The sequence below is a fragment of the Mustela putorius genome, unplaced genomic scaffold (assembly GCF_011764305.1).
Source record: "Mustela putorius furo isolate JIRA1106 unplaced genomic scaffold, ASM1176430v1.1 tig00003987_pilon_pilon_pilon, whole genome shotgun sequence".
Classification (NCBI taxonomy): domain Eukaryota; kingdom Metazoa; phylum Chordata; class Mammalia; order Carnivora; family Mustelidae; genus Mustela; species Mustela putorius.
In genome coordinates, this window is record NW_025422126.1 from 12,302,517 (window position 1) to 12,374,605 (window position 72,089).

A 72,089-nucleotide genomic window follows, 5' to 3' on the forward strand; every position below is an offset into this window, starting at 1 on the left:
GAACATTCTTATATTTTATGCCTATATTATAACAAAAATTTTATGAAATTCAACCAAATATCCTAGAGCTCTAGGAAAATTATGGAAAACAAAAAAGGTTAACGATTAAAATATAAAAATACTATTAATTATTCTTTGTCCAGAGCTATATAATTTACAAAACGCTTTGCATATTTGGAATCTATTGCTTGGAAAGTATGAAATAGCCCATTTAAGTAAGTGTCATTATTATTAGTGAGGAAACTTAGAGAAATTGAAAACATTGCCAAACTCGTAAGTGATAGAACTAGGATTCAAATAAAATCTAATTAATTCAGACTTTGTGCTCCTTTTATCTGTCTATTGATTCAAGAAATATTCATTGAGATTCTACTATGCACCAGATTCAGTGTTGGGTGCTTGGTATATAAAAATCAAAAGGACATAGTCCTAGTTTTCCAAGAACTCATATTTAAGTATGGAGATAGAATTATAAAGAAGTAATTCTAGTAATATGTGACAAGTAAGAGATCAGATCATTGAGAAATGAGATGAACTAAATGAAAAGAAATGATTAAATTTTGGGGGAATGTCAGCCAAAACAATAATGATCATTTACTAAGTATTTTATTTTGGTTTTGAATCACTTTTAGGCATTAACTCATGTACTCCTAAATATATCTTATAAATTAGGGACTTTTATCCCATTTCTCTATATGACTAAACAAAGATACAGAGCAATGATAGCAAACCCGTAATTAAACAGCTAGTAATTAATGGGAATCATATTTGTTTGCCTCCAAAGATCTAGCCCAAAATCATTATATAATTATCCCTGAGATAGTCTCTCAAGAAGACATGTTTTGGCTTGATGCTGAAGACTCTAGATGTCCATCCATTAGAGGTTGGGGAGGTATTTTGGGAGAAGAGAGCAGCAAGCCCAAAAGCCCAGAGATCAGAGGTCAGATGGTGGGCCCAGGGAACTATAGGTAGTTCAGCCTTAGTAGTATGGTATCACCTCTAGAAAGTACTAAGCTGTAAGGTGAAGAGAAAGCCCAAAGAGCAGATCACAGGCCTTCTTAGATACTGTGTAAAGGAGAATGGGAGTGACTTATACTCACTAAAGAAGGTTCAGCCATAGAATTATATGATAAGATTATAATTTTGAAGAAATGAAACTCTAACTCTGTGACCTTTTTTACCACTCTGTAGATAACCAGCAATTTAATTAAGTAAGCATCCCTATGTTTCTTAAAACATGCCCTTGGGGAGTACAGTGGTGAGCAGAAGAAAACTTTAGTGGAAAGAGAACAAACCAGGCTTGGATTTCACATAACCAAGCCTTTTTACCTCCACTAATCGGTTTTCTCCAATGTGCAATGTGGGTGATGAATACAACCTGTACTGCTTACAAGCATCTGTGAGGATTACATGTAGCTTCCTGTCAAACTTTGTTGTATAATATAAAATGCAAGACATGTGTAAGTTATTATTACTTAGTAGGCCCGCCCCAACCACTTCTTGAGCCTTATGGTGTGTTGGCACAGGAATAGAGGTTTTATTTTTTTTTTGTAGCTCAGACTTCAGTCTGACATTGACTGCTTTTTCACAGCAATTTAGGGAAGTAAAGGAAGGTCCAGGACTAGAGCTGATTACTGAAAAGAGGACAGGTACTGGGGGATCTGATTGACCTGCTGTTCTTGAATGTCATATAGTAAAGCTGACTCTGACTAAAGGTTATAATCATAGCAAGGTATGGTCCCAGCAAACACTGTGTATTGAGGATGAAATGACAACCAGTCCCCACAGGTGAAGAAACAAAGAGGCCTGGAAGAGAAAACGAACACTAGGTATCCAAGTGTTCAGGCAGTCAACCAGAAAAAGGCTGGTCACAACAGGGCTAAAATTTCCTTCCTTAATGTTGTCCTCTGCCTCCAGCTCAATTCCTGATATTTCTGCTTGATTAAAAGCAATCATTTTCTACTTCCAGTGAGAAGGCAGTTACCCTAATAAAATAAGGCTTTTTGTTTTTTTACAAGCCTGAATAAAAAAGGTCACACATAAGATATGCATTGTTCTTTTATTTCTCTCCGGTCCAGGTTTCCTATATGTCTTTGCTACATTAAATTTCCTAAGAAAGTTCTAGGCATTGCTCCTCTGCTCAAAATCTTCCTTGATATTCCCTGTCCTCTACTGTACTGATGCAATTTTATTTAGACTAATCTCCAATTTTTGCCATAAATAGACAACATAGCCTGGTATTATATCATCAAGACTAATTATTTTCACTCATTCTGTTTGTCTCAAGTCCTACTCTTCTTGTGATTTTGCTCATATTTTCTCTATTTCTAGATGTGCAAATCCTACTGTCATTTTTCAAAGCTGTCTTCTTCATGAAGTATTTTCTAATCTGTCTGTAGTTGAACATCTTTTTTTTTTTAACTTTTAAATTTGCACTTGCTATCTTCTGCAGAACTAAAATTTCCCATAGCAGTGATCAAGAAAAGTTTAAGGAAAAATAAAGTGGGTAAAGGTTCTTTGTAAAATAAAAAGCCTTTTGGTTTTGATGTTATCTACAGATTTGGTGCTTCATAAGATGAGTTGGTAGTGAAAACACAACCTATTTTTTAATAAACTATTTCCAGAACAACTTATATGTGAAATAACACATATGTTCCCGGCATACAATGGTAGAGAATTGGGAGTAGAGTGAGTGAATTATAATAATAATATAATAATTACATTATATTATATATAATACCATAGTACATAATAATAATTATTATTATTAGTTATGAGTGAATTATTAAATCCTGCTTAGATTTAAATTAAAGCAATCCAGGGCTTGAGACTTTTTTGGGGGTGAGGAGGCTCGACACTTTTGTACTAATATTATTCTACTGCTTCCTAAGTAACTGGGTAGATAATAGCTCTATCTCAATAATCTCTTTAGTTTTTTTAGTTTAATGCCAGTGTAGTTAGCTATTCTTAGTCACTTTCAAGTATACAATACAGTATTATTAATTATACTCAGCATGCTGTTCTTTAGATTCCCTAGAACTTACTCATTTTATATTTGGCAGTTTATAAGCTTTGACCAACATCTCCCAATTTCCCCCAACCCTTGACCCCTGGCAATCACCAATTTACTGTATTTCTTTTATGAGGTGAGCTTTTTCAGATTCTACACATAAGTATTATCTTTCAGTTGTTTGTTTTCTCTGATTTAGTTCACTTAGCATAGTGCCCTCCAGATTCATTCATATTGTCACAAGTGGCAGGATTTCCTTCTTTTTAAAGGTTGAATAATACTCTACTGTGTGTGTAGGGTGGGTGGGTGGATGTATATATGCCATTTTCTTTATTCATTCATCTGTCGAAGGACACTTTGGCTGTGTCTGCCTTGGCTAATGTAAATAATGCACAATGAACAGGAGAGTGCTGATATCTCTTCTAGGTAATGTTCTATATATATGTCCGTTAGGCTCACTTGGTCTATAGTGTTCAAATTCAGTTTCTTATCAACTTTCTATCTAGATGATTTATCCATTCTTGAGAGGGGGATACATAAGGCCCCTCTAGTATTGTATTTCTCATTTTAGTGCTGTGAGTATTTGCTTTATATAATTATGTATTGTGGTACTGGGTGCATAATTATTTATAATTGCTATATTTCCTTAGTGATAATGACCTTCCTTGTCATTTGTGGCCCCTTTTATCTTAATGTGTATTATTTTTAATATATAAGTATAGCTAGTCCTACTCTCTTTTGGTTACCATTTCCTTGAAATATTCTTTTATTCTTCTCTTCATTTTCTGCTTACATGCATCCTTGAAGCTAAAGTGAGTCTCTTCTAAGTCACGTATTTTTGGATCTGTTTTTATCCATTCGGCCACTCTATGTCTTTCAAGTGGAAACATTTTGTGTTTTTTTTTTTTTTTTTTTTTGTGGTTACCATGAAACTTACATAAAATACCTTGACAATGCCTATTCATAATTCACTCTCTGATAATGGGAAAATTGAATCACTTCTCTTCTGAGCCTGTAGAATGAAAAGTTCCATCCAATGATCTCTAAAATACCTTCTTCTAGCTATAAACATGATTTGAGGTCCTCTTTCTAATTAGTGTGTTCAGTGACAAGATCTACTGACAATCATTGTTTGTTTCTAAATGTCACACCATTTACTGGACTGTCATTGTCTGGATAGATAAAAAGCATTGCAAATCTCAATAATCTCAATTGCAGTATATATCACCTCATAGAAAGGACTATAAAATGCCAACATTGTACCTCCATTAGTAAGAGTGATTATGTGAGAAAGTCCATTACTCGCAGAGTCAGAAACACACACACACACACACACACTTGCAAATTTAGTTGCTTATGAGAGATGAATTGATATAAACTATGTCAACCTCAAATTTTTCAGAGTTGTAAGAACAAAACATTATAAATTAGAGGCAGCAATTTTAAACAATATTTCATGCTTATTATTTGAAAAGTATTATATAATAGTCATTATAAGAGATGTAAAGGAGAAGATTGAATTCCAAAAGCTAACAGTTTAATTAAGCAGAATTAAATTTTTATCAAATTCAATTCACTAAAAAATATTGCACAAATACTATATGTGAAGCATTGTGTATGAGACTTTCAAGATATTGCAGTGAAGAAGGTAAATATTCTTTCTTCCCTCATGAAGAATAGAAATATAAGAATCCTTAAAAAACAATGGTTTAAAATTTAAAATATATTAAAAAAAAAAAACAAAATGCAAAAAGATTTAATGATCTTCCTAAGATCAAAATGGTAGTTAAGTTACAGAGTCAAGTTGATAAATTATGTAAAGATTCCTTGCCCTTGCCCAGTGCTTTCTCTACAGTTCACATGGTAACATGATTATTTTATTTAAATGGAAGTATATTCTATGCACAGTAAAATGCATAGATTATAGGTATGATATCCACTGAGTTTTGAGAAATGCATAAGCTTGTATAGCCAGTAACCCAGTCAGGTTATAGAATATTTCATCACTTTAGAAAGTTTCCTCATGTCCTTCTTTTAGTCAGTCTCCAAGCTCCCCAAAGGCAACCACCATTCTGATTTATATCATTAAACAATTATCTTTTCTTATTTATGAATTTCTTATAAAATGGATCACATACAAGTAAATATATCACAATTTTTATCTATTCTCCTACAGACATTTGGATGACTCATTTCTTTATTTTTTTGTTAATATATATAAAACTGCTATAAACCTTTTTTATATATTTGTTTTATAGACATATATTTTCATTTATCTTAGATAAGTAACTGATGGTATAATATGGGTGAGTGATGTATGGTTATGTTTAACTTTATAAGAAGCAGTCAAACAAATTTCCAAAGTGGCTCTTCATTTTTGACAGTCCTATCATCAGTATATGAGTTTTCTAGTTACTCTTACCAATTTTTGTTTCCAGTCTTTTTAATTTGAGCTATTTTCATGAATATAAAATAAGATCCTATTGTGGTTTTAATTTTCATTTCATTTTAATTTAAATTTAATATCATTTAATTTTCAGATTAATTATACTGAGCATCTTTTTATGAGCTCATTCTTCCTTCATATATATTTTTCTGTTAAGTGTCTATCCAAATGTTGCCATTTCATTGAATTTTCTTTGTACTTTTGACATGTAGGAATTATTAAAATATTCTGGACATAATTATTTTAAGATATATGTAAATATGTATTTTAGTATATAATGAGCACAAATATTTTGCTTTATTAAGTATACTGAACTTTAAACAATTTTATAGTAACTTTGTTTTTTCCTCTCTACACACTATTTGCCACTCCAAAATTGTAAAGAAATTTTTCTATATTTTCTTCTAGTTTTATAAAAATGTATCTTTTTATGTTTCAGTCTATAATTCAATGCTGATATATCTTTATTCTTCTTGATCATGTCAAATCTCAGGACACATGCTTTGGGGTATGTGTTCAGCAATGGAACGTCACAAAGGGCCAGTACTTTTCATGAAATCTGCCTCATATGATGGGAGAAACATGGCTAGAACCAATATAGCTCAAGGCATACTGCTATGGAAAATGGAATGAGTGCAGCAGTGAACTAAACACATTGTAAAGTATAGATAAAGCATCTCATTGGGAATTTAAAATGGTGACCCATCCTCCCAATCACACCATCTACTTGCTGATTCCTCAACCATGGAGTAGAGCATTCTTATACTCTTCTACTAATAAAAGAAAATTGATAGGGATAAAGAGAAAAGCAAACATTCTAGTGAAAGGCAGTGTTCTTTAAGATACAGACTTTATTCTTTAGGTTTGCTGACATATCAGACATAGTCAGTGAAGGTGTATTCTGAACACACTGTTTTCAGAGAATGAAACCTTGGGACAATATTATAACTTGGGCCATACCCAAAGGCAGTATTATCTACAGAGTAGTAACAAAGAAAACCAAACAAGAACTTCAGCAACTGCACTAGTAGTCATTTACTGAAAGAAACCCAAAGAAATAATTTGAAGGGATACATGCACCCTGATGTTTATAGCAGCATTATCAACAACAGCCAGATTATGGAGATAGCCCAAATGACCATCAACTGATGAGTGAACAAAGAAGATGTGGTAGGTATGTAGGTAGGCAGGCAGGCAGGTAAATAGATAGATAGATAGATAGATAGATAGATACATATACACAGTGGAATATTATTCAGTCATTAAAAAAGAATGAAATCTTGCCACTCACACAATGACATGGATGGAGCTAGAAAGTATTATACTAAGCAAAATAAGTCAGTTATAAAAGACAAATCCCATATGATTTTACTCATATGTGGTATGTAAGAGAAAAAACAAATGAACATGGGGGAAAAAAAAAGAGAGGAAAAGCAAGAAACAGACTTTTAACAATAGACAACAAACTGATGGTTACCAGAAGGGAAGTGGATACAGGGATGTGTTAAATAGGTGATAGGGATTAAGGAGGGCACTGTGATGAGCATTTGTTGTATAAAGTGTTGAAACACAGCAATGGATACCTGAAACTAATATTATACTGTATGTTAGCTAACTGGAACTGAAATAAAAACTTCAGGAAAAAAAAAAGAAAAGAAAAGAAAGAAAGAAACTCAAAGACTAGTAGCTATAACTGTGTCACTCTTTAAATCTGTGAATTGACAGAGTTCTTTGTTTCTAGCACCATGGATTGGTCAGTAATAACTGGGTAAGAAGCTCAGAAGGTATTAGAAAGTGGAGGATTCCTGGGATAGATTTTTTTTTTTTCTATGAGGTGTTAAGATAAAAAGAGAAAGGGAAATAAGTCAGAATAACCGATTCTCATAGAGCAAATAATTTCTCACAGAGCAAATGTGTGCTCAAGAATTTTAGAAAAGAAATATAACTTTTGGAAGTGGGCATTATCCAGAAATGTATCAGATGGTCTGGGTAGAACTGATGGATATTATTTGTTCAGTCTTGGACATAGCAGAGACTTAATAAGTAAATACATGTGGAAGGGTGACAGGAAGGCAGAAAGCACATTTTGTTTAATCTACTTCCTTCTTACTACCTCTCATTAAGATAAGCTAACCTGGTGATTCACAGACCTGTACCCCTGGGGATAAAAATATATGTTTATAAAAAATAAAAAATTAAAAAAAAGATAAGCTAACAAAGACAGGCATAAGCACAATATGAAATTATTTTAATTGAGTGAAATCTGCTTTTGTTTGCTCACATATTTGTGTGCTTGTTTGTTTTTATATGACATACAATGAGTGGACTGTTTTATTTATTTTTTGAAATATAGTTCACATACCATATAATTTGTCCATTTAAAGTATACAATTCAGTAATGTTTAGTATGTTTGTAAAGTTGTACAACCATCACTACAATCAATTTTAGAACATTTCCATCACTCCAAAAAGAAATGACATACCTTTTAACCATTACTCCCCATTTTTCCCATCCCCCATCCACCCCTGACAATCTATAATCTACTTTCTATCTCTATAGATTTGTCTGTTCTAGACACTTCATATATATATGGAATCACACTATATGCGGTATTTGGGACTTGGCCTATTTTATTCTATTTGCTTTAATTATTTTTATTAACATATAATGTATAATTTGCTCCAGGGGTACAGGTCTGTGAATCATCAGGCTCTAACCTACTTTATTTTTATTTTTTTTAAAGATTTTATTTATTTATTTGACAGAGAGAGATCACAAGTAGGCAGAGAGGCAGGCAGAGAGAGAGGAGGAAGCAGGCTCCCTGCTGAGCAGAGAGCCCGATGCGGTACTCCATCCAAGGACCCTGAGATCATGACCTGAGCCGAAGACAGCGGCTTAACCCACTGAGCCACCCAGGCGCCCTCTAGTCTACTTTATTAAATGAAATTGAGTATTACCTGTTTGAAGGAGATGGATATATATATACCATTGCTAATCAACATTAAAAAATAATATCTACAAGAAATCCCTTCAATGACAGAGTATATGTTCTAGCAAACTCTGTGCCCTTGGGGTTTAGCCTTATTCTAGAAACATACTAATTAGTCACTCCTTTGTTGACTGTTGAATTAATAAAAATAACGATGGCACATTTGCAAAATGCTCTTAGTTTCTAAAGCTTATTTTTATTTGACCTTCACAAAACACTACAGAATAACTATTATTATTATAATTATTATTTTACCCAAGCAAGCAGAGTCCAGAAAGGTTCAGCAATTTACATAAGGACAGAAGCCACTCAGTAGTAGAGCCAGAATTTAATTATAGTCATCATGTCTCAAAACTTTGTCTTCTTTTTGGACCAAAAATTCTGAATGCAATTGACTTGGAGACTCATAAAAGGGACATTACCCTTAAAATCTTTCCCAGACTGTTTTTCAAAGGAATATACCATTCATACTATTTATAGCCACTCATAATGGGATATCAATTTTATCACACATCGAGCTCTTATTGATTGGTGAATCACTGAGCTCTCGGTGCAATGGAATCAGAGGCTGTTTATGGGTTTGGCAGAAATTAGAGTTTGAATTAGTGATGGTATTGGTGGATATGAGAGTAAACAGTGAGTGTGGGCTCTGATGTACTTCCCACCACTATGATAAGGCATTGTCATTTGAAGAAGACACATATAAAGAATATAAAGGATAGTCTAGTTTTAACTTAGTTATGTAGTACATTATCACCTGTGCCCATGTAAGTGTGGCATTTAATGGAGGAATAAAAGATCACAGCACAATAGTTGTTGGATTTTTAGGGAGACAAAAACACTACAAACAATTCACAAGGAGGAATTATGCTATAAAACCTACTCATTCAAAAAATGTTGATTGACCATAGATTACCCAATAATGTTATTTTTCTAGCTTCAATGATGATAAGTAACATTTTATTGAACATTTTTGCATATAAAACTTTGTTGGCATTTTAGAATTTTTCCTTTAGGCTAGATTATTTTGTAATAGCTTGATACATAAGAAAGTGCTTTTCAAAAAGCTTTTATGTTAAAGTACAATATCATTAGAAAATGATATAACTGAAAGAATGAAATTAGCAAAATAAGCGAAAAAGTATAAAGTTTATTTGTGGCAAATATATGAAAACACATCTGTATAGAGAGGGCTGTACAACGTAGAAAGCAGTAAAATATGTCCTTGAGTAGAGTCTTATATTGTCTATATGCTTTGCATAACTCCAAAATTCATATGTTGAAACCTAATTCCAAAGTCATGGTATCTGGGGGTGGGGTCTTTAGGAGGTGATTCCTGCCCTTATAAAAAAAGACTCCAGAGGTCTTGTCCCTCCCACCATTTGGGGACCTGGAAAATACAGCCATCTATGAACCAGAAAATGAGCTCTTACTAGACACAGAATTTGCTGATTTCTTGATCTGGACTCCATCCTCCAGAACTGTGAGAAACAAATTTCTGTCATTTATAAGTCACACAGTCTGTGGTGTTTTCGTTATAACAACCTGAATGAGCTTTATGTCTGTTTACTTAAAGATTCAGGCAAAAATGAGAAACGCAGATCCACCTTCTCAGATTTCTCTCTGTTCTCAGCTGTTTTGGACAGCCTATGAGTCTGCCATACCAGCTTATGGGGTTTAAGCAAGGGGTGCAGGTGGGTGGTGGTAGGGGATGTATTTGGCAGATTCCTGAGTTGTCTGTGAAAATGGGTGAACTGAAGTTCACCTAAGTCCATTTCTAAGCTACATTTGTGCTGCTTTAAACCTGTGTCATAACGCACACATGCACACACACGTACACACCACTTTTAAATGATACACAGTTAACTGATGACTTGCAGTTGCACTTGCTTCTAATGGATAAAAAGTGCAAGTCAGAGAGAGGCTTAATTACAGAATGATACAACTGGTTGGCTGAGTGTAATAAAGACAATAGGGAGCAATAAAAGTAAAATCCATGGAAAATACAGAAAACTGCAGGATGTAGAATAAATCTCAAATGTCTTAAAAGGGTAGTGGTAAGAATAGTAATAGTAAAGTGGTAGCAGTACTAGGACCTAGAACCAGATTATCTGAGAAATTTTCATGGGTTAGAAATTCTCTAACTGTATGAAGTTGAGTACTTCTCTTGAATCTGAGCAATAATTACTTCATTTAACAGATGAAACAATTCTCTACATTACCCTATGTCAGGGAGTTCTTTTAGAAACTTAAGGTTGGTTAGGTTTCTCTGTCAGCTATGAAGTGAACACTAAATATTTAGATTGTTGCACTGGTTTTACAGTCTATATCACTGGAATATTTTGAAATTTGTATGACTTTTAACCATCAGTATACTTTGCTAGGCCTCCAAGTCCTTATCCTTATCTTCCTCTCTAACTTTGTCTTCCTGTTACCTTATACATGCATAATTGCCCACCCATATCACATGACTTACATACACTCAACAATTCTATAGTTGTTTCCATCTCTGGAATTCCCTTTTCTTGTTGCCTTGCTAGCTAACTCCTGATTTTCTTTGAAGGTACAATTCTGTGAATCTTCTTGGATTCTGTGAAATCTTCTTGGACTCAATGAACAAATTGAATGGTTTCTTCTTTGTGCCTCTATGCTACCTTATACAAACGTAAATCTAATACCCACTCTATAAAGGAGTATTCATCATTAAATGATAATTTATCTTTCCTACCTTGTGAGATCATTAAAGAAGTGTACCATGTCTTATGTATACAAATGAATAAATGCCAATTAACAGATGAAAGAAGAATAAATAATTACTTTAATTAATTATTGAATAAATAAGTAAAAATAATGTTAAACTCTGGCTTATTTTTCTGATCACAGGTTAGCAACCCTTCATATCTTCTCCCCTATATCCCTCAATTTTACTGTTGTGATAACCAAATTTATCTGAAGTGGAATAAAAAATTAAATGATGGCACTTTGTAACAAATGAGACTTGTTGAAAACATGATTGTTTTTATTCTCTCTGGATAAAGTCTGGTGACATGCACGCAGCCAAATGAAATAAGCTCTAAGATCTTTAAGAGTGTATTCACATGTGTCCTAGAATAAGAAGCTCTCTTCTTCATGATGCAATCCATATTGCAAGCTGACTTAAGCATTTTTTGCTTAAGTGATGAGACAAGACTGTTTCTTGTGTTGGGGCCAGGTTGTAGAATTGTTAAATCACATTGACTTCTTGTCTGTTTATACCGTTTTACATTTTATTGTTGTTTTGTTTTGTTTTGGGTTTTTTTGCAAATTTCTCATTATTGACTCAAGCTTATAACAGCTCTTCCTGGCTATTGACTCCCAATACCACTCTTAATTTTGGCAGTGCCCATTCTAGAGATGTCCAAAGATTGTAGTCATGTCCATGTACTTGTCTATAGCAGTTCTATTGGCAAAACCAACTCCTCTGTGGGGTACAGATTCATGTATGTAGGTCAGCCTGAAAGATTTGTGTAATATAACTAATTATGTTCATTTTGATTCCATGATAACCAAACAGCCTTCTAGTTTTGAGTTGTCTTCCATTCTTACATTTTCTTGCATAGGAGAGTACTGTAGACATGCAAATGTGAGTAGTATCATCCACGTGACCTATTTTGATTTTTGTATTAGAATTCTGTTTTAGTAACTGAGCAAAAGTGGAAGCTGATTCAAAAAGGTAATGGATATAGACTGTTTAACCTGAACAAAATAAGTTATATTCATGTGGAATCCCTTGAGCATAAATGGAGGTTTCAGGTTTCAGAAATTCAGTTTATACAGAACCAACACACAATGATCTGGCAGCCCTCCCATGGGCTCAAAGTGGCTATTAATATTTTCTTTTTAAAGATAATAAAACTTGGACATAGAGAGATCTGTTTCCCATAGTTAGTATTTCTTTTTTGCCTTTTCAGCTTTCCATATTTATCCAATTGTCTCTATTAAATTCACTCTGTTAAAATAACTAGTGTGATTTCTATAACCTGTTTGGACCCTAACTGATATATATAGTTTCTTGAATATTGGATGGAAACAATACACATGTTGTCCCAATCTTATTAACTCCATGGGGCCTCATGATTTGTGAAGTCGACTTTTAACTTAATTCTAGAGACTTTAACCATTAAAGTCCTGAGAAAGAATGAAAGCATACAAGAAACTATTTTCATATGAAACCTGTGTGCTTCTAAGGAACATGTTCTTTAAATTTTAGCAGTTAAGTTTACAAGTGTAGCACAAGACTGAAGTAACACATGTCAAAGTCATGTCTGGTACTATGAGGGACACTGCAATATAGCTATGATCACTCTTATGGAACCAAGCAACACTTACATGTAGCCATCCAAAAATCTTGCAGGGCCAACTGATTCAAATGTGGGGGAAAGGAATTCACAATCAAACATTTTTTTTTTAATGTTAAGATTAAACATCAGCACATTCTCATGCTTGCATGTATTTTCAGTTGGGCACATCTCTACCACTACTATTATGTAATTTTATATACATGTGCTGGCTAGACCATTTATGCTACATTTTCTCTCTTAATATTGGTTAAAAGCTCTTACAAGCTAAATATTATTACCAGATGATAGATAAGAAAACCGCAAATCAGATAGATTCAGCAAAGTGACCCAAAATTTCAGTCAATAAGTGCAAAACCAGAAGTCCAACTAAGGTCTTATTTCCAGTATTTCACATTGCACTATTCTGATGAAACATAGGCTTGAGAATAGAAATAATAAAGGAATGGTTCACTCAGGTCTAGAGATTAGCAATTTGAGGAGCTCTACCATGTTGGATAAAAGAGTACAAAGTCATTTAGATTAAGAAAAGGAGCTATGACCAGTGAACGTTATAATTACAAAAGACTCTGAAATTGCCATTCCAATTGGGCAAAAGGATATAATACAATTAGCACAGACTTTGGCTTTAGAAATTCCATCTTTCACTGTACATGTCTTATCTTAGACAAGTCACCTAATCTCTTGGGCCTTTTAACACCACCTCAAGGATTATGTAAGGGGCAAATGGAGGTACAAATATGGTAGTGCTTAATGAATGTTAAATCTCTTCTGACTTTATGAACACCTTTATAACCACCATTCTTCTAACTTATTACCTTTGTATCTCCACAATGAGAAAGAAGTAATATCTCTAATTTATTTTGCTTATCACTACACTCTCTAAAATGAAATATATATAACATATAAAATTATATCTATATCTATCTATCTATCTATTTATCACTTCATCTTTATCCATTCATCTGTTGGTTGACACTTGGGCTGTTTCCATAATTTGGCCATTGTAAATAATTCTGCAATAAATATAGAGGTGCATAGATCATATGACTTCACTCATATGTGGAATTTAAGAGACAAAGCAAATGAACAAAGGTTAAAAAAAGACAAACAAAAAACCAGACTCCCAACTACAGAGAACAAATTGGTAGTAACCAGGACAGAGGTGGATGTGGGGAATGTGTGAAATAGGTGAAGAAGATTAAGATAAGAGCACACTTATCATGATAAATGCTGAATAATACATAGAATTGTTGAATCACTATATGGTACACCCAAAATTAATATAACACTGTATATTAACTACACTGGAATTGAAATTTAAAAATTACTACTTCTAAAATTAAGTGAACTTGCCTGAACAAGACTGAAAAGAGAGGATTTGAAGATACTTTATAACACTCTCTATGTGAGAAGAAATAGAAGGATAGCAAATTAAAAATAAATTCAAAATTGTAATAGATGTAGGCTGATAATCCAGGCCTTTCTAAATGAAGAGATGTTCTTAGGTTCCCCTGAGCCTAAAGACTGGTCTTAGAGTTTTAAGGCACAAGAATCAATGACTAACGATCTGGCAACCCTTCCATTGGGTACACCGTGGCTATTAGTATTCTTTTTCCCCTCATTGATGAGAAAACAGGCTCCAGCAGTCCAGAGTTTCCCATAGCTAATAAAGGTTAGAGAACTAATTTGAACCCAGTATTTTTTTAATTAAAATTTTTTTTTAATTTTTTATTTTTATAAACATATAATATATTTTTCTCCCCAGGGGTACAGGTCTGTGAATCGGCAGGTTCACACACTTCACAGCACTCACCAAAGCACATACCCTCCCCAATGTCCATAATCCCACCTATTTTCTCCCAACCCCCCTCCCCCCAGCAACCCTCAGTTTGTTTTGTGAGATTAAGAGTCACTTTTGGTTTGTCTCCCTCCCAATCCCATCTTGTTTCATTTATTCTTCTCCTACCCTCTTAACCCCCCATGTTGCATCACCACTTCCTCAAATCAGGGAGATCATATGATAGTTGTCTTTCTCTGCTTGACTTATTTCGCTAAGCATGATATGCTCTAGTTCCATCCACGTTGTTGCAAATGGCAGGATTTCATTTCTTTTGATAGCTGCATAGTATTCCATTGTTTATATATACCACCTCTTCTTTATCCATTCATCTGTTGATGGACATCTAGGTTCTTTCCATAGTTTGGCTATTGTGGACATTGCTGCTATAAACATTTGGGTGCACGTGCCCCTTCGGATCACTACGTTTGTATCTTTAGGGTAAATACCCAGTAGTGCAATTGCTGGGTCATAGGGCAGTTCTATTTTCAACATTTTGAGGAACCTCCATGCTGTTTTCCAGAATGGCTGCACCAGCTTTCATTCCCACCAACAGTGTAGGAGGTGAACCCAGTATTTTAATTTCAAGTCAAACATTGGTTCCAAGATGGTGTAACTTTATAACCCGATTTAATTCCCTAAATTTCTACTCCTGCATGAAAGTTTTAAGTTTCCCCACTTAACAAGAGGAAAATAGCTATTCTTTATTATTTATTTATTTATTTATTTTTTTATTTATAGAGATTAAGGATGACAATAGAGACTTGTACACAACCATGGTATACCTTCCACATAATCTCTCCTAAATATTTGCCAGTTAAAAATCAAATGGTCAGAGCATCATTGCTTTCCTAGAGTGCAAGTGATCTCCAAATGCAAACTCTATCTAATAGGCATTTTGAATGCTCTTTATCAAGAAATCTTGTTTTCCAGAACATTATTGCTTTGTTCAATCAAAGTGTCTTCAACTGCTGAGAATTGGAGACCTCATAATTTAGTTTCTAGAAGCAATTCTGCCCCAAGTGGAGAAACTTGCCTGACTTAAATGAATATCAACAAAATGATGATTTTACACTTTTCAGGAAAATAACAGTCCCAAAAGTTCTGTGTGTTTCCAGAGACCTTACCAGAGGCTAACAGATTTATGATCTCATTATTGCCTAAAGCAATAAGTCATCCAATAGGTAATTTTTATGCTGTGGGACCACAAAACATATGGGGATAAATGTTCTTGAATAAAGGAACTGGCTGTCAGAGTTTTTCAAATACAGCAGTTGCTAAAACAATAGATTTTCACAAAGAAATTAGCTTCTTTTCTCCTTAGTTTCTCACCCATGTTCCACCATTAACCTCAACAGAAACATTTGTCTTTTTAAGTAGTGAAAAATGTCACATGAGGAATTAGGAAACATTAATATAGACCTGTGATACCATATCCAATTAGTATTTAATAATAATATATATTATGTTGATAATCATATTATATACTATTTTAATAATATGTATTAATGTTAATCTATATGACTTCAGTTAATTATAATTCCCATCCATTTGATGTCTTTTCCATTCCTGGTCTCAAACAAGACTCAATGGGCCACTAAAGAGAAGTTATAGGAAATGGGTTTTCTTTCATCAGCAGATGTATTTATTTATTTATTAAAGGTTTTATTTATTTGAGAGAGAGTGAGAGAGAGAACAAATGGGGGGCGGGAGGAGCAAAGGAAAGGGGAGAAAAAGATTCCCTGCTGAGCAAGGAGCCTGACATGGGGCTGGATCTCAGAGCCCTGGGATCATGACCTGATCTGAAGGCAGACGCCTAACTGACTGAGCTACCCAGGCACCTCTATCAGTGGATGTATTCAAACAGAGATTTGAATGGCCATAAGTGAGCATGGTTTTGGACTTGAAATACTGAAGATTTTTAAAAGGGATTCATGTATTAGATAGGAGATGGTACTATATATCATAGAATGTTAGTGATCTATGAAAATAAATGAATAAAAAGATTTTAGGGACCCATGAAAATTCAGGACATAAATTGAAGGAAACACACCTTTGTCAAATATTTGTTTTCATGCTAGGCATTTTGCAAGTGGCTTAAAATTTCCCCCAATGTATAACTAAGAAATCTGAGAATTTGAATGGGAATAGGTCAGAAATGAATGTCGGAACAAAATCTACCTAATTTTAAAGAATTTTTTGAGAGTTTAAGCACAGTGTATTTTCCAAGAATTGAAATACCTGGCTTTCCCCATATGCTTCTACAGGTTAGTTTCAAAGCACTTATATCTTAATGACAAGATGTTACTTGAAGGAAAGTACAGCTTATACTTTCTTGTTAAGTTTTTTATTTAAATTCTAGTTAGTTAACATACAGTGTAATATTAGTTTCAGCTGTACAATATAATGATTAAGTACTTCCTTATAATAACCAGTGCTCATCACAAGGGCAATCCTTAATCCCCATCACCTATATAATCCATACCCCACCCAAACCATTCTGGTAACCATCAGTTTGTTCTCCCCATCTAAGTCTATTTACGGGCTTGCCTCTCTTACTCTTTTTTTTATCCTTTGCTCATTTGTTTTATTTTTTAAGTTCCATATAAGAGTGAATTTTCTGGTATTTTTCTCTCTCTGACATGAACTTACTTCACTTAGCATGATACTCTCTTTAAGAAAGACTACTACTTTCTCTCCTTTGTTCAGTGTCATCATTCCCCATTATTTTGTTTTCTAGGTCACTAATTCATTCCTCTACTTCTTCTGGCTGCTGTTAATTGCATCAAGTCTGTTTCCAATCTCATTTATTATGCCCTTCATCTCTTATTTATTCTTTTTTATCTCTATAATAAGGTCCCAGTGATGTGTTCTATTGTTTTCTCAAGCCCAAGGAGCATCTTTATGACTGTTACTTTAAATTCTCCTTCAGTGGGGCACCTGGGTGGCTCAGTGGGTTAAGTCTCTGCCTTCGGCTCAGGTCACGATCTCAGGGTCCTGGGATTGAGCCCTGTATCGGGCTCTCTGCTCAACAGGGAGCCTGCTTCCTCCTCTCTCTCTGCCTGCCTCTCTGCCTACTTATGATCTCTGTCTGTCAAATAAATAAATAAAATCTTAAAAAAAAAAAATTCTCCTTCAGGCATGTTACTTACATCTGTTTTGCATAGATCCCTGGCTATGACCTTATCCTGTTCTTTGATTCAAGATAAATTCCTCCATCTTTGCATTTTGTCTAAGTCTCTGCCTTCTGTGTATCAGAAATGCCAGTTATGTCTCCTGCTCCTGAAAGTAAGGCCTTATGAAGAAAAGATTCTGTAATTCTTAGGTCTGGGCACTTCAGGGAGTGTCTCCAGTATGTGCCACATGTGCTCTGTTATTGTGGTCTGTCTACTTTATCCTTCAGGCCAGTTGTCTGCAGAGGCTCTCTTTGTCTACTGTGGGCAATGTTTAGTGCCCGACTTGACTGTGTTAAGTTTTATTAGGTATGCAGTGCTCTACTTGTATAATGAGGCCCAACATGAACTCTACTGGATCTGCAGCCCTGCAGAACTCTCCAGTCAGGAGATGTTGTGTGGGCAGGGGTTTGTGCTGGTCTTCTTACAGAAGAGCCTGCAGCACTGGGACTGAGGCAAGCTTGACTGAGAAGGGCAGTCCTGCTAGAGCATAGGGGTGTGGGGGATGTGTGTAAGAAAGTTAGGCAGCCAGTGTGGTGTTGCCCTACTTTCCCCTGAAGGCTTCCCACTGTGAGCCCCAGGCATTCTTCACATCAAAGTTCCACGATGTCTGCCCCTCCGTTGTCTGCCTGCCTTCTCTCCAAGAGCAGTGCAGTTCCTGTCTCACTCTATCCTAGCCAATTCGATGACTTTCAAAACTCCAGGTTTTAAGTCCCTCTGGTGAAAGAACTCAAAAAATTCAGCCCCTCTTCTTTTCTAAGCCAAAGGCATTGGGGAAACCTTTTCCTTACAAGTTCCTCTGTGTCCTCCTCTCTTCTTGCCCTTCTCAGTGACCACAGCCCCCTCTCCTCCACAGCACCCATGGTCCGTTTCTCCCCTACCCCATGTCTTTGAACTTCCTACCTTCTTCAATGTGACCTCTTTTCTCCCTTCTTCTTGTAGAGTTTGTTCTGCCAGTCTTCAGATCAATTTCTAGGGTTTTATTTATTTTTATTTTTTTTATTTATTTTTTAAAAAGATTTTTATGTATTTATTTGACAGAGAGAGGTCACAGGTAGACAGAGAGGCAGGCAGAGAGAGAGAGGAGGAAAGCAGGCTCCCTGCTGAGCAGAGAGCCCGATGCGGGACTCGATCCCAGGACCCCGAGATCATGACCTGAGCCGAAGGCAGCGGCTTAACCCACTGAGCCACCCAGGTGCCCCAATTTCTAGGGTTTTAGAATGATTTTGTAGTTATCTAGTGGTGTTCATGGGATGAGATAAGTCTAAGGTCCTACTACTCTGCTTCCATTTTCCTCTCTCTAATTTTTAAGAATTTTTTAAGTACACTTGCCTAATCCTGAATAATTTCATCAATCAAGAACAAAAACAAAACCTTTACACTTTGTTTACATTTGATTTTAATAAGAGAAATGGAATGGAAGATTTAGTTGCCAAATAACAAAAATTATCCATAAATTGACTTTAGGTCACACTACACGATTATCAATATCTAAGTAGTTTTCCCAGCACTGATTCTTTTCAATCCCTCTCTATCACATCATCCTGTTTCATTGACCTCACAGCACCTTCCATCAAACAAAATTCTCTTTTTCTTTATTTTGCTACACCTTCACTGTTGTCACCCCACCTCTACCTGCTTGCCTCAAGAAAGTGTTCAAGACACGACAATAGGTCCCCAAATGAAATACTTTATGCTAAGCTCTACATCAACAAACCAAGACTTAATTACAGTTTCAGCTCTCCCAAAAATGGAATTTTAAACCAATCAAGAATCTCCTGATCAGCATTAGTTAGGTAATCTGACCAAGAAAACCCTGTCAGACCCTTTAAGGAAAGTAACTTTATAATAACCAATTTGCTTTTCACATAGTGTAAGTGTTTATTCTTGTTCCTTTCTACTTATAAAATCTCTTGCCTGTGCAGTTTTTTGGAACTCCTTCTGTCCACTAGATTAGATGCTCCCAGTACCACTGAATAAAGCCAATACAATCTTTAAAATTTACTGAGTTGAATTTTGTTTTTTAACACAAGCAATCTTCTCTGTTCACAATATCTGCAACACGTAAAACGGTTCTTTACACAAAGTGGCACCCTAATGAATATCTGCTGAATTGGAGGAAGGCTTGTCATAACAGCAATAATACAGGTTTTCCACGTAAATATGCAAGCCTATAAAAAAAAGGCAGTATTTCACAGGGAACTAAGACCTATTTAAAGTCAGATGGTTCACTCAGCATCTTTAAACCCATTACCTAATTTAATCTTCACAATTTTAGTGTAAGGTGGACAGTTGTCATTCTGAATTTATGGAAGACAGTAAGACACCTAGAGAATTAGAATGAATTTTACAAAAATACGTAAGAAGGAAAAATGAAACTAAGACTCTTATTTTGAGTTTAAGGGACAGGATGGCCATTTTATTTTATTGTTTTCTACACTGAACAAAACAAATTTGAATGGGAAGGGGTCTAAGAATACAACAAGCAGACATACAAACAAAAAGATTATAAAGGAAACCATGAGAGCACTCAAACTATACCAAGAGAACAATTTAGGGAGTATTAAAAGTGAAGAAAAAAGTGAGAATGAGTAGCAAAGTAGTGATGGTTAATGAGGAACAACATGTTATGTATACAGGGATAAGGTAATTAAATCTGATATTATGTATGTATGTGTTGATTGAATGGTTGCCAGTAGGAGTTTCTGAATTGGAAGTGTTGGCATCTGTCTAACCCTGTACCTTTATAGGGTAAATTCAATCTGCTAAGTCAACCTTTTTTTATATATTAAATTTGTTATGTTGTGGTATTGTGTGTGTGTGTGTGTGTGTGTGTGTGTGTACACATGTATTGAAAAGCATTGATAGACAGTTTGGAGATTTTGTACATTCATCCTTAAAACTACAAATTCCCAAATGTGGGACATACTTTTGAAAGTCCTGCATATACAGTACTTAACAAAAAAGGTTGATGATCAAATAAAATATAAAAGAGAATGGAAAGGATAAAATTAGTACAAAGAAATTAAACAAAAACAATTTGGAAAAATACAGAATTATTTGCAAGAAAGAAAAAAATAATGTCTTGTAGTATTTTCATCATAAAGAGATTAGGTATCATATGTTTATTTATGTACACATGTGCACACACATATGCATACACACACATGTATGTATATACATGTGTGTGAGACCGTATAGTGGCATTTTTATTAAGAATGCTATCATGAATGCTAGTCATAGGAAGGTATTAGATCAGCAACTTGATATTGGTTGAGCACAGTATTGAAAAATTAGAAAATTTAAGGAACCTATATTGTTTTGAATATAAAATAATGCAATTAATGTGTGCATATTTTTGTTTGTATACATATGTATATTTGTATGTGTGTATGTGTGTGTGTGTGTATATTGAATATAGATCGAGAGAGAGAGAGAAACCTACAACATGGCTAGGCAAAATGCTATGGTTAGATAAAATGAGGTATACCACCCTATAGGACATTCTAGATTCCTATTGGGAAGCTGGTGTATAAAACTAGAAATGAAATAAAGTGTTACATTTCTATGACAAAAGACTGTACAAAAAGAGCAGGGACACAAAGGCATGAATGATTTATGTTGTCTTTTCCCAGTATGTATATAGACAGAATATCATTATATCAGCCTGGAAGAAGAGGACAATTACATTTTTTTCCTCCCGTATTTAATTAATTCTTATTCTTTGTTATTTTTGAATGCTCAAAAGGCTTCATCTTTTTTGGTCAGTTTTAAGGTACGATTCACATGCAATAAAATTCAGCGATTTTGAGTGACAAATGAGTACAATGGTGGTATACAACACAAACAAGATATTAAACATTTCTACTGCCTCTTCAAAATTCTCTCATGCCCCACCTTTTTATTGAGATATAACTGATATTTAATATTATATTAGTTTCAGGTGTAGCATAATAATTCAATATGACAATTATACCTTTATATTGTATGTTTATAAAATATATTCGAATGTTGTCCAGGTCCGAGTTTATCAACTTTAGGTCAGATAAAGAATGATGTATTCTCCAACGGAGCAACTCAAACAACAGAGTTCCTAAACATGTGGTTTCAGTAACTCTCTGGAGACAAAAATCAAATTACAATGTTGATAGAATGCAATGGAGGCGTCAGAAGATGAGGAGCATGTGTGTATTACAGCTTAAATTTCATGTACAGTTTGCACATTAAAGAAAAGATTTAAAAAATCTATGAGAAAGCTAATTGCTAAAAATCAACTCCAAACACACACACACATTTGAAATTGCATCACTATAATCTAATTATTTTAATAGAAGCTAAACCAATTATACATAATTACTTACAACCTTGAGGTTAAAAATATTGATGCAAAACTCTATAGCTGTATAAATGCACTAGTATAATGTTTTAATTATATCCATATATCCATTTAAATTAGATAATTCCTTTTAATCCATAAAGCAATTACTTTTATATATGAGCCCAAATTATATGATCCCATTTATTTAAAAAAAATTAAAAAACAAGAGCAACTATTGACAAAATAAGGTTGTGATTGAAAACACTCCACTTTTTCAAATGTATTTAATTCAACTTAATCAATTCAACACCGGAAAAAGTTAAGCTGGTCATTTGACACCATGTAGAAAAACAAAAACTAAACTACTTGTTGATTGACAGAATTATTTCTGAGGTAAAAATAGTTATATTTTGGTGAAAACATTTAAAGGTTCTGATTTTCATATTTAATGGCTAATTTAGCATATATGAAGAGCATAGACTATGTTAAGAGTCTAAGCATCAACCAATAAATATATTAGTCTTTCCTGAAAATATGAGTATTTATCTGATAATCCCAACATTTGATAATTTATTGAAAATAATAGACCTTGCACTCTATATTGTGAAGCACTTCTAACTGTATATTTTAATAACTTGGTTTTACCATATGTCAATGTCTGGAGTGAGGCATACCACCTCCAAATGATTACCCTTCAAATATGATGAGCCTTGATTTCCTCCCCTAAATGATCAGGCCATTCCAGAAACTTTTCCATAAATTTCTCAGGGACTTAATACCTATTTGATTCATCCATCCCAAGGAAACTAAACCAGTGGGATGCAGGGAATTCCAGGATGGACTCTTTGCCTTCCAGCTTCATGCTTTTTCCTTGTCAGTATCTCTTGTCAGACCCTTCTTGCCCCTGGCCTCAAGTTAGGGCTGACTCCAAACATTGGAAACAGGATTGAACGGAGGACTAGAATCAGTGCCCTATCCTAACCTCACTCTTGTATAAGGGCATATTATGTTATTGTTTGAAATATAATGCTGCTTTTTCTCTTCTCCTTTGATTTCTATCACAAGCATAAGATTAGAGAACAGATTCTATATGAAATAATAATTCTAGGTTTACTATAAAATGGGACCAGCTGAGACCATCTAAATTATGAGAACCACAACAAATGTTTAGTGAGAAATAAATATTTCTATGAAATATAAGTGAAAGAAAAAAATTAAAAAAACAAACGTGTTCCCTCAATGAAATATCCCCAAGTTTTAAGAAAGTATGCAATTTTCAACGCAAATACACATGAAGCTTTCATAAAAAATACAAGAATATGTTGAAACCTTCTTTGCCTCAAGTCCTAAGCACCTCCTGTTTTCTACACCTAGTATAACCATTTAATTTATCTCTCTAACCAGGATAGTTTACATAAGAAGTTTGATAAAGTTTATATTTTTAAAGCTTAAAATTCTAAACAAGAAGCTTGATAAAGTTGATATGTTATTCAAAAGCTATTTTCACAAATATTTTTTCCAAAGTTAAAAAGAATATATTCATAATTAAAGCAAAATGTATTTTTTATAAGATTTTATTTATTTATTTATTTGATAGGCAGAGATCACAAATAGGCAGAGAGGCAGGCAGAGAGAGAGAGAGGAAAACAGGCTCCCTGCTTGAGCAGAGAGCCTGATGCGGGGCTCGATCCCAGAATCCTGAGTTCATGACCTGAGCTGAAGGCAGCGGCTTAACCCACTGAGCCACCTAGGCGCCCTAAAGCAAAATGTATTTTTATAAATTATATTAAATATCAAAATAATAGCAGTCACAAAAAAGTAATTATTTAGGAATATAGTCGTATAATTTAATCATTATCTTAGCTCTGTTTTTATTGTGCAATAGATATTCTCTATGGAGCATTCTCTAGGATAGATTCTATGTTAGGCTACAAGACAAGTCTTAATAAATTTAAGAAGACTGAAATCATATCATACATCTTTTCTGACCACAACAGCATGAAACTAGAAATCAATTACAAGAAAAGAACTGGAAGAAGCACAAAACACATGGAGGTTAAACAACATGCTACTAAGCAACCAATGAACAAATTAATAAATCAAAGAGAAACTCAAAAAATACATAGAGACAAATGAATATGATAACATAACATTCCAAATCTATGGGGCACAGAAGAAGCAATTCTAAGAGGGAAATTTATAGCAAAATAGGCTTACCTCAAGAAACAAGAAAATCACAAATAAACAATGTCACCTTAGACCTAAAATAACTATAGAATAACAAACAAACAAGAAAACCTTGAGTTAGTAGATGGAAAGAAATAATAAAGATCAGAATGGGAGTGAATGGAGAGTTAACAACTAAAAAGAAAAAAAAAAAGAAATCCAAGAGCTGGTTCTTTGAAAAAATAAGCAAAATTGATAAACTTTTAGCCAGACTCATCAAGAACAAAGGACAGAGTACAAAGTTAAAATCAGAAATGAGGGACGCCTGGGTGGCTCAGTTGGCTGGACAACTGCCTTCGGCTCAGGTCATGATCCCGGAGTCCTGGGATCGAGTCCCGCATCGGGCTCCCAGCTCCACGGGGAGTCTGCTTCTCTCTCTGACCTTCTCCTCGCTCATGTTCTCTCTCACTGTCTCTCTTTCAAATAAATAAATAAAATCTTTAAAAAAAAATCAGAAATGAAAGGGGAGAAGAAACAATTGACACCACAGAAATATAAAGGATTATAAAGAATCTACTATGATATGCCAATAAATAGGACAACCTAGAAGAAGTGGATAAATTCCTAGAAATATACAATCTTCCAAAACTGAATCAGGAAAAAATAGAAAATCTGAACAGACAAGTTACTAGTAACAAAGTTGAATCAATAATCAAATACTCCCCAAAAACAAAAATCCAGAACTAGATGCATCCACAGGTAAATTCCACCAAGCATTTTAAAAAGAGGTAATACCTATTCTCAAACTATTCCAAAAGATAGAAGAGGACAGAAATCTTCCAATTTCACTCTATGAGGCCAGCATTACCCTGAAATGAAAACCAGACAATGCACTACATAAAAAACTACAGGCCAGTATCCCTGATGAACAAAAAGGCAAAAATTATCAACAAAACATTAGCAACCTCCATTCAACAATACATGAAGAGTATAATTCACCATAATCAATTGAGATTTATTCCAGAGATGCAAGGATGTTTCAATATCCACAAATCATTCCCAGTGATACACAACATCAAAAAAGTGAAGGATAAAAGTCAAATGATCATCCCAACAGCTGCAGCAAAGGCATGTGACAAAAATCTAACATCAATTTATGATAAAAATTCTTAACAAAGAGGGTTTAGATAGAGCATACTTTAACATAAAAAAGGTATTTTTTAACAAAACAGTCTTACTAGTCGAAATTGTGTCATAAAATTCCCTGCAATTTCCGTCAACATTTCATTTTATGGCTATAATCTTTTAACTTATTTATCTTTAAATATTTAATATCTATAAATATTCACATAAAATTTACATAATATTTATATATTCATATAAATATAACAATTTTAATTGAGAGTCTCTCTACAGGTGTTGAGTTATATAATCAATTTAAAGCAAATTTTAGGGGAGCTTAGGTGACTCTGTTAAGTATCTGCCTTCAGCTGAGGTCATGATCCCAGGGTCCTGGGATCAAGTCCCATATCAGGTTCCCTGCTGAGTAGGGAGCTTGCTTCTCCCTCTCCCTCTGCTACTCCCCCTGCTTGTGCTCTCTCTCTGTCAAAGAAATAAAATCTTTAAAAAAAGAAAATTCTGCTACATGTTCTAATTTTAAAATTTTGTGAATTGAAAGTATAAATGTATTAGCTGAAATATATTCATAGTTATTGTCTTTTTGCATGCATTTAAAAACTCTTATTGTACCACTGTATTGATAAGAAGAAAAGTCATCATATACAAATTCTTTATTTACACTTGTTTTTAATGTTTTGCCAATTTGTCCTTCCTTCCTCCCTCTCTTCCTTCCTTCCTTCCTTCCTTTTTTTTTTTTTTTTTTCTATTAGATAAGGAGAGAGGTGGAGGCAGGGAGCAGCAAAGGAAGAGGGAGAGAATCATAAGCAGTCTCTATGTTAATTGCAGAGGCTGATGCTGGGCTCAATATCACAACCCTGAAATCATGAACTGAACTGAAATCAAGAGTCACTTAACTGACTGAGGCACCCAGGCATCTGAATGTATTGCCAAATGTATAGACTATGAAATTATAGACTTTTTTCATCTTTATTCCATTCTGGTCAAGAGAAAAAACATACAATTAAAATAGAATATCCAATTTAAAAAAAGAAAACATCTTCCCCTCAAGTTTATATATTCCAAATGCCAATATAAAATTGTCATTGTACACTTATAATTGTTCAACAGTTAGTTCAAATTTTCCAGTTCTTCCTTTGCTCTTATATAGATCATCTTTGAGTTTTTCCCTTTGTAATCTGTCTTAATAAATGTAATTTGCCAAAAGCTTTTAAAGCTAAAGCTTGGGGGTCTCTGTTAATTTAATATTAAATTAAAGATCCTCAAAAAATTTTGTTCAAAATACAAACAAAATTAAGATCTCTAATTATTTGTATTCATTGGTACAGAGCAGCAAAGAGATATTTTGCACATTCAGACCATGTTCAAGTTTTTTTTTTCCTAGTCCCTATCAGTTTTGTCATTAAAATTTTGAAATTATTGTTTAGGTGTAAACATATTTTGAACTGGACACCTCTAGTTTACTTTTTGTAAATATGTAATTAGGAAAATTAATGAATTATTTGTGCCCCAACACCAATTATGAACACATATCTATTCCTTAATATTTCTTTAAAATTTCTTTGTTAAGTGTTGGTGTTAATAATAATTAACTCATAATCACTGTTGTGCACTAATACCAACCTTAAGCACATATCTATTCCTTAAAATTTCTTTATTTAATAATTTAGTGACCTACAGAATCTAGTCTCCCAGATTTTCTAATTTAGTAGTTCAGTGAAGCTCAAATGAATTTCATTCATTGAATTTCATTCAAATGAAACATAACAGCAAAAAATAGTAATTTTACCTTCTTGTTTAACTGTTTAGCTAAAACTACAGAAAATTCAAAATAATATCAGCTGTTTTAGTTTTAATGGAATTGACTTTCAAAACTATATGTTAATTCTACAATTGGAGGAAAATTTGAACCACTATTAAAAACAAATTAATTTAAAAAATTAATAGATTTTATAGAAATCTTGGATGTGACTGATATAAAACTGATCTCCTTTTCAGCTATGTGTGAAGTTCTTTGTAAATAGAATCAGTGCATTACTAGCTATTTCAGCACTTTACACATATCTACAAGACTACTGAAAACAAAAGTGAGCAAAATTAATTTAGCAAAATAATCACCTAAGGTCACTGAAAGCCAGTGACCTTCAGAGAGCCATTCTCTTCAGAGAATGATATATAAAGGCACCTTTTGCTGCTGCCCATATTAAACTGATGTCTTCAAGCTTAATCTTCTAAAGTAAAACAAACTGCTAAAGTAGATGTTAATGTTTCTCCAGCTGCGATTTGTCCTCTGGCTTTCATGTGCTTGTTGCTATTACTTCAAGCCCCACGGTAGATATTCAGAACCCAATTACTTAGTTCAAGTTGTACTTCATTATCAGCTTTCTTAAGAAAGTCTGGGTTTTATAAATTCTTATACATATTATTTTGCCCTTTATAAAAGCTCATTACTACTAAAACAATTTAATTTAAAATGCAGCAGTATTAGCAAATAATAAAATAGATATCATGCTATTTAATAAATGACAAAACCACCGTGACAAGGAACATCTAGATAAAACCCTACTCCCTCTATGGCAGCACTGCTCAGACTCAATTTTCTGCATATACGTAATATTTATTAACCTGAATCTCCACATACATTCCTCACTTAAGCTACTGATGGGCAGTCTGGCAGCCTTGTGATTTTGACAATCCCTGGCCCAAGCCATTACATGTTTATCAAAGTGTTATCAAAGGCAACACTATCAAATACCACTAACTGAGACCAGAGGGTTTTAGCTCATTCTGGCAGCTACCTTCTCAGTGTGCACCACTTTTTATCACCTAGACCTCTGCATACTGTCTTTTACAATAACCCCAAGTCTGAAAAGGATCAGGGAAAGGAAGGTTATTTTGAGTATTTTACATTTAATCTTGTCTTGGGAGAGAACTCTGCATTGTGCCTATGTTTCTCATACATCATTATAAGCAGAGCCCTGAACTCTCAAGTGGGAGACTACTGAATCCATCCTGGGTCATCTTAATTGCAGCCATTATGGTGACTCTTTATTGAAATAAATTAAGGATCTGAAAAAAAATCCTTAGCTGAACAAGATATCCAATAATGGGCATAAAATGGGGCTGTCCTACATAACTAGGACTTTTATCACTCTACCTGAACAATGGTATTCAGTCCTAAGTGTTTAGAATGATTTTATGTGTGTTAGCCCTATAGTAACCAGAGTTTAAGTTTTTCCAAGAGGTTTTAAAGACACTTTGGCATACAGGTAATAGTACAGGTTCTAGAGTCAGATCCTTGCACCCAAATTCCAGTCCCATGACCTTCTAGCTGGGTAGCCTAGGACCAGTTATTTTAACCACTTTCTGCTCCATTAACCACATCTATACTCAGGGAGTATTGACCTTAAGCTTTGTTATGAGGATTGAATAATATAAGCAAAGTACTTGGAATAATACCTAATAAGTAGTAAGCACTGAATAAATGTTAGCTATTATCATTACCATACTATATTAAAATGATCAGTTCATATTGGCCTCTTCCTTTAAATAATAAGCACTTTAAGGATAGAGCTTATCGTACTAATTTTTGCTGGGGTAACATTTAGCTGGGGTAAGTGTATAGTGGGCACTTAATAAATATATGTTGAAAAGATCTGAATAATCATGTGCTCCTTCTCTTGCAGCACTTATCCTAGTGAGTAATAGTTGACTTTAATTATTTGAATCCCACTGCAGTGCATCATGATGAAAATATTTGTGTTCAATTCATCTTATATACCTGTATTATATATCTATCTCTATCTCTGTCTATATCTGTATATAAATCAGGGCCTCAATTAATGCTTAGTGAAAGATCAAAGAGTTCTAGCTTGCCGCCTTCCAGATGCATGATATTTGGAAAATCATTTCTTTTTTTGCAGCCTAGTTTCTTCACCTTCAAAACATAAGATCTGTGAGGGATGGTTTAGGATAGAGAAGGGAGGAAAAAGAACTGCTCTAGTCTATTTTAATAGAGTAGGGCAGCATGTTCCTAAGCATGCCCACAAGCCAGTGGCTCTTCTTCATGAAGCCATTGGCCCTCTAGAATAAGGAAAAGCTGAAGTTAGAGATATTGTTCAGATGCTTGTTCTTGACATTGTTTCATTCCATTGAGGAAAGTGTGATCTTTATGAACCTAAACTATTTATGAACCAGGACAGCCTGAAGTTTGTACACATTCCCATAAGCTGAAATTCATCATTAATTGGTTAAGTTCTTCAAGAAAGGGAACACTGATTCAGAGAATTAAAAACTGTGGCCCAGAAATAAGTGAGCTTTCAGACCTGAGTAGACTGCCATATTTAGACAGTGTCACAGGCAGCACATCTACCATCCGAGACCTCCTCTTTTCCTCTCTCCTCTAGCTGCTTAAGGACCAAGAGAAGCAATGCTGAAATATGCAAATCAAATAGGCTTTTGTTACATGTGCACATCACTTTTCTGATCAATATCTATATTCCTGGTAAAACTCAGGAAGCTAACAGAGCAGAATGTTTGTATATAATATATTCTTTATAAGTTTCCTATGTCAAATACATTTTGGAAATCCAAATTTCAGCAAGGGTTAAAAAAAAAATACTTGTGTATGTTTAACAGCAGGAAAATATAAAACCTTTATTGTGCTAATATGTGTTGTGAATCGCTAATAAGGAAATAGAATTTGCAGCATGTGCCAAACTTATCTGATCACAGAAAATTTTGTGGCTGGTGTAATATAAAATGTACCATGGGAATACGGAACTAATCAAGAGATAATCAGAATCTGAACCATAGTGTTTGTAAGCATTTAAATTATGTTAAGAAAAGTTAGAACTAAATTTCCTCCCCATACTGTAGGATTTAGTTTTGTCAAGTTAGATTTAGATCTTTTAAAATTGACTTAGATACTGCATAGATACTATGCAGTTTCTTTTTTGACAGATACCACAGAAGCATATATATACTTATACACATGTATATATTCTTATAAATGATTATAAGAAAATTAGAAAAATAATAGAGATGACTGGAAAAAAAGTATTTCATATTCCTCCTTTTAAATATAACTCTAGTTATACATCTTCATACTTCTTAAGAATAAGAAAAAAAAGGAATTTAAATATTTGATTTTACTGACAGTATAGTGTCCCAATACTGCAATTAATATTTGAGATAAAAGGTCCTAGATATGTCACAGTATTTCTCTGGGGGTATGTTTCAATGAGGAATTGCTAAGAACAAAAGGTTTGAAAACATTATGATATCTGATACATGTAATTTTGTGATTTTTTTTATGTGAGGATAGAAAGGTACAAGTCCTGAAATGTAATTGCAAAGGAAATTAGCTTGGAACATTCATAACCAGAAAGCCTGTTGTGCACTATTACTACAGTAATTATTATTATTATATGCATATATATGTCATAATAGATATATATAATATGCTACACATTATTTATTATTATAATTATTATTATCATTAAGGTGGTAACACCAAGTTCTTTACATATACTAGCAACTCCTTTATGCATCTTATATTTATTATCTTCATGAAACTAAGATAATTACTATCATTATTCTCATTTTAACAATTAGGATTTGAAGCACAGAGATGTTAAGTAATTTTTTCAAAGTCACTCAGCTAGCCAGGAGCAGAGGTTAATAGAAAAATATATACATACACACCTCAACCATTACGCAGGTACCTACAATACAGTTCTGGATTTAACCAACCACCTTGCCTTAGCAGAATATCAAAGAAACTCAGAAGTTGTTGGAGATAGTTCTTAAATGCCTTTTTCTATTTCTTCTCTTGTTTATTTATTCTGAACACCCAGTCTCCACTCTGCATTGGTAACTTACTTCAGCACTAAATCTTTGGTTAGGTAAACATTATTCTTTCCTGGTATCTGTGTTAACATTTCAAATTAAAAGCCAATATTAGGGGAGAGGAACAAGATGGTAGAGGAGTAGGAGACCTAAATTTCATCTAGTCCCAGGAACTTAGCTAGATAGTCATCAAATCATTCTGAATACCACAAACTTAACAAGAGATAAAAGAATAGCACCAATTCTGTGAATGGAAAAGTGACCACTTTTTGGAAGGTAGGACATCCAGAGAAGTGAATCTAAGGTGATATCTGGGAAGATAGACCTGGGGATGGATGGAGGGGGAGAGGGAGCCTCCTTCAGCCAGGTACTAGCAAGTGATAGAGCAGCAGAACACAAATCTGTTAGAAGTCTGCTCTGTTGAGGGATGTTGCTCCAGTGGCTAAGCAGAGGGTGGAACCCTCACTGGGACAGTATGGTCTCAGGACTTCTGGGGTCACAGAAAGACCAACAGAGGGGTTCCTGCTGAGTACAGCAGAGTTCCCAAGTATAGGACCCAAGAATCTGGCTAAAGATGAAGCCAAGGAGTGGGCTCGCTGTTCTGCTACACAGCTGGGCTACTATTTTCAAGCAGGGACCCAACAAGTGTCACATCTGGGGAAACTCCCCTTCCTTCCCGAGGAGGAGCAATGCAGGAGCACAGTGCAGGAATCCGTTGGGTTTGGAAACCCCAAATGGGGCTTGTGCCAGATATGGAAATGCTTGGTCACAGGCCAGGTGAGCAAGGAGTACAACCAAGACCACGGAGACAGGAGTGATTGTCTGCTTTTCTCTGAGGGTGCACTGAGGAGTGGGGCCCCAAGCTCTCAGTTCCTCTGGGGCCAGAGATTGGGAAGGCACCATTTTCATTCTCATCCTCCAAAGCTATACAGAAAGCTTTCAGGGAACAAAAGCTACTGGGAGCAAACCCAAACAGATACTTAGCCTGGCCCCTGGCAAGGGTAGTGCACTTCTGCCTTAACCAAAGACATTTGAGAATCACTGCAACAGGCCCCTCCCCCATAAGATCACCAAGAACATCCATCTACAACCAAGTTTACTGATCAATAAGAACTGCAAAACTCCAGTACTAGGGGAATACAGCACATAGAATTCATGGGGTTTTTTCCCCCATGATTCTTTAGTCTTTCAAAGTTAATTTTTAAAGTTTCTTTATTTTTTTCTTTTTTCCATTTTTTAAATTTTTTCTCATTTTTATTTTAACCAACATATCTTATCAATTCCACTTTTAAAATCTTTTTTTAATTTTCATTTTATAGTCATATATATAATATATGGCTTTGTTCTAGTCTCCAGTCTGAGCACATTCTCTCTTTTCTGTTTTTTAATTTTTTCTTTCTTTTTTCAACCAACTTCTTACCTTATCAATTCCTTTTTCAAAATCTTTTTAAATTTTCATCTTTAGAGTCATATTCCATCCCTTCATTGTATTTACCCTTATTGTTGTATGTATATAATATTTTCTTTCTTTAAAATTTTGGGAGGCAGTTTTTTCTAATAGACCAATATATACCCAAAATCTAGTGTGTGGCTCTGTTCTATTCACCAACCTGATAACTAACTAACTAACTTTCTTTCTTTCTTTCTTTCTCCCCTTTCTTTTCACCCCTGTTTCAGGTCTCTTATGATTTGTTTAGTGTATATTTTTCTGGGGTCATTGTTACTCTTTTAGCATTTTATTCTCTCATTCATCTATTTTTCTCTGGACAAAATGACAAAATGGAAAAACTCACCTCAAAAAAAAAAAAAAAAAGAAAGAAAGAAAGAAGAAAAGAAAAGAAAAAGAGGCAGTACCAACTGCCAGGGGCCTAATCAATACAGACATTAGTAAAAGACAACCAATAGAATGGGAAAAGATATTTGCAAATGACATATGAGATAAAGGGCTAGGATCCAAAACCTATAAAGAACTTATTAAACTCAACACCAACACCCAAAGAACAAATAATCCAATCAAGAAATGGGTGGAAGGCATGCACAGACATTTCTGCAAAAATGGCCAACAGATAGATGAAAAGTGCTCAACATCACTTGGCATCAGGGAAATGCAAATCAAAACCACAGTGAGATACCACCTACACCAGTCAGAATGGCTAAAATTAACCAGTCTGAAAACAACAGGTGTTGAGGATGCAAAGAAAGTGGAAGCCTCCTACACTGTTGTTGGGAATGCAAGCTGATGCAGCCACTCTGGAAAATAGTATGAATGTTTCCTCAAAAAGTTAAAAATAGACCCAGCAATTGCACTACTGGGTGTTTATCCCAAAGATACAAATGTAGTGATCCAAAGGGCCATGTGCACCTCAATGTTTATAGCAGCAGTGTCCATAATAGCCAAACTATGGGAGGAGCCCAGATCAACAGAGGAATGGATAAAGAAAATGTGGTATATATATACAATGGAATACTATGCAGTCACCAAAAAATGAAACCTTGCAATTTGCAACAAAATGGATGGAACTAGAGGGTATTACACTAAGCAAAATAAGTCAGTCAGAGAAAGATAATGATCATATCACCTCACTGACATGTGGAATTTGAGAAATAAGACAGATGATCATAGGGGAAGGGAGGGAAAAATTAAAAGATGAAACCAGAGAGGGAGACAAACCATAAAAGTCTCGGTCTCAGGAAACAAACTGAGTGTTGCTGGAGTGGAGGGGGTTGGGAGGAATGGGGTGGCTGGGTGATGGATATTGGGGATAGTATGCACTATGATGAATACTGTGAATTGTGTAAGACTGAGGAACCACAGACCTGAAACAAACAATACATTATATGTTAATTGAAAAAAAAAGTCAATAGTATGCCTATAAATAAGAGATTTCATGGGAGATGTTTTAGGTCAATTTTAAATTATGGGGGAGTTATCCTTTCAATGGACATATTCGTTACAAAGTACACTTAGAGGCACGTGTGCATGTGTACATGCATTCATGTTCACAGTGCTCATTATCCACTCCAAGTGGCAAGAACACTCTCAGGGAAGTTAGGTTTTCATGGTTGCTTGGACAGAAAACCTCTCAAAAGTTCCAACTCTGTGTCTCTTTCACCCAACATTCTAGCCACTTGCCTATCTGACAATTATATTTCCTAGATCTACAAAATTCTTTCTATCAATCTGTGTTTGGCTAGGACCTGGGTGTATTTCATCTTAGTGAGAAGAAGCCACTTCCTAATTATAATTTGGATTTACCCAAATTTCCCATTTCCATCACATTAATGTTCTAGTAAACATAAAAATTTAACTTTGTCTATACTCTACTTATAAAATATTTATTCTTTTTTAAAATTTTATTTTCTTCTTGATATGTTGGAACTGGTTCAGCACTCCATTAAGTACCAAATATGTACTGCTAATAATTTTCCTAGAAAATAAACTAATATAGTTAAAAGCCTTAACACCTGACTGGTGTGGGACAAGACATGGCACATTGTAGGTATTCTTATTTATGGAATAAATAAACAAATTAATATAAAATGTAAATATTACTATACCATAGTGACTTCATAATTCATTAACTAGAGAGTTTGTACTTCCTGAAATAACTCCCATAAGCTCCTGCATCAACTATACAAAACTTCCCTGTTGCTTACTTGTTTTTTATTTTGCTTAAATCTTCAAAATTAAAATACATTAAAAATACACATTTTCATCATTTAGATATTTCTAGAATGTATTTTAATTTAGGTACTAAGAGAATTTGCTAGTTCAGTATAAATATAAATAAAAAAGTGTAAGACAATGAAGATTTAAGTGATTTTTTTCTGCTTTAATCCTATTAAGATGTTTTTCCTTTGACAACAATTATGAGATTAATTTTAGCAAAAAATAATAATAACTACTAACAGTCAGATACACAAGGTTTCTAGTGAAAATATCATTTCAATATGGATCATTGAAGCTGGGTCTTCAATGTTTCACTCTTGACTACTGAAAAAAATTCTCTTTGAGAATTTTATTTAACTATTACTGCTTCTACTACATTGTCTTTAGAAAAGGGAGAAACTTCTTTAAAGTAGTTTCCTCCCCCCCACTATATGGAACTTTTTCCTGTGAGTCTGTGATGGTATCTCAGAAAGTCCAAAAACAATGAAACATTTTTTGCCAATAGAGAACCAAACTGCCTAAAGGAATTCATAGATTTCATCTATATTGTTTAGGGGATAGCATATAAGATTGTGTTTTAATAAAAAGAAATCTACTGTCTAAAAACTTCTAACAGATGTCATAGGATGTTGGTACCTGAAAATAAAGATGAATGTAAAATTTATTTATAATTCCTTAAAACATTTAGTGTAGTAACACAGTGTCTTGCACATAACAGTACTTCAATAATTTTGTACTGAAATACAGAATCAATGAAGGAAGGAGTTACTTATGGACATGTAAACTGTATCAACTATTGGCTTTTTGTGTCATACTTGATACATCCCCAAATTTGTTGCTCACCAATTTTACTTCTAGCCAGTCACTGGAGTCACAACCCTATGACTAATAAGACCCCTTCACTTTTGTAGACTTACTTATTTAAAAGGCTAGGAGGGCAAAGCTCACTTATAGGAAGACGGCTTGCTCAAGATTTAGAACACTGAAGCTTTGGCCCAGTTTATTATCTACTTTAAAGAATTCATTTAACCTCTAAGAGTGCTGGTTTCCTCAACTGTTCAATTTTGAAGAGTAATATATTCTTAGTAAATCAAATAGCATACCAAAAATAGTGTGTGTGTGTGTGTATTTTTTTTAACCAATGACTGCTTTGAGATACCCAATGAAATAAGTTAAAGTGTTTTAAAATGTATAAGGTGCTAGGAAAATGTAAATAACTATTATGACAAAAATCTGAAACTAAATGCTCAGCACTTTGCTTAGATTTTTCCTAATTTCCTCTGTTCTCTATTTTATTTTTGTACATATGTGACATTTAAAACTAATAATCCAAATGTCTAACAGCTATGAAATGACAATAATAATTGTCATGAGCTGGCTAACATAGATTGCATGCCATTTAACAAGCCCTGGCCTAGGTTTTCATTCAATTCTTGTAAGAATTGAGTGAGATAGATCCTAATACCACCTGTTTAATACAGAGAGGGAAGTTGAATCTTAGAGTGGCTCAGCAGCTTGTCCAAAGACAAAGTGTTACTATCTGTGGAGCTCATATTAACAATAGAGTATGTCCATTTGATTAACCAATTTACTACCACACCCTCTTTCAGCATATCTGAATGTATATCTTTCTTTATCCTTTATCCTTCCCTCTGCAACTGTTAGCATAAAAGTGCTGGGTGTAAAATCTTCTAAGACCACTTCCTCATATGCAACATGGAGGCTTAAGTGGGTAGAAGAAGAATAAATGAAACAAGATGGGATTGGGAGGGAGACAAACCATAAGTGACTCTTAATCTCACAAAACAAACTGAGGGTTGCCGGGGGGAGGGGGTTTGGGAGAAGGGGATGGGATTATGGACATTGGGGAGGGTATGTGATCTGGTGAGTGCTGTGAAGTGTGTAAACCTGGTGATTCACAGACCTGTACCCCTGGGGATAAAAATATATGTTTATAAAAAATAAAAAATTAAAAAAAAAAAAAATCTTCTAAGACCTCTTCATCTGAGGAAATGAGAACCCAGAGAAAAATGAAAATGAGGTCACAAATTTAATATAAAACAGAGGTCAGATTTGAAAGGCCTTATCTATTGAATAGCAGCAGTTTAAATAGCTTCGAAGTCCCTTCTCACACAGAATAATCTCTGCAAATTCAATTCAGTTACATCAATATGATTATGGACTATGTAATGACTTATGGAAATTTAAATTTAAGAGCAAACAGATTGATTTGTGCTCTGTTGACCAGAGCCTATTCTGTAGAGACAGGCACAAATTTTATTTTTATGTAAATTACCTCAAATGCAGTTTTTTCTCCTAAATTATATAAAACTGGCATTTGCCCATGTGCATTATTTCCTGGGCAGCAGGAACCTTGGCTGGCATCTGAACACCCAATGTAAATCCAAATGTGGATGTGAGGTTAAAGTATTAGGGACAGAAGTGGTTTCCATTTTCAATACCAGAAATTGACAAATGCAGTGAGGTTTGATGTCCATTCAGTGTGATTTAATAGAAAAGTTTGGAATTAGAATCAGAAAGAACTGGGTTCAGATTCAATGTGGATGACTTTCACTTTTGGGCCTCTCTTACTTCCAGCATCCATATCTTTTTCGTTCTTTTTTTTTTTTTTTTTTTTAAGATTTTATTTATTTGACAGGGAGAGAGAGATCACGGAGGCAGAGAGGCAAGCAGAGAGAGATAGGGGGAAACAGGCTCCCTGCTGAGCAGAGAGCCCAATGCGGGGCTGGATCCCAGGACCCTGAGATCATGACCTGAGCCAAAGGCAGAGGCTTAACCCACCCAGCTACCCAGGCCCCCCTTTTTCATTCTTTTAACAAACATTTACTGAGAACTTCCTATAAGCAGTCACTTAGATAGGACTCTGAGAGATAAGCAATCCCTTGTTAAAAGTCATTCAAAATGTAAAGACAGGATAGAAATAAGCCCAAATAGAGGTCACAATTTCTGCAATACTGAAATATGATAATGATGGAAATGAAGGAAGATGGGCCATTTTATATTTAATTTTTTTTTTGTGTTCGTATTTCTATTTTCATAATTTTTTTTTAATTTTTTATTTTTGATAAACATATATTTTTATCCCCAGGGGAAGATGGGCCATTTTAAAGTCATCAGGTTCACCTCAGTTAGATAAGCTTCTGAGGAAAGATAATGCTTGAGAAATACATTTTTATGGATGGTAAATGAGTGTAATTATATGTATTTAGCAGGGCCATTAGTACGTATAAATGCAATAATATATATAAGGACTGATCCTAATGATCTACATCTAATTGCTAGTTTTTATATTATTGTACAAGTGTAAAGCTAGGAATTAAGTCTTACTTTCCAAAATCTGTTTTTCTGTTGTGTTTAAATAAAATTTTGCCTTATTTTGTGCCCATAAGTGATGTTCACCGGCCTAAAGCCCCCATAAATGGCACAAGAGCATTCAGGACACTGTATCCCAAATCAAAACATGCTTTTCATCCCTGTTGATATAAATGCAGTCAAGGCACTCATAAGTCTACCACATACACACATGCATACACACACACACACACACAGAGTACACACCCCCACAAGCAAGTATGTGAGTTAGATAAGGGTACAAGAACCTGCCCATATACCCTCCACTCAGTTACACTCACCTTCACACCCCCTTGCTCCCAACCAATCCACAGGTCCTTCACCTCAGCCTTGGTTTTGTTTTATTTTCATTCTGGTCTCTGTTTTTTTTTTTTTTTTTTTTTTTAAATTTTTTATTTTTTATAAACATATATTTTTATCCCCAGGGGTACAGGTCTGTGAATCACCAGGTTTACACACTTCACAGCACTCACCAAATCACATACCCTCCCCAATGTCCATAATCCCACCCCCTTCTCCCAAAACCCCTCCCCCCGGCAACCCTCAGTTTGTTTTGTGAGATTAAGAGTCACTTATGGTTTGTCTCCCTCCCAATCCCATCTTGTTTTATTTATTCTTCTTCTACTCTCTGTTTTGTGACATGTGTGGATCATTACATCTAAAGTCATTTGTGCTGACTTCCACAGGACATGAAGAATTTATTAAAAGTAGTTATATTTTAAAAGACATGTGAATATTAACATAGTTTAAAAGAAATAGCCCCAGACTATGCGTCTGACTTTAGACATCTTCCCAAACATTTCACATAAATGTATGACTCCACAAAATGTTCACAAACTAACACACCAATGTAACTAGGCCAGTTCAAGACACAGAACCTTCCCATCAATTCCTCTATGGTCATACCCTCCCCTCCAAGGAAAACCAGTGCCTGACTTGTAATATTAGAGATCCAAACCTTAAATTTCTTTTTTTTTTTAAGATTTTATTTATTTATTTGACAGACAGAGGTCACAAGTAGGCAGAGAGGCAGGTAGAGAGAAGAGAGGAGGAAGCAGGCTCCCCACTGAGCAGAGAGCCTGATGGGGGGATCAATCCCAGGACCCTGGAATCATGACCCGAGCTGAAGGCAGAGGCTTTTAACCACTGAGCCTCCCAGGTGCCTCCAAACTTGAAATTTCTAAAAATTTAGTTTGTGATATTTATGTTAGGAGATGTCCACTTCTGCCATCTTCTTAGAAATGAGATCAAGCAACCTTAGGAGTGAGCTCTCTTGAGGCAGTGGTCTGCTGAACTAGGAGCCATGTCTGTCTTTTAGGGAGAAAATGGCTCCTCCAGGACCTCTTCATTTTTTCTCCTGCTTGGCTCACTGGCATAAGAGCTTGTGACACTTACATTTATTTATCCCCTTTTTTAATCCCTTTTTTTAATCCCTTTATACCAATAACAATGTCTTTGTTTTTTTTACTATAAAGAGGCTCTTGTACAACAACATGGTATTAAATAAACACATAAATAAATCAAAAAGAAAAAAACAGAACAAACAAGTCTCCAGGGTGCAAAACAGGGAACTGTATTATAGGAGGAGTAGGAAGAACCTATCCATGTGTCTTCCCCCAGTGCTCCCCATTTACTCAGATATCAGCATTTCTACCTGTATAAATAGGAGCAGCTGACAGGTTCCATCCAGTGGGGCTGTTGACAATTTCAGAAGCAAATCTTTCTCTCCCTGCCCAGGGATATAAGCCTTATAATTTAAAAAAAAAAATGTAATTTCTGATATCTTTTATAATATTCTGTTTATGAGATTTTATCCATTTTGTTATATGGGATAGTTTATTCATTCTCATTACTTGATAACATCCCATTGTAAGAATGTACCAATATTGTATTTATGAGTTCTATTAGTGGATATGTTATTTCCAGACTTTATTACAATTAATACCATGAACATTTTGTGCCTATATTTGGTACACATATACACACTGCTGGAAATATACCTAGAAGTTGAACTGATGGGTTCTTAGATATACTTGTGTTTAACTTTCATAGATATAGACAAATAGTGTTCCAAAATGATTCAACAATTTTGCTAACTTACCAAGAGTGGATGAGAGTTTCAGTTCAACATTTCACTCAAACTAATTAATTTGGAGAAAATTTGATAGAGAAAGGTTCTAGTGAAGTCAGTCTTGTGGAGAAAAGTTACTAGACCCAGTAAATGCTGTTACCACCGAACAGAAGATGACCAAAAAAGAGCAGCAATTCTGGAGTGAGTTAGCCACTGCTAAAACTATGGCGCTGATTCAGGCCATGAGTGGGGTAAGAGGTGCTTGGCTTCTGTTTTCTCTTGCCCTCTGTTGATGATTCCCACTGGGTAAATCTGATAGAAACCAGGAGAAAGAGAAATAGAGGTGGGTGCAGTTCTAGAGGTCCCCCTTCCACACACAGCAGGAAAAGAAAAAAAGGATAGCAGGACAGAAGATGAATCTAGGGTTAGCAAGAGGAGGTTAACCTGTACAACTCCTTTCTTCTCTTTCTAGAATTTTTTTTCAGAAAATTTGTTTTTTAAAAAGAGATACTGCATCTTCTTGATCCATTCATCTGTTGATGGACATCAAGGTTCTTTCCATAGTTTGGCTATTGTGGACATTGCTGCTATAAACATTCGGGTGCACGTGCCCCTTTGGATCACTACGTTTGTATCTTTAGGGTAAATACCCGATAGTGCAATTGCTGGGTCATAGGGCAGTTCTATTTTCAACATTTTGAGGAACCTCCATGCTGTTTTCCAGAGTGGCTGCACCAGCTTGCATTCCCACCAACAGTGTAGGAGGGTTCCCCTTTCTCCGCATCCTCGCCAGCATCTGTCATTTCCTGACATATTCATTTTAGCCATTCTGACTGGTGTGAGGTGATATCTCATTGTGGTTTTGATTTGTATTTCCCTGATGCCGAGTGATATGGAGCACTTTTTCATGTGTCTGTTGGCCATCTGGATGTCTTCTTTGCAGAAATGTCTGTTCATGTCCTCTGCCCATTTCTTGATTAGATTATTTGTTCTTTGGGTGTTGAGTTTGCTAAGTTCTTTATAGATTCTGGACACTAGTCCTTTATCTGATATGTCGTTTGCAACAGATGAATGGATCAAGAAGATGTGGTATATATACACAATGGAATACTATACAGCCATCAAAAGAAATGAAATCTTGCCATTTGCAACAACATGGATGGAACTAGAGCATATCATGCTTAGCGAAATAAGTCAAGCAGAGAAAGACAACTATCATATGATCTCCCTGATATGACGAAGTGGTGATGCAACATGGGGGCTTAAGTGGGTAGGAGAAGAATAAATGAAACAAGATGGGATTGGGAGGGAGACAAACCATAAGTGACTCTTAATCTCACAAAACAAACTGAGGGTTGCTGGGGGGAGGGGGGTTGGGAGAAAATAGGTGGGATTATGGACATTGGGGAGGGTATGTGCTTTGGTGAGTGCTGTGAAGTGTGTAAACCTGTTGATTCACAGACCTGTACCCCTGGGGATAAAAATATATGTTTATAAAAAATAAAAAATTTAAAAAAAAACTACAAAGACACCTTAAAAAAAAAAGAGAGATACTATGGGTGCCAATGGTTTTCAGGTTAACTTGTCTTCAAGCCACCTGTCTCTGAGGAAGTTTAGTACCCTTCAACAATTTGGCCATGTCTGTTAGAAAAATGAGGCTGCAGGCAGACTAAATAATACCAGTGGTATGTTACCACCTATAATGCATACTCATTTTTCAACATTTGACACAAAGTAATTAAAATACTATGGAGTAACAGGATCTGTCCTAATTTTCTCATTTATTATGAAATATTATTGGACAAAAGTAAGTAGATCATAGTAACTCATCAATACAGGCAAGTCGTTTAATAGAAAATTCCAGATGAATAAAACATAACTCATTTTGTATGATGAAACCTAACTGGCACATTTGGCTGAGGTGACCAGATAGTGATCCAAATCACTCTTTATTACATATGCATCTTTGAACTGGTGCTTTTACGCATACACAGTCATTCTATTTAAAGTATATTTGTCCCTTTCAGTGTCTTCTGAAATCTTACCCACCCATCTTTTTCAGGCTGTCTGAAATGAGATTTCAGTGTAGACTTTTCTAAGTTCCCTTCCAAAAGGAAATCTTGTCCCTTAGGGATACCTATAATATAGTGTCCTTATGTCTTTTTTAAATATCATTTTCCATTTTGTCAGCAATCCCACCCATCAACCATACCTTTTTATTTCATACATCTTTTCCTATTTCTTGCCTCTTCTGTGGCCTAATTCCTGCCACACCTGAACTCGAGAATATAGTCGTAACTATTCTTGATCTCCTCATTCATACCGATTTTCAACAGCAGACTGACTTTTCTAAAAAAAAAAAAAAAAAAAAAGCAACAATTTATTTGTGGAATAAATAAAATATTTGAAATTCAAAATGTTCAGTTTTGTTTCATCTAGCTGCTTCGTAGTCTTCTTCTTCTTCTTCTTCCTCTTCTTTTTTTTTAAGATTTTACTTACTGATTTGAGAGAGAGAGACAGACAGAGCACAAGCAGGGGGAGAGGCAGGGAGAGAAAGAGCAGCAGACTCCCTCCTGAGCCGGGAGGTTGACATGGGACTCCTTCCCAGGAGATCATGACTGGAGATCGTGACTTGAACCAAAGGCAGACATTTAACCATCTGAGCCACATGGGCGCCCCTCATCTAGTTTCTATTAAGAGATCCAAATATATTAGAACATAGAGTTCCTTAGACATAAAAAACTATAAGATAAGCATTATAGATGTACCTAAATTTTTCTTATAACAACCAACTAGATATTACTGTTATCATCCTCATTCAATTGAAAAAGAAACAACCCCAGATAAGATGAAATAACTTGCCCAGGGTCACACTGCCAGTATATGGCACAAGCCTCTAGACTCTAAAGGCACTGTTCTTTCTTCAATATTATCTATTATAGGGTTTTCTTAATTGTGTAATATATGAATTTCTATCCATTCTAATTCATATTTTCAGCAACATATGTTTTTTAAAAATATATTCTTCAGTTATATAATTAGCTATAAAATAATTCTTTCTATTTCTATTGTAAAGAACGCTCAAATAACAGTTGTTAGCCTTAAAATATGCAACGACTTCCAAATTATGTCACCAAATGAGTTCAGCAACAAACGCCCCAATGGTCATAACATTAATATAATCATAAAAATACCATTACATTAATTAGAACTTTGTAAATGCTGTAATTAAGATATTCAGTGACAGCTGTCTCTACTGTCCCTGAGCGTTTACAAGAAATCTCCCAACACCACTTATTTCTGAACCATCATCTGCCTAGAGCTGGGAGAAGCCATCTGCTAGAATATTTGAAATGTTAAATGACAAAGGGGTTTTAAAACCATTATATCCCTTATAATACTTTTTGAAGAGAATAAAAGAAGCACCCAACAACCATTTCTAAGTGATTTTTAGCTAGTCCTAGAAAGGGGAATAACTGGACTTATTTTTCTATTTTTCATCTTGCATTAAATAGTGGAAACAGTCTGGAATTTGGAATCTGGTAAATCTGACCTGATTGCTAACTGTGGGCTCAAGAGAAAGTTAGATAAGCTCTCTGAGCCTCAGTTTCCTCATCTTTATAATAGAGAAATATCACAAATGAGGACATTCAAGCCTATTTTTCATTACTATTGAGAAAATAAAAGGATGAATTTATGTGTAATACCTTATAAAACTTCTACAGAAGTCTAATTTTGTTTCAAAATATCATTAGAATTACTCTAAAGATGATGTGCTGCTTGTCTTTTTCTAACTATGTTAATATAGCTTTGGGAAATATGTTTATTTCAGTCCTCAAAACTACTTCACAGGTCAGACTATACTTATTTTTACTAAACCTAAGAGGTAGAAGAGAGGGTCTTCATATTTGATAAAGAAGAGTTTGAGGCATGTAGGTGGCTCAAGATTCTCTCTCTTCCTCTGTCCCTTTCTCCCTCTTTCTCTAAAAAATATTAAAACAAAATAAAAGTGTTCAATTTTAGCTATAATCTACTACTCATTCGATTATGTGAAAATGACTTCACTAGACCTTAAGTCAAAAATGATGGAAAAAAAGAGTCATAAATCACATAGCTTTATTGTTAGGAAAATAAACTACAGTAGCAATAATAATAAAACACTTTTCTCCTTTTTTAACTCTCATCCTTAAAGCCCTTTTTATTACTATTCCACTTGTTATTATGAGTTTGGATGAGTCAGCACTGCCCTTTCAGGTTAACTTCTCTGTATGCTTTATCTTCACAGCAGTTCTATGAAGGAGGTATTATCATTAAGATCATTTATGGAGATATAGGGACTAAGTTTTAGGTTAAGTGATTTAAGTTAAGCTCAACATCAAACAATTAGTAAGTGACAGAGCATTGAGAAAATTCCAAAACTAACTCAAATTTAAGTGCGTGCTTTTAATTTTTTCTTTGCAATCTGCAAAATACCATTATGTGGAAAATATTTGTCTTACAAGATAGGGAAGCAGTGATCTGATTAACTTTTTATCTCTGTCCTGTATAGAAAGGCATTTCCCATTGTTATAAAAAATAGTAAAAATTAAAGTAAAACTGATTTTTGCGTTTTACAAAAATTAACATAAATTAACCCTCTCAAAACAGTGAAATATTGTTAGTTTCTTTATTTTACGGAAGAGATAACTGAGAAAGAATGGGTGACTATTTTGCCCCAGGTCATACAGCTATTAAGTGGCAAATAGGATTCAGATTCAAGTCCCCTGAACTACTACCCTACATTGCCTTAAGAATCACAGAGAAAGATTTGTGTGTGTTTTGCTTTGAAAGAATAATAATTGCTTTAGTAAAATAACAGCCTACTATGTGCCAGCCTCTCTACACAGACCATTTCCAGTGCTCATCCCCTGAAATTTGAATTATCTTTCTCCCTTCCTCCTATCTCTTCCTCTTTATCATCTTCTTTCTCCTCCCTATTCTCTTTTTCCTCCTTCTTGTTCTTCTCTTTCTAAAAGACAAAGTGACCTAGTCTTAGAGATGTCCCATGGTTTGATCAAGACTTTTCAGGTAATGAACTGCAGAAGTGTTATTTGAACCTATTTGAAAGTGGTCTGACTGTTTCTAAAGTCTGAATTCTTTCTTCTAATCACTGCTTATAACTCAGAGATGTCTAATATTTTTCAAGGAGCTACCAAAAACCCCACATCTCAAGATTGTGACTGATTAAGTTATAATTGACAAATGATAAATACTGTGACTATTTTAGAAATTTATGACTGTTGAAACCTACTTTTAGGGAGATCCAAAAAATTACCTAGATCTGCATTCTCTTTTGCATAAGAGAGCATAATGGGTTGGAACTATAGGATATATGTAGATTTAATACCAAGGGATTTGTGTCAAGCATCTCTTTTAAGGGTCTCAGGAGAATACACACTATAGACTAAGAAGCATTAATTATATTGGTTTAGGCATAATCAAGAGCTATGCCTCATCTGTGTGTCTGCAACTGAATCAGGAGGGCAAAGACCATAGCCAATTAACTTGTGTACATTTCAATTGCTATTACCTTCGAAACATATGGTACAGTGTTCTACTTGAGGGAAAACAACCTTCCATAAGTCTTACCAACATTATCTGCAATATTTTTGAAGGGCAATCTACTTATTGACAATGACTACAGAGGAAAACAATTACAATTTTAAAAAGCAACAAATGTATTAATGAAAGCTTAAATATTTACTGTTCATATATTTATAAAAGGACTGCTATTCCAGACCTGCCTCTTAAAGCAGTAATTGGTTGTGATATCTTTTCTACATCTCTGCTGTTAGTATACAACTATCATATTAACAGTTAATGTTAGTGTTATGACACTAGTGCTTATTGCTAATTGTTTCTTTTGACTCATACTACTTGACTACTTAAAGTGCTTCCATAGAGAAAACATTAAATTTGGACAAGAAGCTCTATATTTTAACCTATCTTTCATTTGTGTAACTGTATACTAGATAGCCCTCATATCATCATAAGTAACCCAGAAAATGATCTAAGGACTGGCAGAACAAACTCCACAACTAAAAGTAAAGAGGAAAACACATCAAAGAATGGAGGAAGAGGAAAAAGACACAATCTGCAAGTGAAAAAGACCAGGGCCACCCACAGATGCAGAGAAGAGCAAAAAGCAAACTTTCACACCAGGGAACCCACAAATGGGGAGGATGAATCCCTGCAACATTTGTGTTGGAAAGTGAGAGGGGCCAAATTTCTTGAGTTCTTAAACCAGCAGTACTCTTAACCTAGAATTTTAAAAAATCAGTGGGATCAACTCTGGGACAGCCCAAAGGGCATTAAGAAGTGGGGTCTCCACCTTAAAGAGACAGCATAATGAACAACCTGTGCAGATACAATGTAGAACCAGCAGTTAGAAAAAATGCTGGGGGCCAATAGTGTTTCTGTCTCACAGGACAGCCTGGAAAGACAGACATCATAGCATGGCCTCATCTCGCAGCATGGCCTGGAGAGATAGAGATCATAAGGAGACCCCTTCAGGAACAAGGGAACTGGCAGTTGCTATGTCCCTCCCCTACTCCCCAGCATAAACAATGGCCACTTGTGGGAATGCATGCAATGCTCAAAATCATCACTTAAACCTGCTTGCACGTAGCCCTGACCCCTATACCTCAGGGATCCACCCTTCCCAGTCACACTTGTTTTGGCTCTAGAGCTGCAGGTCCCTCCCTCAAAGGCTAGTGCAAACCCTGACAACACCACATCTCCCCATCTGCCCACTCTGCAGGACCTCAGTTCAGGCAGTTGTGGGGGAAGGTCTTTTGCAAGCAGACTACCACACACCCTGTTAAAACAGACCCCACCCTTACTAGGGACCAACCACTGACCCAAATAAGCAAAGAGAGCCTCTGCTGACAACTGGGCTGAAGGTAAAAGAGGTCAAGACTCAACAGCAGAGTACATGCAACACACATAAAAGACACTCCCTGAAGTGTCAGAATCTGGAAAACAGGAGACAATGTACTGTAAGACACTACAGGACCTCTTCTTTATAAGGTTATTATCTTAAGAGCAAGAGAAGTAGCCAAATTTCTTAATACACAGAGTAACATCTCTGACATTAAAGAATGGATTAAAGCACAGCAAGAGACCTTAGCAAAATGGATATAAATAATATGTCAGATTGAGAATTTAAAGTAATAATCATAAAGATTCACTTGGATTTGAGAAAAGAGTAGAGGACATGAGTGAGGCCTTTAACACTGAAACAAAAAAAGAACAAGTCAGGGGTCAAGAACACAATGAATGAAATTAAAAATACACTTGACCAAATAAATAGCAGGCTAAATGAAGTAGAGGGATGAATTAATGACCTGGAAGACAGAGGAATGGAAAACCAGCAAGATGAGCAAAGGAGAGGGAAGAAAATTATGCAAATTGAGAACAGTCTGAAGGAACTCAGTGACTTCATCTAGCATAATAACATTGACATTATAGGGATCTCAGAAGAAGAAGAGAGAGAAAAGGGGGCCGAAAATTTATTTGAGAAGTAATAGCTACAAACTTCCCTAATCTGGAGAAGGAAACAAATATCCAGATACAGGAGGCATAGAAATCCACCCCCGAATTCAAGGCAGTCCATGCCAAGACACATACTAATTAAAATAGCAAAAGTACTGACAATTTTTTTTATATATATATAAGCAAAAGAAGACCATTACATACAAGAGAAACACCTTAAGACTATCAACAGAGTTTTCAGGAACAACTTTGTGGCTAGAAGGGAACAGTGTAATATCGTCAAAGTTCTGAAAAGGAAAAATCTGCAGCCAAGAATGCTCTGTCAGGCAAGGCTATCATTCAGAACAAAGGAAGAGATAAAGAGTTGATCAAACAGAAGGGAATTTATGTCCGCTAAATGAGACCTACAAGAATATTAAAGGGGACTCTTTGAGTGAAAATGAAAGCCCATAAGCAAAAGTATAAAAATGTAAAAAATACAAAATTAAAGATAAATATTTTTCTAAAAATTGATCAAGGGGCTCATAAAATGAAAGGATGTAAAATATGACCTAAAACATGGAGACAGGGGAGGAGGGGGAGCAAAGAATGGATTCAGACTTAAGTGACCATCAACTTCATATATTGCTATATGCAGAGAATATTATATATGAACCTAATGGTAACCACAAATCAAAAATCAGTACTAGATAATACAAAGAATAAAGAGAAAGGAATCTAAGTATGTCACTAAAGAAAAACCAGCAAACCATGAAAAATAGCAAGAGAACAAAGATCAGAGAAAATCTACAGAAACAACCACAAAACAAGTAACAGAATGACAGTAAATACCCATCTATCAATAATTACTTTGAATGTGAATGGAATAAACACTGCAGTCAAAAGACATAAGTTGAAATTGCATAAAAAATTTTATCTATATGATTCCTATAAGAGATTCATTTCTGACCAAAAGACATCTGAAAAAGAAGGGATGGAGAAAACTATATCATGCAAGTGGATGTCAAAAGAAAGACAGAGTAGCAAAACTTACATCAGACAAAATAGACTTTATAACCAAGACTGAAACAAAAAAAAAAAAAAGAAGAAGAACACTATATAATAATAAGGGGGACAATCTAACAAGAGAATATAACACTTGTAAATATTTATGCACCCAACATGGGAGGACCCAAATACATAAAACAGTTGGTAACAAACAGAGGAACTAATCAATAGCAACACTAATAACAGGGAATTCTAAAACTCCACTTGCATCAATGGGCAGATCATCCAAACAGAAAATCAATGAGGAAAAATTGACATTGAATGATACATTGGACCAGATGGATTTAACAGACATATTCAGAACATTCCATTCTAAAACACCAGAATACATATTCTTTTAAAGTCATACAAAACATTATCCAGAATAGATCACATATTAGGCCACAAAACAAGTCACAACAAATTCAAAAAGATCAAAATCATACCATGCATCTTTTCTGACCACAATGCTATGAAACTAGAAATAAACCACAAGAAAAAATCTTTAAAAAAGCACAAATACATGGAGGTTAAATACCATGCTACTAAGAAATGAATGGGTCAGTCAAGAAATCAAAAAAGAAAGAAAATATTGTATAGAATCAATAAAAATGAAAAAAAAAAACCCAGTAGTTTAAAGTCTGAGATGCAGCAAAATTTATTCTAAAATAGAAGTTTATAGCAAGACTGGCCTACCTCAAGAAGCAAGAAAAATATCCAATAAAAAACCTAACTTTATACCCAAGGGAGCCAGAAAGAGAACAAAGTCCAAAATCAGTAGAAGGATGGAAATAATGAAGATTACAGTAGAAATATATGCTATAGAAACTAAAACAAACAAACAAACAAAAAACACAGAAGAGATCAATGAAATCAGGAGCTGGTTCTTTGAAAAAAAATTGATAAATTTCAAGCCAGATCCATCAAACGAGAGAGAGAACTCAAATAAGCAAAATTAAAAATTAAGCAAAATTAAGAAATAACAACCAACACTATATAAATACAAACAATTATAAAATAGCATTAGGAAAACCAATTTGCCAACAAACTACACAACTTAAAAGGAATGGCTAAATTCCTTGCCACATACAGACTACCAAAATTAAAACAAGAAGAATTAGAACATTTGAAGAGACCAATTACCAGTAAAGAAGTTGAATCAGTAATCACAAAATTCCCCAAAACCAAAAGTCCAGGACCAGATGGCTTCAGAGCCAAAGTTTACCAAATATTTCAATAAAAATTAATGTTTATCCTTCCCACTATTCTAAAAAAAAAAAAAAAAAAAAGAGGAAGGAAAACTTTCAAATTCATTCTATGAGTCCAGTACTACCTAGATAACAAAACTAGGTAAGGCACCACCAATAATGTAAACTAGAGGACAATATCTCTCATGAATATAGATGCAAAAATCCTCAACAAAATATTAGCAAACCTAATCCAACAACATATTAAAAAAATGATATACAATGTTCAAGTGGGATTTATTCTTGGGATGCAAGTGTGGTTCAATATCCATAAATCAATGTGATATGTCACATCAATAAGAGAAAGGATAAAAAATCATCACTTCAATAGATGCAGAAAAAGTACTTGACAAAGTACAACATTCATTCATGACAAAAACTCCCTACAAAATAGGTGTACTGGGAACATAGCTCAAGATAATAAAGGCCATGTATCAAAAATCCACAGCCAACATCACACTCAATGGTGAAAAACTGAGTGCTTTTTTCTTAAGGTAGGGAATAAGATAAGGATGTCTACTTCACCACTTTTATTCAACTTAATACTGAAAGTCCTGGCCATAGCAATTGGATAAGATAGAGAAACAAAAGGCATCTAAGTTGGTAAGAAGAAGTAAAACTCTATTTGCAGATGGCATGATTCTATATATAGAAAACCTTAAAGACTACAATCAAAAAGCTACTAGAACTGATAAAAGAATCCAGTAAAGTTGTAAAATACAGTATCAAAGTACAGAAATCTGTTGCATTTCTATAGATTAATAATGAAGCATCAGAAAGAGAAATTAAGAAAATCATACCATTTATATTTGTATCAAAAACAATAAAATATCTAGGAATAAATTCAACCACAGAGATGAAAAACCTGTATCCTGAAAATTCTAAAACATTGATGAAGGAAATTCAAGACAAAACAAGAAATAGAAATACATTTTGTGCTCATGGGTTGGAAGAACAGATATTGTTAAAAATCTCTTTGTTACCTAAAGCGATATACAGATTTAATTCAATCCCTGTCAAAATACCGAAAGCGCTTTTCACTTTATTAAAAGAAATAATTCTAAAATTTGTATGAAAACACAAAAGACCCTGAATGACCATAGCAATCTTGAAGAAAAACAAAACTGGAGGTATCACAATTCCAGATTGCAAGTTATATCACAAAGTGGTAGTAATTAAAACAGTACAGTACTTGTACAAAAACAAATACATAGATAATGGAATAAAACAGAAAACACAGAAATAAACCCATAATTATATGGTCAGTAATCTTTGACAAAGGAGGAATGAATGAATGGGGAAAAGACAGACTTTTCAACAAATAGGGCTGGGAAAACTGGACAGCCACATGCAAAAGAATGAAACTGGACCATTTTCTTTCACCATACCCAAAAATAAACTCAAAATGAATTAAAAACTTAAATTTAAGCCTTGAAACCATAAAAATCTTTGAAGAGAGCACAGGCAGTAGCACATTAGCTGTAGCAATGTTTTTTCTAGATATGTGTCCTGAGGCAAGAGAAATAAAGGCAAAAAAAAAAAATTTTTAAAAACTACTGAGGCTACATCAAAATAAAAAAGTTTCTGCACAGTGAAGGAAATAGTCAACAAAACTAAAAGGCAAGCCACTGAATAGAAGATACTTGCAAATGACATATCAATAAAGAAGGAGTATTCAAAATACATGAAGAACTTATACATTTCAAAACCTAAGAAACAAATAACCCAATTAAACAATGGGCAGAAGACATTTACCCAAAGAAGACATCCAGATGGTCATCAGACACATGAAAAGATGCTCAATATCACTCCTCTTGGGGAAATGCAAATCAAAACCACAATGAGATACCACCTCACACTTGTTAGATGGTACCCCTGGGGATAAAAATATATGTTTATCAAAAGATTCAACATTAAATGCCACTTTAGCAGATGTTCAAAAAAAAAAAAAAAAAAAACAGAAGAAGCAAGTGTTGGCAAGGGTATAGAGAAAAAGGAAACCTCTTGCACTGTTGGTGGAAATGCAAACTGGTGCAGCCATGGGGAAGACAATATGGAGGTTCCTCAAGAAGTTAAAAATGGAACTTCCCTTTAACCCAGTAATTACACTACTGGGTATTTAAACAAAGGTTTAAAAAAAAGCACTAATTCAGGGCACCTGGGTGGCTCAGTGGGTTAAAACCTCTGCCTTCAGTTCAGCTCATGATCTCAGGGTCCTGGGATCGAGCTCCACATGAGGCTCTCTGCTCAGCAAGTAGCCTGCTTCCCCCTCTCTGCCTGCTTGTGATCTCTGTCTGTCAAATAAAAAAATAAAATCTTTAAAAAAAAAAGGCACTAATTCAAAAGAATACCTGTACCCCTATGTTCATTGTAGCATTATACATTATCATAATTATACACTATATATACAAATAAATATATATATATAATAATACACTATTATTACAATAGCCAAATTATGGAAGCAGCCCAAGTGTCCATCAAGAGAAAAATGTATAGAGAAGTAAAATAGATACATAGATGATAGATGATAGATATAATGGAATATTATTCAGCCATAAAAGAGAATGAAATATTGCCTTTGCAATAACATGGATAGAGTGAGAGAGTATAACAATAAGCAAAATAAATCAGTCAGAAAAAGACAAATGTCACACGATTTCACCCACATGTGGAATTTAAGAAACAAAACAAATGAGTAAAAAGAGAGAGAGAGAAACAAAGAGACTCAACTATAGAGAACAAACTGACGGATATCCGAGTGGAGGAGGATGGGCAGATGGGTGAAGCAGGGGATGGGGATTAAAGAGTATGCTTATCATAATAAAAATAAAATAATAAACTAAAATAAAAATAATGCCATAACTAGAGCCCTCGTATGTGTTAGGTATTTATTATCATTTTTAAAGTTTACAATTATCCATGACACAGTAATCACTCTAATATATAGATGAAACAGCCTAGTCTCAGTGAGGTTGAAGATATTAGATAGTACATGAAAAGATTTTGTTTTCTTTAACATACACAATACCCTTTCTGATGTCGAAATGTTCCCCTGCATTTGCCTTGTCCCCTACATTTACTAGAAATAGGTGGTAAAGTATTTGAGTTCATCAAGCTAGCAGGTATTGGAGCCAGTACTTAAAGTTTATAACATTTAATTACATATATTGTACCCAAACCAGAATTTAAATTGCAGTTCATTTAACTCTAAGAATGTTACCCTTTTCAATAAAACTATTCAGGAAGTAAGATATCTTGGGAAACCTGGGCAAACATAAATAACACAAAAGATTGTGGTTAATATTGCCATATCCCAAAGAATGAGATTACAGACTGTTTTATGAGTTTCAGATTTTTATATTTTATAGATATAAGAAACATACATCATCCCTGAGTCCATCCTCAAAGTTCAAGTCACTTTCTACAATTTTCTCTGATTTATTATCTTCGCAATGAATATCAGAGAAATAGATGTGTCAAGTATTTTTTTGTTGTTAGAATTCTCCTCAGAATATAAAATAACTGTAAGGAATAACTTTTTTAGTGTATTTAAGTGAGCTAATAACAATTTTAGTTCTGAAAGTGGTTAGGCTATGCCAGAAAGCTCTTTCAGTATTTAAAAGGCAATAGAAATGGTAAACAGAAGTACAATGTAGCAAATTGGAAAAAAGCACTGGACTTGGTTTCAGAAAACTGAGTTTTTATCTCAAGACTTCCAAGCTGCAGAAATAGAGCTGAATTTCTCTGACCATCAGGCTCTTCATTTATAAAGTAGAGTAATAAAATATACATCACATGGTTGGTGTCATCTAAATTAAGAATGAAATATGGAGCCATCCAATTGTTTCTCTCTTTCAATTGATTGTTCTGGGAATATCTAGTCTGAGCCAGAATGTGATATAATTAACTACCTTCATTCACTTTTCATTTATTCAGTTCAATTTGCATTCATTATGACTCTCCTGTCATAAAGAGGAACCCCCATTATGTACAGAAAGTTTGGCTAAACAGTTTATCTGTAAATTGCCCTTAAGTTTTAAAAAGTGCTCCTCATTAAGGTCTACTTAACACTGAGCTTGGTTCAATTCTGGATGTTAGAGAATGTATGTTTTCTGGAAACAAGGGGTGAGAGTTCTCCAGAATTCCTAATAGAGTTGAGGGAATTTCAGATTTTGCTACTGAAAAAGGATCTTAAAGATGATCTAGACAATGTCCTAACTCTTAAGAAAGAACTATCAGACCTAGAAAAGTGAAGTCACTGGTCCAAATCATATACTTATTGGTAGACAGATTAAACTAGTATCTCTGCTCTCTTATCTAGCACCCACATGTTTATCCATGCTGCTAGAGTTGCATCCAATCAGTAAAAATGACAAACCATAATGCAACTTGTTTGAAAGTCTTGCTCTTCTTGGCTTTCATAAACTGTTTTTAGAGTTTCTGAATTACTCAACTGAAAAAATCCAAACTTCTTGAATATCCTCCCCAAAGTCTCTGCAAACCCTCAAACCCACTTTATAGGCTTACCCTCATCCGAAATCCTATCCTTTAGAAATCTGCTTGGGGACCTAGGAATTTGTGCCAAGTCAATACAATTGAATTTATAATTTAGATATCTTGAGTGTAAATTGTATTTGCTCTTGCTGCCACCAATCATTGTGCAATTTTTAATAACTCATTGGACAGTGATCAATTTCAAGGTCATCCACCATGAATAATCAGGCAGGTGCTATCAGATCTCTGAATTCTATAAACAAAAATTGCTTGTTTTTAGCATGTAGAATGTGGTTGAAAGGAAGGGCAAATGGTTTTGTACCTCAAAACATCCAAACACAAATAGTCTGAAACCAATGAACTACAAGTCTCAACATAAGGTGTTTTCTACTTGAGATTTGGACTTGGAGTCAATGAACTCATCAAGAATTAAGATGTTTTTGGCAGAGTCCATCTAAAACCCTGTTACTTCTGATTTCAATTTAGTGCTTTTATAATGATAACATTCTTTATCCACGAATCTCACCAAGTGATGATGGAAGTTCATGAAAAATGGAGAATTTTTTTCTAAAAACCTGTAAGTAGTGGCTGATGGCTAAAAAGAAAGCCAGATGGTACCTATATTTCCTACTCAGCAATTATAAATGTATAATCATACACTGGTCATCATTTACTGAGAATCTACAATATAGTTTATCCACGTGACATGTTGATCAGAGCTACAAATTATGAAGTGACAGAGTCCTGAACTCTCATCCTGATCTATCACTTACTTGCTGTTCCCATTTAGATAAGTCACCTAACCATTCTGAATCTCTGTTTATTTATTTTTAAAAAGTGAATACCAAATTCAAATCAGGCTGTTGTGAAGATTAAACTGACTCATGTATGTAAGAAACTGTCTAGAGGCTGACAATTTTTAAGAATATAATGAATGTTAGATTGTTTTCATTATTGTTATTTATTCATATCTGAAAAACTGGTCTGAATATTACCATCTTCATATCCTCAAAAACATTAATTATTACCCCCACCTTGTAAAGCTAGTGAGTGGCAGAATCACGATTTGAAAGCAAGGGTCTCTTTCATTTTATAAGTTACAGTTCAGACCTGTGAGACCATAAACCCACTCTTTTTTTTAAATTTCTTTATTTAAATTTAGTTAAGATACACTTTATTATTAGTTTCAGGGGTAGAATTTAGTGATTCATCATTTGCAAAAAAAAAAAAAAAAAAACACCACCAGAAGAATGAAACTGGACCACTTTTTTACACCATACACAAAAATAAAATCAATATGGATGAAAGACCTAAATGTCACACAGGAATCTATCAAAATCCTAAACAAAAACATGGGAAGCAACCTCTTTGACCTAGGCCACAGCAACTTTTTGCTAAACACTTGCCACATTCTTTCTAATGCATGATAATGTCTCTCTAATTTCTGTATTGAATAGCTGTTTTAAAATGGTTCTAACTTCTGCTCTACTCTTTATTTCAATTTACAGACAAATTCAGTGGTATTGTGGGAATTTACTATGTATTGAAAACAACAACTTTGGGGTTTTGTCTATTGACATTTTATTGACAAAAAAGCAATATACCACAAAATGTAAATATCTTCTTCAAAGTATAAGCACCAATTTGGGAAGATAATTAACTCTGGTTTGAATCTATTTTTATAATCCATGCATAAATTATCTGTCAAATAAAGTTGACATGAAGTAGATAATTTCTTGTGTTCCATTTTGATTTTGTAGGTCCCTCTATTGATCATCTGCTTTTCTATATCACTTCCCCACCCAAAATCTCACAATGACTTTCACTGAGCCACATCCCAAATTTATTCTATATAAAAAACTTGAAAAATAATGCATCATCTACCTTCATTCTAGTGAGGAAGAATGGCCACATATAAATAATTTCAGTAAATGTAGCAAGCCTGATGGTAACAAAATGCATAGCATAAGTGAAAGGACAGAGAAAGTCTCCAATGCCAGTCTTAGGTGGAAAGGTTGCAAGAGGGAGGGAGCTACCAAGAAAGGATCCTAAGAAGAGGTATTAACATTAAAAAAATTTTTTTTAAATTGTAAAAAATAGAAAAAAGGGAAGGACAACACTAAAGGTCCTCTCCTATGTGTTGCCCTAATAGCCAAAGGAATGCTTAAACATTTGGAATGATTTTAAATCACTGCATGCCAAACAGATCTGGACACTGAAAATAGCTGCAGTTCATTTAGTACCAGCACAATAAGTTTATTAATACTGTTCTTGTGTATTTCAGCAGTTTAATGATTTTGCTCAATTTTCTTAACTTGATCTTTATTGGTAAAAGGCAGCTGGCTTAGCATGTGGTGGTAGGTGCTATAAATTTGTAAAATACATTACCCAGCAACAGCTTTAAAGAATCAATAGAGTTATTGTAAGTGCTGACTCATCATGTCCTTGTTTAGATTAACAATGCATATTTTTACATATATTAGAGGAATATTGGGGAACTTACTATCAAAAAACCAAAGAGGTACTATCAATAAATGGTTTTTAAAATCAACAGCAACAACTATATGAGTAAATTTTAAGGGTCACAGTTTAGTCATAAGGTATACAATGATAATAATAATTTTAATAATGTTTTAACAATTTAGAGCTCTTGAGTTTTCACAAATTAAGCTTCCCACTATGGTGTGAGACATAAAACATATAAAATACATCTGTTTTCCTATTGATTCAACAATTTACAGATTGTGTGCCTGTAAATATCAAGTCATTTAAAAATAAAATTCTGTTGAACCCTATTATTCTTTCCACAGCTTGAATCCCAATCATCAGCAAAGACAGAAAAAGTGGCAGCAGCCCAGGAAATCACTTTAGTTCAACATACCTCAGGAACAATTCTGCAAAAAAATGTTAGGAAATCCATCTGTGCAACAAGGGTTTATTGACTACCTACCAAAGACAAAAACCAGGCTAGTTGTTAGAAATACAACAATAAGTAGCACAAGGATGATCCCTCAAAGAGTTTATGTAGTATTTGAGGGAAACAGTAGTGAAAATGATGAGAAAATATTGAGTGCTTTGACAGCAGATAAAAAAAGAGCTATGAAAAAGATTTTGATCTCTGTTAAGGAGCTTAGATTTTATTCTACAGATAAAGCTCTTTATTTGAAAAATTTTTGCAGGGGAGTGACAAAAACATCTTTGTTTCTGGAAAGATCATCCAGGTTGCACAAGAAGAATGGAATAGTGGGAATAAGTAGTAGATAAGTCAGTGAAGAGAATTTTGTGGTGGCCCAGGGAAAGCACAGGTTATATCTCTAGGTTATGGAGATAAATAGATATATTTTCAAATGATTAAAGAGGGAGAGTCAACAGGATTTCCATATTTGATGGTATAGATGGTTATGAGGAAGTTGGGAGAGTCAGATAACCCTGATGTTTTCAGTCTGTAGGACTGAATGAATGCTAATCTCATTTTTAAGAAAGGAAGAGCAATTTTAATTTCTTTTTCAGTTAAATTTAAAAAGTGCTTTTACATACAGAATTACCCAAACTATTACTATGTTACTGATACTTGTTTTTTCTTATCCACTTTGAGATCAGGGGGATCTTATAGGTTTTAGTAGCCATAGCTCAATAAATGTGTACAGGATGAATGAAAGAATGAATGAATAAATGAATGGGTGAAAAATGAATGAATTGATAGATACTACTTCATTTGACATATACAACATCTCTGAAGGGATGGAAAAGTAGAAGTTTTTACATCCATTTTACAGGTGAGAGTTCTAATATACAATTCTATGCTTACCTGCTAGGTAACCATGACCAAGTAGGTAATAGCACTTGTTCAAGGTTACCAAGCACGTAAGCATGAAAATAAAGACTCGAATACAGTTCCTTTCATTCACACTCTAGTGCTCTTTCACTGCATCATCTTACTTATTACTTATTACACATTTTTCCATTGTCCCAGTTCTAATGAGTAAGTCCACATGAGTTATGTTGTCTCCATTTCCAAATTAACCAAGAATATGTGCACAGATTTCCCTTAATAAATCACTAGATATCATGGGGCATCTAATAATCTACAAAATTACCATAATTAATGAGGGCATTTAGCTGGTGAGAGGATCCATCAAGCTGTTCCAAAGTTTTGCACAGCAGGTAAAAGATCATATACACAAAGAGTGATTACCAGCATTCTACAGTTAGCTTGAGAGAAAACATATATGCACACAAACACCACAAAGGACAAAAAATTCTCTCCTTCAAACTGAAGAAACAAGGTACTTATGATTCTGATGTTAGGTACGTGTGACTGGCAGAGAGAACTGCTCTCACAGAATCAAACCCAGAAAGCAAATTCAGAGTCGAGAGCAACTTTGTATAGAGTTCCTAAAATCTCTATAAATAATTTTTACATGGTATTTAGAAAAATTAGTGAAAGAAAAACAAGAATATCTAATGTAAAAATAACATCATAAACAGGAAACAATAGTCTAAAAACTAATCATTGGTAGTAGTTACACCTTCTTACACAAATTAACTTTTCAGGAGTCTCAGAAACACTGTTTAATTTGAAAAGTTATTAAACACAAATAAGGTTTTGAGTATTTAGGATTTCATAGAATAACACATAAAATGGAAACAAAAATCACATAATTGAAATGCAATATGATTCATGCAGGAATAGAGGTGTTCTAACTGGTGTGATAAAACGAGTCAGAAAGTAAAAGCATGAATGCTAGCAAGCCATTATACAGTTTTGTTGACTAAAGTAATCATAAACTTGAAAAAAATTTTTTATTATGTTATGTTAGTTAATATACAGTACATCATTAATTTTTGATGTGTGGATGAAAGACCTCAATATGAGACAGGAATCCATCAAAATCTAGGGGACAACATAGGCAGTAACCTCTTCAACATTGGCCACAACAACTTCTTTCAAGACATGTCTCCCAAAGGCAAGGGAAACAAAAGTGAAAATGAACTTCTGAGACTTAATCAAGGTAAAAAGCCTCTGCCCAGTAAAGGGAACAGTCCACAAAACAAAGAAACAACCCATGGAATGGGAGAAGATATTTGAGAATGACACTAGAGATAAAGGGCTTGTATCCAAGATCTTTGAAGAACTTCTCAAACACCCAAAAAAAAACAAATAATCTGGTCAATAAATGGGCAGAACATATGAACAGACACTTCTCCAAAGAAGACATACAAATGGCTAACAGACACATGAAAAAATGTTCATCATAATTAGCCATCAGGGAAATTAAAATCAAAGCCATACTGATACCACTTGATACCAGTTAGAAAGGCAAAAATTGACAAGGCAAGAAACAACAAATGTTGGAGAGGCTGTGGAGAAAGGGGAACCCTCTTTCACTGTTGGTGAGAATACAAGTTGGTACAGCCACCTTGGAAAAGAATGTGAAGGTTCCTCAAAAAATTAAAAATAGAGCCACCCTATGACCCAGCAATTGCACTACTAGATGTTTACCCTAAAGATAGAGGTATAGTGAAAAAAAGGGCCATATGCATCCCCAATGTTCATAGCAGCAATGTCCACAATAGCTAAACTGTGGAATGAACTGAGATGCCCTTCAACAGATGAATGGATAAAGATGTGGCCCATATATACAATGGAATATTATCAGGCCATCAGAAAAGATGTATATCCAACATTTGCATCAACATGGATGGAACTGGAGGAGAATATGCTAAGTAAAATAAGTCAGAGAAAGACAATTATCATATGGTTTCACTTATTTGTGGAACATAAGGAATAGCATGGAGGATAAGAGGAGAAGGAAGGGGAAATGAGGGGTGAGGGGATCAGAGAGGAAGATGAACCACAAGAGACTATGGATTCTGGGAAACAAACTGAGGGTATTAGAGGTGAGGGGGGTGGGGGACAGGTTAGCCTGGTGATGGATATTAAGGAGGGTACACATTGCATGAAACACAGGGTAGTGTTATAAAAACACTGTAAATGTTTTTGAGTCATACTGCCCACATCTGTTAAAAGACAAGAGCAATACATTTTATTTGAGACGTTATTAAAGGTAGATTTATTTACAGTTTTAAATGAACCTAAGACTATTTCAGATGGTAGATGCAGGGGAGATACATCACAGTTTTTCAGGCAGCTACAGGAAGGGAACATTCTGGATAACAGCAAAGGTGTATAAAAACACAATATGGTGTTCATATAATACAGCAGATGCTCTGTCAATACTTATCTTCAGCTCTAGCCTAACTCCTTCTTTGCTGCTGTAGGAAACTAGACAAAATGGCTTAGAAGGGAAACTGAAATATCTGTCCTCTCCATTCTTTTTTACTTCATACCCCACCATTCTTGTCATTCATACAGTTCAAAGTGAAGGGCAACTGGCAAACAAAGAAAAACATCACAGGCAAAATTCTCCTTCTCTCTGAGTCTCAATTTACTCATTTAAAAAACCCACATGAAATTTTAAACATTCTTGGAATATAGACTCTGGTCAAAAAGGCGAAATCTCTCGCCAGTTGTCAGTTCATTCTTCCTCCATTCTAATCTGCTTTCAAAGTAGGAGGCATTTTATAGAAAACAACCAAAACTAGACATCAGGGACATTTGCAAGGCTAGCACTTCCTAAACTTTGTGTATTTTCTAGATTAGTGCAGTTCCAAATAAGAACAGAAAAAAGAAAGTGCAATATAAATGTCACTCTCTGACTGAGGTAGGTATATTCTAAACTAGGTAGAGATGTAGACTAGATAGAGATGTGTGTGTGTGTGTATGTGTATATATATATATGTTTTATATATATATGTATATGTATTTATATATATGTGTGTATATGTGTATGTGTGTGTGTATATATATATACATATATATGCACAGCCATAGGTATAGATAGATAAATATGTTAGATGATATAGATACAGATATAGATATAGATAGATAAATATGAGTTCATGTATATACATACATAGATACTCTGTCATATGGAAAGTAAAAGCAAACAAAATAGCTTAGAAAATGATGCAGAAATAATACAATAATTGAAAGGATACATAGGGATAACCAAGAATAATCATGACCTTAGCCATTAGATGATATACATAAATATAGTTTGCTGCTTTATGCATTAATTTTATGTTAAATAAAAGCTTAAAATATCTCAAGAACAGTGTATATAAGTCATTGTGAGTTAGCACAAGAAAAAAAAGTACTAATTCTATAGAATTATATCTTCTTGAAGAAGAAAGAGATGTAAATAAAACTATTAAATGGGTAGCCAGAATGACTTCTCCATGTATCTAGTCATTTATGCAAAAATAAATATAGAAAGGATGAACCAAAATCTAATGGAATTGATTACTTACATGATCCATATTAGGAATAGGATGAAGAGAGTATGAAATATAGGGCAAGAGACTGACAGGGCTCTGAGTATATATCACTTCACAGTTATGACTTTTGGGACCATCTTAAAGATTCACGTACTGAAAACAGAAGAAAGGAAGGAAAAAAGGGAAGGAAGGAAGATGTTAGATGATAGATATAGATAGATAGAATGATATAGATAGAAAAAAATCTACAAAGATGGGGTAAGTTTTAAAACAACATATGAACATAAATAGCTGAATCTAATTGAAATGAATAACTAGACTGTATTCGAAATGAATAACTACGTTGTGGTGCCTGGGTGGCTCAGCTGTAAACATCGAACTCTTAGGTCATGATCTCAGGGTCATGAGATAGAGCCCCTTGTTCAGCTCTGCACTTGGCATGGATCCTGTTTGGGATTCTCTTTCTCCTCCTTCTGCACCTCTTCTCTCTCTTTTTCCATCTCTCTCTCTCTCTCTCAAAAAAAAAAAAAATGACTGAGAGGGAGACAAACCATGAGACTCTTAACTACAAAGTACAAACTGAGGGTTACTGGAGGAGAGGTGGGTATGCAGATGGGGTAAGTGGGTGATGGGCATTAAGGACTGTACTTGATGTAATGAGCAGTGGGTGTTGTATGCAAATGATGTATCACAAAGTTCTACCCCTGAAATTAATAATACACTATATGCTAACCTACCTGAATTTGAGTACCTACCAAAAAATCACAGATATTCTAATATTAATATTTTTAAAATGAAATGAATAACCACATTTTGAAAAAAGAAATGATAAAAAGAAAGTGATTACTTTTTTTGACACAGTATTTTGACAAAAAAACTCCAAATGAGCATTAAACCCATGTTAGCAGAGGTGTTTTTCTCAGTGATGTGTATAAGCAATTCTGAAACTACGTAGGTATATTCAGGACTCAGGAAATAATAATTACTTGCATTAAATATAGTTCAGGTTTCTTACTGCTGGGGAATAAAAGACTATGGAAGAGAGAACAAGAGAATGAATTTTGTGAAATTGAACTGGAAGTGGGGGGTACCAAAACAGACCTATATTTTTTTTTATTGAAGTACAGTTGACATACAATATTATGTTAGTTTCAGGTATACAATATAGTAATTTGGCAATTATATACATTACAAAATGCTTGCTAGAGTAAGTATAGTTAAAATCTGTCACCATATAAAGTTATTACAATCTTATTGACTATATTCCCCATGCTGTACTTTTAATCCCTATGACTTAATTATTTTATAACTGAAGTTAATTTTAAAATATAGACAGATATATAAGTAGATATATAGACAGATGCATAGAAATGTGCATGTGTATGTGTATGTGTACTTATACACCCTATCTCTGCTTGTTAAGAGAAACTGTGAATAAGCACAATGCAGTAACAATGAGGTGAACATGCACAAATCATCATTTTTAATCTAAAATCTCTACTAAAAATTAATTTATTAAGAACAAAAGCAAAACTTTTAGAGAACTAACTAAATCTAGGACTGAGGTTGAAGAAGTATGATTCTGGATTACCTTGTGGGAAAGAAAGGGCGAGTCTTTAAAGAATTATGAAGATGTATCTAAAAGAATCAGGAGCCAGAATGAAGAAGTTTCCACTGGCCAAATCTGTGACAGGTTGAACATCCCAAATAAGAGATTGTAATCTATGGACTAAAATAAGAGTGTAAGAGCAAAAAAAAGGATGTAAGCAAATAAATTAATTAATTAAAGAGAAGGGAAAGCTCTGTGTGTGTGTGTGTGTGTGTGTGTGTGTGTGTGTGTTAGAATGCCAATGGAGAAAAACTGTGAGAGACTGTGGACCCTGAGAAACGAACTGAGGGGTTTGGAGAGGAGGGGTTGGGAGGTTGGGTGAGCCTGGTGGTGGGTATTATGGAGGACACATATTGCATGAAGCACTAGGTGTGGTGATAAACAATGAATTTTGGAACACTGGAAAGAAATAAAAAAATAGATAAAATTTTTTTTAAAAATAGAATGCCAACTGATAATTGAGGAAAGAATGATGGCGTTAGAAAATGACCAGTTAGCAACCACTGTAGTAATAATTGATTCCAATGTAAATCATCACTGGAGGCTAACACCAGTGAATTAGCATTAAGCAGTAACAAGCTCTTGAGAGTCTCAAAGGATCTCCTCATAAGGTATGCATTATTTTTGAAAAGAGAAAATATAAAGTTACAATGGAGAAATATAATAGACACCACATTAAGTGATCAATGTAATTTCAACAGAAATCACAGAAGTCAATACAATGGTCCTATTACAAGGCACTGGGAAAAAAAAAAAAACTCTTAAGTGGTATTTCTGACAGAAAATGTAAAATCAACAGTTAATCATTAGAAATATCAAACAAAATAAAATATAAGCGACATGCACTCTTTGAAAATGTCAAGGTCATAAAAGACAAAAAGAATAATTCTATATTAAAGAAGACTAAAAATATATGATGACTAATTACTAAGTACATGTATGATCAGATTAGATCTTAAACAGGGACAAAAATGTACACACAACCACATACATACACATGATTATAAATACATGTGTATATATATATATATATATAATGAGATAATATGATAAAGTAAATGTGGTAAAATGTTAATTGAAGAATCTGGATAAAGTGCGTGTGTTTGTTCTTTTATATGACTCTTGCAAATTTTCTCTTAGGTTTTAAATTATTTTAAAATTTAACTCCTGTGACTTGCTGAATTCCTGTATCAGGTCTACCAATTTTTTGATGGTATATATATATATACACCTGTGTCTGGATGTATGTATATTTTTTTTAATCCATTCATCAGGCTATGGATATTTAGGTTCTTTCCAAAATATGGTTTTTGCTGATATTGTTATAAACATCAGTGTTGCCTGCATCCCTTCAAATCAGTATTTCTGTATCCTTTGTATAAACACCTAGTAGTGTAATTGCTGGATCATATGGTAGTGTTCTATTTTGAACTTTTTGAAGAACCTCCATACTATTTTGCAGAGTGGTTGTATCAGTCTGCATTCCCACCAACAGTGATACATACACACCCAACACACACCCTTAGAATAATAGCCAGCAAAAACAATGAAATTTTGCTACTTGCAATGATGTGGACGGAACTAGAGGGTATTATGCTAGGCAAAATAATCAGAGAAAAATAAATACCATATGATTTCATTCATATGTGGAATTTAAGAGACAAAAAAATGAACAAAGGGGAAAAAAGTGTGGGACAAACTAAGAAATGGAGTCTGAACTATAGCAAATAAACTGAGGTTTACTGGAGATGAGGTGGGCGGGATATAGGTAAACAAGATGATGGGCATTAAGGGTGCATTTGTTGTGATGAATGCCATGTGTTGTTTAGAAGTATTAAAAATTTTATACCTGAAACTAATATTACACTGTTTGTTAATTAACTAGAATTTAAATGAAAACAAAAACAAAACAAAAGCTTCGGCAGGGTAAAAGAAATAATTAACAACATGAGAAGATAAGCTTCAGAATGGGAGAGAAATTTTCCAAAGTATGTATCAGGTAAGGGATTAATATCCAATTGAATTGTTTGTGATCCTTGGCTATTGTGAGTGGTGCTGCAATGGACATGGGAATGTTTCATTTTCTTTAGATATGTATCCAGGAGTGAAACTGCTGACTTACATGGATGTTCTATTTTTAATCCTAATATCCAAAACATATAAAGAACCCATACAACTCAACAACACCAACAACCCCCAAAATAATCTGAATTAAAAAACTGGGCAGAGGAAGGGGGTGATAAAAAAAAATTGGGCAGAAGAACTAAATAGGTATCTTTCTAAAAAAGACATCCAGTGGCCAACAGATACATAAAAGGTGCTCAGAATCACTAATACTTACGTTAAAGCAAATCAAAGCCACAAAGAGATATAAACTCATAGTTTTAGAAAGGCTATCATCAAGAAGACAAAATAACAAGTGTTGGTAAGGCCATGGAGAAAAGGCAACATTTGTACACTGTTTGAAGGAACATAAATTGGTTCAACTATGACTGTCACCTCTTCTCAGTCACTTCCCAGAAGCAACTTGTGATGGTTAGGTAAACCGAGGCAGTAGAACCCCTCCAACTCCCAACAGCAGGGCTCCTTGAAGTCCAACAGGCACAGGAACTGTAGGAACATCTTGTTAAAAATGCAGGTTCTGAAACCAGGGGCTTGGGTGGAGTGTAGGTGTCTGAAAGTGTATTGGAAAACAATATGGAGTTTCTCACAAAATTGAAAGTGGAGCTTCCATGTGATTTAGCAATTTCATTTCTGGGTGCATACCCAGAAGTGAAAATAGGCCCATGTTTGTTGCAGCAACGTCCACATAGCCAAGGTATGGAAACAATTTAAGTGCTAATCAATGGATGGATACATAACAAAATATGTTGTATATATATATGCAGTACAATATTATTCAGCCATGAGAAGGAAGGACCTCCTGCCATTTACAGCAACATGGGTGGACCTTGAGCACATTATGCATATAAATAAATTAGACAGAAATGGACAATTACTATATGATCTCCTTTACCTGTGGACTTTAAAAAAAGTCAAACTCATAAAAACAGAGTAAAAATTGGTGGTTGCCAGAGGATAGTAAATGAGGATTATACATATGTTATTTAAGGGTGCAAATTTGCAATGGGTAGTAAATAAGTCCTAGAGATCCAATGCACAGTATATTGAATACAGACACAAAATATTGTATTATATTCAAATTTGCTAAACAGACTAGAATTTAATTATTCTAACCACTAAAACAAAAAGATGATAATGTAATATGATAATGCTACCAATTATTATTACATTGGGAATCATATTACACTATGCAAATATACCAAATTAATACGTGGTACAGTTAAATTTATACAATGTTCTAAGTCAAATACATTTCAATTTTAAAAAGTTGATAAGAGAAATTAAATAAATAAAAAGAAACTGACAGTACCTAAAGGTGGTGAGTATGCAGAGCATCTGAAACTGTAGTACATGGCTAGTGGAAATAGAGTGGTACCACACTTGGGAAGACAATTTGGCAGTTTCTTATAAAATTAAACAAACATTTACCGTATGTCCCAGCAATTCTACTCCTACATATTTTCCTAAGTGAAATGAAAATTGTTCACACAAAAATCCAAAGAATGTTAAAAGATGCCTTATTTAAAAAAAAAAAAAAAAAGATGCTTTATTATTAATTGCCAAACTAGACATATCTCAAATGTCACTGAACTGGGGAATAGATAAATAAACTGTGGTGCAAATTTATACTGGAATACTACATATTAATAAGAATGAACAATGAATACATGCAACAAAATGTATGAATCTCCAGTAATTATGCAAAAGAAGTCAGTTCCAAAATGCAACATTCTATGTGCTTCCATTTTTACTACAGTTTTGCAAAGTCAATACTGTAGGAAAATAAAATAGATCAATGGTTGCCAGAGTCTGGGGTGAAGGAAGAAGCTGATTACAAAGAGGCCCCAGGGAATTTGGGGGGTTGATGGAGCTATTCTATATCTTGATTGTGGTGGTGATTACACAATCAGATACAATTTTCAAAACTCAGAGAATTTTATAATAAAGAAGATAAGTGTTTCTGTACATAAATAATATATTACTCAACAGTGGGAGAAAGAAGGCACTGAACTTTTAAAAATATAAATTATTAACTCAGATAATACACAAACTGGGGTTGTTTTCCTGAGGGCCCTTTACTCATCTCTGAACTTCTGAGAAAGGGGTATTTCCATTTTCTACTAATATTTCCACTTTCTACTAATCGTTTATCACCTAACATGTTGGATCTCCTCCAGTTCAGTGGGCCTCTGGAGACATTGAAGCTGCACAGGGCTATATGCAAGAAGCCCTGGTAAGACTCATGTTGCAGCACCACACTCCTGTGTGATCTGGGGTGTATGAAGCTTTAGGGGACCAATAAAAGAGACTATAGTGGTACACACACACAAAATGACTAGTTAGGCAGATTATCCAAACACATCAACATTCCTAATGAGTTTGACCAAGACAGAATGAACAGGGTGATGGGTACTGCAGAGAACATATGCTGTGATGAGGGTGTTATACTTAACCAATGCATCATTGAACACTACATCAAAAATTAATTATGTGCTATACAGTAGCTAACTAAGCATAATAAAAAAATAATAAAAATACTTAAATTTTAAAAAAAAAAGAAAGAAAGAAAGAACCCAAGAACAGAACAAGTGCTTGAGAGAGACAGCTCATGAAAAAAACTCCCTGGAACAGGAGGATAAGCTGCATTAGGTTTGTATGGAGTTCTCCTGGTTTCTTTCCTTGTCCAAATAGAAGCCATTTCAAGTACCTATCCCAGAAATAAATAGCGTCTTCCCTGTGAGATAAGTGAGTCACCATAGAGTGTTCCAAGATAGAGAGTGGGTTTCCATGTCTGTTTCAACAGATTTACTTTCCCTGGCCAATCAAGTAGTAGAACTGCCCAAAAATCTATGCTAAATTTAACACTGATTTCCCATTGGAATTCTCAGAGATGATCACAGAATATCTAGATGGAGAAATGATTCCCCTTGAGCTTGATTAAGTCAAGGGTGGTAAAAGGAAAGTGCTATAGAATAGAAGACACAGTTGGATTTTGAAGGTGATGCCTTGACTGCTATCCTGAAGAATGCCAAGCACTACTCGTCCAACAGTCCACATTTTCAGTAATGGCATTTGGTTACTAGAGGATCCACAGCAGCAATGAAACATGTACAGATCATGGCAATGCTCCCACATGTGGGATGGAGTTACAACTGCAGCCAGTAACCCAAGAGGAAAAGACAAGGGAAGTCTGAGAAATTTGGAGATAGAAAAATTATTTCCTATGTTCTTTCTCAAATAGGAGGTGAGGTGTGAAACACTGATTGTTTATGATTTGGCCTTGTCATAAGACACTTGTTATGGATTCTGTATCGAATTGGGAATCTATGGAAACTTTTCCACTGGGTTCTGTGGCCCCAGGTCCTGCCAGACAAGGAAGCATGGCAGAGAATTTTGCTATAATCATTTGACAACTTCCTGGCCTTACTTTCTACCAAGTACTGATCTTTCTGTCCATGTCGATTTGATTTGTTTACACCATAATGTATTCATGTTAAATGAGATAACATAAGGGGTCAGTTACCTTACCAGAGAAAAGATTGCAGAGAAATGCAACTTTCTGAAATTTAGCAATTCTGACGTGACATTTATTCATTGATTGTTTTCATCACTAAGCAGTTAATAAATGTTACTAATAGGACATTAATGGCTATGAAAGGGTGCCAGGGACTTTTTAAACTGTGGGATAAAACAACAACAACAACAAAACTATGGGATAAAAATTTAGTATGGAGATTTATTGAAGATGTATTTCTCAAAAATGTCTAGAAAGCAGTAAAAATTACTTCCCTCTAAATTAGATATGTTCTTATTGCTGATACAGAAGTTTAGTGCATTAAGATGGACACCTGAATACTTCCATTAGTAGTTTCCCTACTAGAATACAAAGAGAAGGAGAGAAAGCAAGCAAGAAAGAAAGAAAAGAGAAGAGAGAAAGAGAGAGGAAGGCAGGCAGACAAGAAAAAAAGAAAAGAAATGAAAAGAAAAGAAAAAGAAAAGAAATAAAAAAAAGGAAAGAAGAAAAAAAAGGAAAAAGGAAAATTTTTTAATATGCATAACAATACCTTATAGAACCAGACCTGTGAAGAAGCTTATATCTTGCTTATGATCACAGAACAAATTAACAATGTGACTAAAAGAGCACATGCTTTCTTGGCCCTAATTTGAATAATCTAAAATATGCTGATTTACCCTGTATTTATAATAGAGATAACAAAAGATTACTAGAAATGTTGCCTTGAATCCAATCAGAAACATTCTTTGTTGCTTTTTTTCAAATGAAAAGAATCAGTGAAACAACAAAGAATCTTACCTATACCTATTAAAGAGTCTGAGAAATCCTTATAAAAGTTTCTCCAGTACAACTTCCCGATGGACGTGTTTATAAGAGTCCCAGAACAGGGTTTAAATCAATGAATTAAATATTTACAAAGGATTAAGTTCTGCAAATTATATCTCTTCCTTAGAACAGCTTTCCTGCCAGACTCTGGCATCATAGATTGGAGTATTTCTTTACTTCTTTGGACTCACAAGGAGTCTCCGCACACAGAATCAGATATAAAGTGCTTAAGAAAAAGTTTATATTCCATATCAACTCCCATCAATTGACTACATTCATTGAACCCCTGTTCTGGATATTTCTGTATGTATTACTTAATAAAATCTTCATGACACATGTGTGTGGAACTAATTCATTCATTCATTCAATTGTTCTGTCTCAGTTGATTAAACACTACCAGAGTCCCTATGCAAGGTGGTGGGTCCAGAGATCACAGTTCTCTCAGTAAGGAAATCACACTCTTGACAGGGAGGGAGACAAGTAAAAATTGCATTTCAAAGCAACAAGATAATACTCTACAGGGAAGGAAGCGCAGAATTCTGCAAAAGCAAACAGGAATAACACTCATGTCAGATTCAGGAAGATCAAGGGCTGCCAAGGAAGGCTTGCTGAGCTGAGTGATGAGAAATGAGAAATGGTTATTAGCCAGATAGAAAAGGAGTATGTGGGAAAGGGGTAGCAGTACAATTATTAAAGTCAAAGAGTCCAAGGATATTTTTTAAGCTCACTTGAATGTGAATAACTTTTTCAACAGCACACAGTATTTATGTGTATATAGGTTAATTAACTGCTAATAAATTCTGTATTTATATACTATCGCAAAGTATGGGATATTAACTAAAACATATCATTTTGCTGTAGCTAATCATTAATTGAGGCTGTTTTTATGTTAGTATGTTACTTTTACATCTACTTAGTTTCTGAGTAGAAAGTGTATTTTTCAATATTCTCCTGATAATTTGCTATCACCTATACTATGTTATTACTCAGTGCTCTCCAGAGAAACAAGATAGGAGATGAGATTATATATCTATGTAAAACTGGAGAACCAGAAAAGCTGGTAGTCAGTGTCTGAGAACCTGAGAATCAGGGTGGACTACGGTATAATTTCCAGCCTGAAGCCAAAGGCCTAAGAACACTGAGGTCACTGGTGTAAGTCCCAGAGTCTGAAAGCCTGAAAACCAGAAGCTCCAGCATCCAGAGGTAAGAAAAGATGGATGGCCCAGCTAAAGAAGAGAGGGTATTTTGCCCTTCCTTTGTCTTTTTGTTCTGTTTACACCATCAACAGATTGAGACTGGAGGATGCCTGCCCACACTGGTGAGGGCAAATCTATTGACTCTGTCTATTGAATCATGTACTCAACCTCTTCCAGGAACACTCTCAAAAACAAACCAGAAATGTTTTACTAGCTATACAGGAATATGTTAGATGAATCAAGCTGACACATGATTTATGATGACAACTATCTTATTCCTTTCTGCACTCTATAATACCACTCTCCTGGGGGACCCAGGACACAGAGTCAAGAGTAAGAACTGTGTTTAAGATTCCCAAGAAGAAACCAAAACACACATGATTTATTTTAGGAGTAAATATCCCCTAATTTTTGTTTAAATACATCATTTCAAAGCAGAAATTTTATGCTGCCTTCCTCTACTTTTCTGAACTCTTTTTTACAGAAAACATCAACATCTTCATCCTAGTCTTCTTTACCCAACCATGTCTATACTTAGAAAGGCATTAGAGAGTCACTACATTTGTCAACATATGGACACACACACACACACACACACACACATTTTGTCTGATTTCTTAACTCTGTATAGCATAAAACATGAAATCTGTGCTTTGGATTACAAAGCTGTGTGTGATCTTGTCCCTGCCTCCTTCTCCAAATTCATGACAGACTCCTCATTTCCTTCTGAGTGTCAAGTTTTTATCTACCTCAGGGCTTTAAAACATATCATTATTATTTTTATTTTTTTAATCTTG